The 72,089-nt window shown below is 38.6% G+C and overlaps 1 non-coding gene across 1 annotated transcript; it reads right to left on the bottom strand.

Moving 5' to 3' along the window:
- Positions 1-42,077: 42,077 nt before the first annotated feature.
- Positions 42,078-42,184, bottom strand: LOC111894652 (small nucleolar RNA R71). The gene has a single exon (XR_002851286.1). It is a non-coding gene; the product is annotated as a small nucleolar RNA R71 (small nucleolar RNA).
- Positions 42,185-72,089: the final 29,905 nt, after the last annotated feature.

Below are 72,089 nucleotides of genomic sequence, written 5' to 3'. Positions count from 1 at the left end.
GCCACCCGAACAGATGGTCCTATTCTAAAGCCACAACTAAACAAGGAACATGCAAGAGAGCCTAGACCAAGAGTTATCGGGCTGTCCTATACAACCACCGACTATCCCTAAGGGTAATCCATAGTTGATAACCAACAAGCACAAATAACATACAGTTCTACAGATTATTACCACAAAGAAACATACTTAATACTAGGAGATAGATCTAACATATCACTACAACATAGCAGCATACTCAATACCAGAACACAGATCTAACATATCACTACAACATAGTTGCATACTTAATACTAGAACACATATCTAACAGATCACTACAACATAACATAATACTCAATATCAACAATCCAAGGAATGCATGGGCTTATATACTGATAGGTGAGATAGTCACCCGGACAGATGATCTTGTTGGATTAGGTGTCTAAGCCCATAAATATTTTTGGTATGTTCTTGATTTGATTATGTGCATTGTCCTTTTGGGTTGCCTTCACTTATGCAACTTGATAGGATGACAAGTGGAGAGAAAGAGAAAGTAGGATTTATTATATGAATAATAAATTGGTACTCATGATGGTTTTATTAATATATTACAAGATTAATATATTATTTGGAAATCATATTATTAATTAGTAATTTATCACAAATTAATTTAATATTAATTTTGAGATTAAAGGAACTGATTAATAATTGAGGGAGTATTATGCAAATCATTGATAGTTGCAGAATTGGGCTAATTAGACTCCTTAATTGTGGAGTGGACGAAATCCTATAGGAGGCCCTATAGATTTCGTCCAAGGCCTCTTAAGGAGGTGTCTATGGGCTGCTTGTTGCCTAAGTAAGGCATTAGGGTTTCTACCCGAAAACCCTAGCAGCCACGGCTATATAAGGAACCCTCTATTAAGGATTTTCGACCTATACATGCTTCTTGGAGTTGCCCTAGCCGAATTCCACCTCTCTCCTAAGTCATCTTATTGCATTGGGTGTTTGTGACTCCATTAGAGGTGTAACACTTGGGGCACTAGGCTTTTAGAAGTCAAGATCAAGAAGGATTATACTTGTTATTGCTGCATAACAAGAAAGGTAAGCTTCTAACCCTAGTTTATATGTCAATTTCAAATTGTGTATGCTAGTCCATAGGGTTATTGCTTTAGAGTTCATAGTTGTGTGTTCAATAGAGAAAAACTTAGATCCAAAGCAATTAGGGTTGCATGTACACCATAGGAATGTTGTTATGCTCAAAACCTATCAATGGTATCAGAGCCTAGGTCGTTTTTCAATTGAATAGATGCAAAAGTGAACTACCAACAGATCAAGAAATCAAAAATTTTGTTGTTTGACAGACTTACTCAACGTGTCCATGTATGGACTCGACGAGTTGCATAAACTCGACGAGTTCCATAGTGGACTTGACGAGTTGACTGGTCTAGTGCCGGGATTTTCGATTTTTTGGCCAAATTTTGATTTGGATAATTACCATAACTCGTTTTTACTGCCTAAATTCGATTTTTATGACTGGTATGAGACATCCTTATCAAAATTGATGGATTTGGTTAAATATGGATAACATAAGATTATTTTGATTCAAATATTTAACCTAGTAATTTTGAAAAAGTTTTAAATTACACCCTTTTGGTTTTATTGTTTAAATTTGAAATGAAAATTTTTAGTTTTGAAAAGTTTAAATAGTTAAACCCTAATATTTTGAAAAGTTTCTAATTTGCCCTCAAGTTTTGGAATTTAAAATTTGATTAAAAGGTTTTAATTTTGAAATATTAAATTCTAAAACTCTAGTGCTTTGAAAAGTTCAAATTACATCCTTATGGATTTTATTAAATTAATTAAGTGTTTGATTAAAAGAGAGAATTAATAAATCCATATAAATATGGTTTAAGTTTAGTCAAAATAAAAGTCTAATTTATTAATATATTAAACCACTTAGTATTTTAAATATATAAAATGCACCCTTATACTATATAAAAGGTCTAATATGTTATATATGTATAACTAAAAAGTCAGTCTTACCGTTAGTAGCCCTCATTCACGAAGCTGGTCTATAAGGGGTGTTTAAGGAAGCGACCTATAAAATGACCGGCATTGGGTATCCACTCTTACCCACTGCACCCTTGACTAGTGGAGGGTCGTTAGCCGAACGGGTAGGATAGGACACAAACTTCCGTTATAAGTATAATGAAATACAAAGTAACTAAATGCTTTTATAAATTCCCAAATCTTAGTTACTTTAGGAAAAATGTGAATTTGGTGCTAATCCCTGAAATTGCACATTGCACCTTGTTGGTCGTTAGTGGAGCGTGTGTGGTTAACCGACACAGTAATAGGAGACTAATGAAGATGGCAATGGGTAGCTCGTAAATTATCATAGATTAATGGAGCGTGAGTGGTTAACTGACACATTGATTAAGTGATAAATGTCTTCGAGAGTACCAAGCTAATTTGCATGGTTATTCACACCTTGTTTGTGATCATCGGTATCCCAGTCACAAACTTGAAGGGCATAATTGAGATTAAACATGCCATTGAAAAGTTCAATGAATCTCAAAGAATCTAGGAATTTCAATTCATTTAAAACCTAATGTTCATTTTGTTTTTCATGGTGGAAATTGGTAAATCGTCGTTTACCTACCTTAAAATATTTTGCAATTGGATTACGACATCCCTCTTCCGAATTGTAGAATATTGTGTTGGGTCATAGCCTTGATATTTCATTTGGGTGTTATATTAAGGACTTAAATCAACTAACTTGAATTTCTCCCTTGTAGATGTCTAGTTCTGACAACTATGGTCTACCCGAATCTTTTGGAAAAAGCTTTCCTCATGAAGATGGTGTTCCACGTTTTGATCGTGGAAATGGAAATCATACTTCACTTCCTCCACCTCCTCCAATAGTTCTCCCTGGCCCACATGTTCGAAGACTTGAAAAGTTCAAGGTCACTCAAGCCTAACTGGCAAGCAAATACCAAGATGGAAGGTCTGTGTGTGCACACGTCTTGGAGATGAAGTCACACACTGACTGACTTGGAATGTTGGGTGTCGATGTCTTAAGGAAGCTGGCTGTTGACTTGGTTCATCAATCTCTTCCTAAGTCATATAGTGAGTTCATTAAATATTATTACATGACAGACCTCGGCGTGACCCTTATCGATCTTGCCTATTTGCGAATTTCTGCTGAATCAACAATGATTTGGCGCACTGATCAAACAAATTTGTTTTGAAGATCAATCTCCCAAACTTCCATGGACATTGACAATGGCAACATCGGAAGTCCATAAATGTCTTCTCTTCCCAATGGAAAGGGATCGGCCAAGGTCAAACCGATTGACCAAATGGTAAGGAGAAAGGCTAATTCTGAGATTGTCCCATGTGCCATTCCAAAAGAGTCTGTTTGTTTCTATTGCCAAGAGAAGGGGCATTGGATGTGAAGCTGCCATATTTACCTAAAAAATCGCAAGGATGGAAAAGTCAAGATGTATGACTCTACTTCAGGTAAATTCACTATCTAACTTTATTAAGTTCCTATTTGTAGATTCTTAATACATGATGTGATAAGATTTCATTTTGATGTTTTGTAGGATTGAAGAAAATAAAGGAAGCTTAAAGGAAGAGTAAGTTGAGTCTGGTCTTGAAGAGATGGATTTCGATTGCATGGTTTGATGACCATGTTTTTGAGCTGCTTAGAAGTTGTGATAGATTACTTAGGAATATTAGTAACATAGTTTTCATTGGTAATTGCATTGTAAGGACATGTTTTTCTGCAATTTTATAAATAAAGAAAATTTTGATTTTATCTTATTTTATATTTCCTTACAATGAAATTTGTGAAAATTGATGTTTCTTCCACATCTACCCATATTTGTCTAAAGTATCATCACAACGCCTTAACAAAATACATATGCATGGCGAGCACTCAATCCTCACTCCTAGAGGAGGGCTAAATATCTCGTAACTGGCAGATTGACCCAACACAACTCACCCATGAAACTTCCACCAACCCTGCAACACTAGTGTATGCTAGTCATACATAACACTGGACCCTATTGACTTTCGAATATCTGATCCTACCCTAAGCTCTTTATCAAACAAGAATAGGAAATAAGGCTAAACCAAACATTCTCAGGCTCTAAGATCTTAATTATGTACAACTACAATGCACACATTAAGCAACTACAGTAATGATGTCAATTTCATATAAAGGAAACCCTAGGCTACCATACATCATGTAATCAGGCAATTCTATCATGCAATTCCTGAAGATCCCTAGCCTAGTTCTAGCATACTGTACTAGCATATCATTATATCAAATATGCGTATGGTATTTTGAGGTCTACTTACTGGCTCTGACTGATCGTACACTCTGCATCCTCCTTAAGTATGTTGAAAACCATTTGAGAACTATTTTTGAAAATCTTTTCCTTGGTTTTAGACTAGATTCACACGAATGTTCCTCCAATTCACTCAAACCAAGGCTCTGATATCAACTTGTAACATCAATAAAATTCAAGCCAATTTAAAACTTTTCAACTATTCAAAAATCATTAATTATTATAAAGTGTTTTCAAAATAGTTTCATATCAGAGTATCCCAGAAATCAAAATCATAAAATATGAGGAGGTTCATGATCACGCCTTCTCCTTCCTGCGATCATCTAAAGTACCTGAAACAAAATCCAAAATTATAAGCCCGAAGCTTAGTGAGTTCCCCCAAAATACCAATGCCATACAACATAACCATATCATAGCAAATAAACAACATGCATATAGAGTCTATAGATCACTAGGTTGCCCTCACCGGGCCTGCAACATATCTGGCCCACTCTCAAAACTTTCAGCATGTCTGGTCCGACCACCTGGGCCTTTAGCCTGGATCGTTCTTCGGGACTTCGGCCTGACTGATATGCTCCTAAGGTCTGCAGTTTATCCGGTCCGCCCTTGGTCTGTTGGCCTTCAGCACAAAGCAGGTCCGCCTCAACCCAGTCCCACATATACAATCAACACATATACATATATCGAATGCTAGTTAGCATATACAAATAGTCAAACCGATCTAACATGTAACACTGGGTTCCTGGTATGTCTTTAAATTATAATTTTATTCATTCTTAGGTAGGAAATCGACGAGTTGGAGGCCCCAAAATCGTCGAATGGGAAATGGATTTGGACGCGGGTTTTGAAGTCTACTCAACGAGTTGGAAGCCTTAACTTGACGAGTAGGACTGCCATAGTGAAACCCTAATTTCAGGGTTTTGCACCCTATTTAAACACATTAATCCCTAAAGGCTGACCTCATTTACAGCCTCCAAGTCTCAAAACCCTAGCCACAAAACCCTAGAGCCTTGTGTGAACTTTTGAGACCTTTTTGAGAGGAAACTTCTGCTTTTGAAGCTTGTGGAAGAAGAGGAAGCTAGAGGACTCAAGAAGAAGAGAGTAGATCCAAAAACTTCACTCCATTTGCAACATTTTTAGGTAAGCAAGTCTTAAAGAATGTTAGTTTTTGTGAAATGGATGACCCAAGTGGGTATTCTTCCAGATCTAGGACCTTGGAGGGCTATCATGGCATAAAGGTGCAAACTTTAAGGCCATTGAAGCCCCATGCAAGCTTTAGTATGATATTTTTGGCCTTTTAAGCCCCAAAAGGCCATGCATGGAGATAAAGGAAGAAACTTTACGTGTTCAAATGATGTCTAGGGGCTAGATCTCAGTTTGTATGCCTTAGTTCGAAGTACATTTGGCATTTGGATCAAGATCTAGATCTTGAAGAATTAGGGTTTGAGCTAAACCCTATAAAGGAAGATATTAACGGGTAAAGTTGGAAAATTTACCCTTGAAAGGACCTTTTCAATGTGTAGAAGAAGTGTGGAGTCCAGATCTGAAGGTTAGGAGCTTAATTTATTAAGATGGCTTAACAGACTGAAGAACTCGTTGAGTCCATATAGGAACTCGACGAGTTGGGTTGAGATGTCCCGATTCTGTAAAGGGAAAAATTGACGAGTTCAAGGATGACTCGATGAGTAGAATGGGAAGTCCTGATACCATGGATAGGAGGAACTTGACGAGTTGGATCGAGAGTTCAGAGTTCTCAGATCTATGGAACTCGACGAGTTGATGGATCAACTCGGCGAGTTGAGTCAGCCTACAATGTTGAATTTGAACAGGCTGTTGACTTTGACCAGGGGTAAAATGATCATTTAACTCTAAGAAGGATTATTAGATTTTAACTAAGAGTTAATATATTAATGATAGCCTAGGATTCGATGGAGCAGCCGTCAGAGATTCTTCGCCATGAGATTTCACAGTTAGCTTTGCGAGGTGGTTTGCTTTAGTTGGAACGGGTCGAAGGCACCAATGCCAGCTCGTGTAGAGTATGTACGATGATTAGTAGCTAAGTGTGGGTAGGGCCTGTATCTTAGACTTGTTATGATTAGTATCTAAGTGTGGATAGGGCATGTATCTTAGTATTATCTGAGTATGATTATTAACTGGTAGATTATGGTATACTCGTTGTCTGTGTGATACTTGTATGTATGTGTAGATAGCGGGGTGTGGGCGGGGGCTTGTATCCTCCAGATAGAGGAGCGTGGACGAGGCCCGTACCTCCTAGCCAGCTAAGTGTGGGCAAGGCCCGTATCTCATAGATAGCTGAGTGTTGGGTCAAAATTATGGTTTATACTTTGCTTTACTAGGCAGTTGTATTTTTCTGTATTGTTTTATGAGTTTACGGCTGTGTTTACGGTCGTGAACAGGTTTACGGCCGTGAACCTGTTCACAACCCATGTCTCATATATATAGGGTGAGGAGTGCATGTGGGTGTAAGGACAAGGAGCTTAAGTGTGTGTATTCTAAGGTGTGTTCTAGAGAGAGAAACAAAATAGAAGAAGAGAGTGTGTGTGAATCAATTGTAAGGAACTTCATTCTCATCATCAATACATCATAGATTCAAGTTATTCTTCTTCTCCTTCTTCTTCATTTGATCTGGCATCATCTGTTTGATTGGGATTCCGCACCATCAAATGGATATAATTGATACACAAGCAGATTGGGGACTTACAAGTGGTATCAGAACTTGGTTTGTATCAGTCAATTTTGTCAGATCTGGAACTTATTTGATCTTATTTTGGAATGATTTTTGCATTTTTGGATAGATCTTGGCAAATTAAGGGGGGGGGGTTGTTCTTCGCGTTTTTTTTTTTATAAAAACGAGTTTTAGATCGAGTTTTGGAGCAAAAATGGTGAAAAACATCGTTTTTTTTTGTGATCTGAAGCAGTGTTTACGACCTTTGAAGGGTTTACGGCCGATGAGTTTGCGGACGGAGTTTACGACCTCGCTTTGCGTCCAGTCTCACACATGTACGGCTCGGATTTTGTGACAACCCAAAAATTTCCACTTCAATAGAAGCCAAGTCTGTTTCTGCTAACTTTCAAACTTTTGGGATAAGTTTGAGCAATTCAGGATTTACACTTAAGGAGATATCAGGAGAGAGGTTGCACTTAGGTTTTGTGCAACTCTGTTATTCCAAAACTCTATGATATTAGAGTTCATTCCGGGAATAAAATATTTTCTGCCAAAAATCCCGGGACTATATATAGAATTCTGAACCAAATTATTCATTAGTTACAATTCTAACTAGAGAAAAGGCAAATTCTCTGTCAAGGATCTTCGGAGTTTTGTTCCGGAAAGTGAGTACTTCTATCTAGTGTTGTTTTAAAGCTTTATGTATGCTTAATACACTAGAAATCATAGGAAAACACCAAGATCTGTGAGTTTACCGCCCAAGAACACCTTGGGGAGTAAACTCCATTTCAAGGGCCAAAGTGTGCCCAATGACCCCTAGACCTTGGAAACCAAACATGGGACAAACATTGACATGTTTAGGCATCAAAATCAATTAAAATCAAGGACCACAAGTGAGTTCACGGCCAAGGAAGTTCTTGGGCCGCGAACTCCATTTTAGGGTGACAAAATGCCCTAAATGCCTCCCATAACCCAAGAGACAAGCATAGAACTTTACCTAGATGTGTTTAGGACCCAAAACAACCAAAATATCATCTCCCATAAGTGTTTACGGCCGCAAACACATGACCAAATGGTCCATGGGCCGTAAACTCAAAATAGAGGCGTTTTGATGCCACAAACACTTCCAAGGGCTTAGGCATGAATTTAGAATGCTTCTTTATGACCTTTAGGACCCTCATAAGAATATTTGGCCATGAGTTTACGGTTGTAAACTCATTTGGGCCGTGAACACCCCAAAAGTGCCAAAAGATGTGGTCTTTCTCATCCTAGGCTAAAGCTAATGTCCCTAAATAATTCCCTAGCTTTTATACTTGCTTTCCCACATGTGTAACCATGAGTTTACGGCCGTAAACTCCCTTGGGCCGTGAACTCATGGTAGTAAACTCATATAAGTGCCTTTATACCCTCCTAGGTTGAATCACATGTGATTCCAACACTTGGTTAAGGTGTTTCGTAGTCCCGGAAGGTGTTTCCTTTCATATAGTTGTTTATAAACACTATATTCATGTCATTATGTGTCCTTAAATATCATTTAGGACTTATTGTGTCTCAGAACTTCATTCGTGGAACTTCTCATCCGTACGCGCATACCCGTTTGAATCACCCACAACAGGTGAGTTCATACCCCGTAATGAATCATTTAACTATTTTAAACTGTTTTAAGGGGGGGAATACAAGTTGAACAGCCATGTTAAGTCACTGACCCTATCAGTGGCAAACTCCATAGGTTGGGAAAACCTAAAGGAGTTAATGCGGGAAGAATATTGCCCGTTAGGAGAGATTCAAAAACTGGAACAAGAGCTGTGGGATCTCACTATGGTCGGCTCAGACATAGTGACCTACACGGACCGGTTCAACGAACTAGCAGCTCTATGTCCCGAGATGATTACCTCGGAAAAGAAGAAGATAGAGAGATACATTTGGGGTCTGACTGCTCCGACCCAAGGAAATGTGTTATCTTCTAACCCAGCCACATTCGATAGTGCTAAACGCTTGGCTCAGCGACTCATCGATCATGGAGTCCGCCACAGCGTAAAAGTCCCTATTCCCGAGTCATCAAGGGAAGAGGACTATAATCAAGAGTCGGAGAACAAGAGAAAGAAGAAGCGAACAACACAAGACATCCCACAAGAGCAACAAGCGAGTACTATGTACACCGCTACGACGCCTACTGCTTCAGCATCTACCAGTCGTTATGCTAGAAACCTTCCAACGTGTGGAAAGTGCAAGTTTCACCACACTGGAGTGTGCTGAGAAATGCAGTGTCTGAACTGCCACAAAAAGGGACACACAGTTCGTTACTGCAGGACACTGGCTCAATCGATCTCCCAAGTCCCCGGAGCTGAAGAAAACCGAGCCTGTTATGGCTGTGGTGAGAATGGACACATTAAGAGGGACTGCCCAATAATCAAGAACTCAGGCGCGGATGGACATATTCTGATGATCACCGCAAGAGAATCTACCTCGGAGTCGTCGTTGAGTAGTGGTACGTTTTCAAAATAGTACTTACTTTTAAAAATTAATTTATATTCATATAAGATTAAAATTTGGGATGAAACTTAAAAGTATCTATAACAACTCACATGTTGAAATAGGTCGTAATATTCAAGAGAATTAAAAGATCCCTTAGAGAAGCTATTATGACTCACCATATACATCAGGGTTGTGCGCAACTGAGATGTTGCAGACCTAGAGTGAGCGACTCCGCTTAGGTCCCCTTTCCTTAATTGGTTGAGGGTTTGAGGCAGAGATGCTCAGTCGACTGCCTGAATCATCTTAAGTATTCCCAACTTGTATATGACGGGCGATGGTAGTGGTACCATGGGGGATCATAATATAAAAGTATCCTTTCAGTTAGTAAAGCACTTTTATTTGTATGTATGCGCACATAGTGGTACGATACATAGGAGTGTTAACCTCAAATAGAAAACAGGAAACAAGAGAACAGTTACAAGGAGTACATTGATGAACATACTAGGAGTACAATACAAATCATACCAGGGATACATCGTCATTTATCAGACGTTTCTTTCATTTGACCAAAACTTTGTTCAGTATAGAGTTCATTGTTTTCCTTTCGTCATGCGTTGGCGTGGTCCTCACCATACTGAGTTCATATGTTTCTATCGCCTCGATCGGCAAGTTCTCGAAACTTTCGTCATTCGTATAAAAGGTCCGACCTAAACCTAAACTTTATCTTTCGCATTCCAAACCCCGAAGTACTCATGCGAAGAGTACCTTATTCTCCGGAGTATTATCGTCAGATATCCGCAGACCGTCACGACATACCACTCGTCCAGCAGACCAAGTTCTAGCACAGAGGCTAAGGACGAATACAGCCCGCCTATTATTATTTAGTGTATACGCGAGGGTGGTATATGAGTATGATTACGCAGATCTAGTATGTGTGTTTCCGCCCTATCTCCTGTTCTCCGTTGAGTTGTGGACCTAGAACGGAGTCGCACATCCGACAGTCCTACTAATCCTAATTATATGTGGCTTGTATACACGAGGTAATGATAGATGGACCAAGTATGAATCCTATCAAGAACACCAGGGCAAAGTTGCCGGGTCTACGAGTGAGTATTCTACAAAGAAGAAGAGCTCAACCCCTAGTAGTAATGCTAAGAGAGCTAATTTCGGGACGAAATTCATTCTAACGGGAGGATGATGTGGCAACCCAAAAATTTCCACTTCAATAGAAGCCAAGTCTGTTTCTGCTAACTTTCAAACTTTTGGGATAAGTTTGAGCAATTCAGGATTTACACTTAAGGAGATATCAGGAGAGAGGTTGCACTTAGGTTTTGTGCAACTCTGTTATTCCAAAACTCTATGATATTAGAGTTCATTCCGGGAAAAAAATATTTTCTGCCAAAAATCCCAGGACTATATATAGAATTCTGAACCAAATTATTCATTAGTTACAATTCCAACTAGAGAAAAAGGCAAATTCTCTCTCAAGGATCTTCGGAGTTTTGTTCCGGAAAGTGAGTACTTCTATCTAGTGTTGTTTTAAAGCTTTATATATGCTTAATACACTAGAAATCATAGGAAAACACCAAGATCTGTGAGTTTACCGCCCAAGAACACCTTGGGGAGTAAACTCCATTTCAAGGGCCAAAGTGTGCCCAATGACCCATAGACCTTGGAAACCAAACATGGGACAAACCTTGACATGTTTAGGCATCAAAATCAATTAAAATCAAGGACCAAAAGTGAGTTCACGGCCAAGGAAGTTCTTGGGCCGTGAACTCCATTTTAGGGTGCCAAAATGCCCTAAATGCCTTCCATAACCCAAGAGACAAGCATAGAACTTTACCTAGATGTGTTTAGGACCCAAAACAACCAAAATATCATCTTCCATAAGTGTTTATGGCCGCAAACACATGACCAAATGGTCCATGGGCCGTAAACTCAAAATAGAGGCGTTTTGATGCCACAAACACTTCCAAGGGCTTAGGCATGAATTTAGAATGCTTCTTTATGACCTTTAGGACCCTCATAAGGATATTTGGCCATGAGTTTACGGTTGTAAACTCATTTGGGCCGTGAACACCCCAAAAGTGCCAAAAGAAGTGGTCTTTCTCATCCTAGGCTAAAGTTAATGTCCCTAAATAATTCCATAGCTTTCATACTTGCTTTCACACATGTGTAACCATGAGTTTATGGCCGTAAACTCCCTTGGGCTGTGAAATCATGGTAGTAAACTCATATAAGTGTCTTTATACCCTCCTAGGTTGAATCACATGTGATTCCAACACTTGGTTAAGGTGTTTCCTAGTCCTAGAAGGTGTTTCCTAGTCCCGGAAGGTGTTTCCTTTCATATAGTTGTTTATAAACACTATATTCATGTCATTATGTGTCCTTAAATATCATTTAGGACTTATTGTGTCTCGAAACTTCATTCGTGGAACTTCTCATCCGTACGCGCATACCCGTTTGAATCACCCACAACAGGTGAGTTCATACCCCGTAATGAATCATTTAACTATTTTAAACAGTTTTAAGGGAGGGAATACTAGTTGAACACAATGATAATTGTGTAATTATTTGTTGTTAAACATTCTTCAAAATGTTACTTATGTCATTTATAATTCGTCTTTACATTTCAAAACTCTTTTAAAGGTTATGTTACTTTATAGTTATACAGAACTCCATTTTTAAAGTATAAACATAACTTTGTAGATAAATGAGTCTTTTCAGTAACAGTCCAGTTAGAGCGTTAGTAAACTGTTATAGGTATAGTTTAAGAGAATACAAATCATTACTTCTAGTACAATGAAGCACACACAGAACAGCACAGAACAGAACTAAATAGAACAGAACAGAACAAAACAGAACAGAACAGAACAGAACAGAACATAATAAGGTGCTATAGCATGGAACAATTTCAGGATCTAACTATACCAATGAATCACAACGCATTGTGGTAGTTATATTGGGTATACGTGATCACATAACTTTAATGTGGATAATGTGGTCTAGCTACTCGTTGCGAAAGTCAACCTTGATTCCCAGAATCTCTCGCAAGGAGAACGTTTAGTATGGGAATTTCTTATCACATTATGACCTTAATAAAACACATATGTTTTTAGATTGTTAGTACCTTCGTATGTCATTATAAACGACATCAGGGTATTCACTTTCTCCCATTACTTTCATAAAGTGTTGGTAACACTTGAAGGTTGATCTATTCTCTAATCGAGGTAGGTTATAAACTAGGGAGAATGTACTTTACAGTTGACAAAGGAACAGTAGAGTCTTGGTAGAAGACTGCTTTCATAACAGTAGAGTCTTGGCAGAAGACTGCTTTCAAAACAGTATGGTCTTGGTAGAAGACTGCTATCAAAACAATCGAGTCTTGGTAGAAGGCTACTTTTAAAAGTTAGGACCATGATGCTAACCTGATGATTCTGTATTGTATACACTATAGGATACATATATGTTAAGTAGATGCCGACAGCTAATAGGATGTGTGTTCTTCGCTGTACGTCTTGTTCCCGTTGGATGTAGGCTTACACCGAGGTCACCCAATCTATTATCTACCCGAATCTATATATATTTATGATTAGTATACATTAAGTCATCATAAGGGTACCAGGTATGGATCAGGTCATAGGACACAGAGTCAATGCACAGTTTTTCTAGTACAAAACTTTCGTTTCAAAGTCAGGACTTTTGATATACAAAACTAGCGATTTCCCAGTTAAGGGCTTAATCCATTTTATTAAGCCAGTACAATTTTAAAGACTTTAAGTGAGTTAACTCTATAATACCTTAGTTTATACACCATGTTTATGTATAAGACAAATATCCGACAGCTAATAGGATGTGTGTTCTTCGCTGTACGTCTTGTTCCCGTTGGATGTGGGTTTACACCGAGGGCACCCAATCTATTATCTACCCGATACCAAATTATATATAGCAGTATAAACAAAGCTATTATAAAAGTAATCACCATTGTCAATATTTTATTATAAGAAATATAGGTTTTCTTAAAAGGAACTCTCCATTAGACATAAAGGAACCATTACAAATAACTCCATGAGTAACAAGTGAATACCCCAAGGTTATATATGACAACGATCTAATAACCAATGGAATATGTGATATCCGCCTTACTTACTGTACCCCATCGGGTTGTAGGTTGAGGGCAGATGCGCATAATCGATTGTTTGTTTACTCCAAGTATATATAACTTGTACCCACTTATTACGCATAGAAAGGCTTGTAGTGTCATTTTACTCAACTCCCATTTTAAGTAGGAAATATATGATTTTCTAGAGGAACAGGAAAACTTTACAAAATAACACCTTATAGCTTACAGTACTTTACATATACATTTTAAACCACATTTTTACAACTTACTCACATCACTAAAATCTTATGAACTCACCAGCTTAATTGCTGATCAACTCTTTCAAATAACTTGTATTCTCAGGAGACTATTAGACAGGTGCTCGTGCTGGGACTTCAGAAGATGGAGCATTATAACTTCAAGTCTTGTTTTGTTATTTGTTTATGACTTCTATGTTTTGTGAACACATACATTGTAAACACTTTCTTTCTAAATGAAATGGTTGTTCATTACTTGCTTACCATATACATATCTCGTGATACTTGACATGACGTCCTCCACCCCCGAACGTTTCCGCCGTTCTAGTTTTGGGGTGTGACAGATTGGTAACAACAGGTGAGTTCATACCCCGTAATGAATCATTTAACTATTTTAAACAGTTTTAAGGGAGGGAATACTAGTTGAACACAATGATAATTGTGTAATTATTTGTTGTTAAACATTCTTCAAAATGTTACTTATGTCATTTATAATTCGTCTTTACATTTCAAAACTCTTTTAAAGGTTATGTTACTTTATAGTTATACAAAACTCCATTTTTAAAGTATAAACATAACTTTGTAGATAAATGAGTCTTTTCAGTAACAGTCCAATTAGAGCGTTAGTAAACTATTATAAGTATAGTTTAAGAGAATACAAATCATTACTTCTAGTACAATGAAGCACACACAGAACACCACAAAACAGAACTAAACAGAACATAACAGAACAGAACAGATTTCATGGTCAGCCTCGCACGTGTACGGCTCGGTGTACGTGCAGCAGCTCCAGCACGTGTCCGGCTAGCATTGCTTCGTGCTCTTCCTCACATCGCACAAGCCTCAGTCTCACATTCACAGCTGATTCCTCGCAGCGTGATTACATTAAAAAAATCGATTTTGGGGCTGCAAGGAATCGAATTTGAGACCTCCAACTCTTCAAACACACGCCTTACCAGTTGAACTACCAAGTCCTTTGTTCCATTCCTACGAAATTTAATTCAAAAGGACTCCCAGTTGGTTCTAGTTTCGCATTTTTGACACTTTTAACCCCAAAATCAATTTCCTTTTAGTTTTAAATTCAATTTCAAACCAAAAATTTTAGTTTTTAATTTTTGACTTCTAATTTTGACTTTGACTTTCAAGTTTGACCTTTGACTTTAAACTTTGACTTTCTCATTTAACCTTTAAAATTTTCAAATTTAGCTTTTCGGTTTGACTTTGAAGTTTGACTTTTAAGGTTGACTTTTGAGTTTTTTTAGTCAAAGGGCATATTTTTTTTTATAAAAATGAGTTCCGAATCCATTCCAGTAAATGAAGTTTCATGTACTCCAGCTTGTGAAACTACGATTAAATTTCTTCGCGAACATATTGATATATTAAAAAGAGAAGTTGAGGACCTAAAATACGAACGATACACAATTAGGAAGGATTAGAAACCATTAAAAGCACAACTCGAGGCCAAGATGTGACAACCCAAAGTTATTCCGTTACATTACCCCGTTACCGTTAACGGAATATTCCACTGTATAAAAGTTCCGTTAATTAGAGGTCGTCAAATAAATAAATAAATGTTTCATTTATTTATATTTTTCGTGTCGTTAAGCCGTGATAAGAGAAATAAAAACTCGTATTACACATTTCCATTTAGTTGGAAAAGTTAGTTTTTATTATTACGACCACTAAATCGGGTGCGACCAAAAGCCCCGTATAACGACAGTATCGGGTAGAATTCCACTGAGCCCCATCTCGAACCCCTATATAAAGGTGAGTGGAGTCCATTGGAGACTTTTTACACTCCCTAAACTCTCTCTCTCTCTATACTCTCTCACTAGACCCGTTTTTGATCCAAATCCGCAACCAAACGCTTCCAAATCGTAAGTCCGCTTATCCTAGCTTGTTCTAAACATTATGATTCATGTTTATAGCTTAAAAATCAGACTTGGAAGCTGTTGAAAAGGAGTTTAAGGCCCAAGATCCTCCTTAGGCCGTAAATCCCTTAATCAAGGCCAAAATGACCCCAAAATGTCCCTAAAGGCTTGGAAACCAATTAAGGGAATTACCTAGGAGTGTTTGAGCATGAAAACACAATGATTTAGGGCATAAAAGAGAGTTTACGGACCAAGCACATGCTTAGGCCATAAACACCTCTTAAACTTGTCAAAATGCCCCAAAAACACTCCCAAACCACCCTTAGGCTTAACACATGATTTAGGGGCTTGCTATTTCGGGTTTAGTACAATTAAACACAATGAAATGAAGGGACAAAAGGAGTTTACAGCCCAGACATGTTTCAAGGCCATAAACCCCCTCAAACATGCCAAAATGTTGGTTTTTGTTCCCCCAAATGACTTCATGCTTCATTATAAATTACTAGGAGGGTATTAGGGGCTTGAAACTTCATTAAAATCAAAGAATAAGAATTCACGGCCGTGAACTCCCTTAGGGATGGTTCATGGGTCGTAAACTCCCTAATGAAGGCCTTAGAAGCCTTAAACTCATTCACACCTTTTAGTTTTGGACCTAGAAAAATCCCACGAACAAGATTGAGCCTTTAAAACACCCTAGAACCCCTCACCATGAGTTTACGGCTGTAAACTCATGGGATTTGTCCCAGGGCCGTAAACTCTAAGTCTAGAGTTTACTCTTCGAGAGTAAACTCCATTCCTAAGCCATTTGAGCCCTTAGTTGCTACCCGGGACATCCCAAACACTTAACCAAGGTGTTTTCCGCTCTTTAGGGTGCGTATACTTGTTTAATTGGTATTATATGTACTAATTGTATGTAAACATATGTTATCATATGTTAAATAGGTCACTAAGTGTGTCCAAGTCTTTACTTGACACCGAGCACCCAACCCGCACCTTTGTCGGATCCACTTACACCAGGTGAGTTCATACCCCTGAATGAACCTTTTAAATGTTTTTACATGTTTTATAGGGGGGAATACAAGTTAAACATGCCAGTTATCATATCAATCACATGTGATTGATAAACCGCATGCACAAGATTTTACCACACAGTATACTGTTTTACCGAGTAGGATACTATGATGGTTTCAAAAAGGTTTTCATTTGTTTCAAAACTCTTACTTATACTGTTTTATCTAAATTCATTTTAAACTGGTTTATAAAGGTTCCAAGGATTTATAAAGTTTTTCAAACTTATTTTACCAAAGAATACCAAATGTGATTTTCCCTAAGTATAAAGGTTTTTCCAAGGCTTTCATCGAAGTTCCCTTTCACGACGTATACTTTTACTTGTTAGTTACTGCTGCTTTGCTTTTACTTATTTTATACTCCTACTTGGTAACGCTTTCACTTCTTGAAGCGCTTATACCTGTTATTGCCTCTATTTCACTTATACTGGTAGTCACTTATACCGATGGACGCTCCTACTTCACCAGTTGTCACTTCTACTTCACTTATACTTGATAACGTTTCCACTTCGTGATACACTTATACCTGCTGGATGCTTATACTTGTTCACACTCTTACTTAGTGATATGCTTCTACTTAACTTATACTTGATATCACTTCTACTTCACTTAAACTCGATACGCTCCTACTTCACTTGTTGTCGTTCCTACTTCGTGATACACTTACTTTTGGCATGCTTATACTTCACGATACGGTTATTCCACACTGTACACTTATACTTCACGATATGAATCCACTTGTTACACACTCAAGCGTAGTTAGTTGTATGTTTGTGCTTGTCTAGATGCATATAAGTAATGATTGAAGGACTTAGGAAGGCTTGTCCGCCCTATTTCCTTTTCTTCGTTGAGATGTGGTCTGGTGGGATCGGATGTCCATCCGAAGGTCGTTTGATTTATTAGTTATATATTATGTACACAAGCATAGACATATGGGTTTACTTCAGTCAGTTCAGTTATGAGTCTCTACCTCTAGTTCAACACTTATATTAGAAACCCACTACCCACTATTTGGAAGTCTCTACCCACTATTTGGGATGCATCTTCAGGACACGGCCTTCTCCGTCGTCTAGTTGGTAACCAGAGTCTCCCGTAGGGAGAGCGGACATTGTGTGTATGGATCTAAACGGGATTGACACCCCTGCACCCTGACTGCTAGCTACAGTCCACGGCTTACCAAGCCAAGGGGTGACAAATGTCATATTCTCTAGACGCTTGTAGGGCGTCTGGTACTCTAGTGTCGTGGTTACGAGTATCCCGGGTTACCTTATAATTCATGGTGTTAAGGTAACGGTATCTCACCGGCAATTTACACTGTATGCTGGTAACTCATCTTCAGAGTCACACTGTTTTGACCTTGCAAGTTGTATCTTTCATTTGATACTGTCTGCGGTCTGTATTCACTGTTTTGACCTTGCAAGATGTATCTTTCATTTGATACTGTCTACGGTCTGTATTCTCTGTTTTGACCTTGTAAGATGTATCTTTCATTTGATACCATTTGCGGTCTGTATTCACTGTTTTAGACCTTACCAGCTGTACCTTTCATTTGGTACCTTCTGGGGTCTGTGTCTCCATTTGTTAGACAGAACCAGGTGTGTCGTTCATTCGATACTCTCCTGGAGTCTATGATTCCTTTGCCTTAGTCAGCAGTCCTCACTGCTGAGGCATATGTTATTTCCCTGACTTCTCTTGCTTTCTTTAATAATGAAATTCAGTATTTTGATAATGATAGCAATTAAGGGAAAACTACTTTTTACCACACTAACTCCATCCAGTCTTGGTAGAAGACTGCTTTATTTAAAGAAAATATAGGATTTTCTGGAAATAACTCTAATACACTGTAAATTCTTAAACTACTACATTATAAAGTTATTTGAATAAAAAGTCACTAATTGCTTATGAACTCACCAGCATTTGTAAAAATGCTGATACTAGCTTTTCAAATAACTTGTATTCTCAGGTTAGCGTTAGACAGGTACATCCCTGGAGCTGTTGGTGAAGATAGCTTAGTACCATGCTGTACTTATTACATTTGCCTGTATTACTTTGATACTTTGTAATGTAAATCTTGTAAAATTATTACTATTAATGCAATGTTTCGTTGTACTTTGATTACTATAATGCATGTGTTGTGATACTTGACATGACGTCATCCACCCTAGAACGTTTTCGCCGTTCCGGTTTTGGGGTGTGACACAAGACTAAGGACTTTAGGAAATTACAAGTAGAGTATAGCGACAAGTGTGTCAATTATAGTTATCTTCAGAAAGAACTTGCTGCTGTCATTGAGGAACTTGAAACATGGAAAATACGTTTTGAAAATACCGATTTCAACTTTAAAAAATTCAATGTGTCAAGTGACAAAGTGGCAACAATGATTGAAAATCTAATGAAATGGAAGGACCAAAAGCAAGTAGGAATAGGTTATGAGGGTGTCCCTCCCCCATTCAATCACAACTACACTGCCAAACCTTTGAATCAGGAAGAGATTGACCGAGAACCATTTATGGTATACGGTAAACGAGCTACTGAACAGGCAACTGAGGGTGTTGAGATGAAAGATACTACTGATTCTACTTCCTGTGCAGGTAAAGTAGTAAAGGATGAGAACAAGGAGAAAACCATTGAACAAACCAACATCTCCTTGAACTCTGAATATGTTGCTTCGAACTCAGCTAATTCTGATCAGCCTGCTGTTGAGAAATACAAGCCACCAATTCCAGTGAAACAGAGTGCCTGTTGTAATTGTGCTTGTGGGAACAATAAGAGACAAAGAAAGGATATGCCACCAGGGGCAGGAAGATACAACTTCACAGTGAAGAAAAATACATTTTTTCATTGTGGAACACCTGGACACATTGCCAGAAATTTCCCTAATCACGCATACGTTCCCAACTATGCACAAGATTGACAGAACGCGCAAAGAGGGAGATACATCAAAAGATGTAGTGACAAAGAACATGGTTTGGCATGCGGAATTAAAGCTTGCGGAATTGAACATGGTGATTTGGGTGATCAAGAGATGTATTGAATGTATATGGTGTTACACAAAAATGATCTAGATCTAGACTACATAAATAACACACACTTACACACTCACTTTTACATCTCTCAAGCACACCTCTACAAGTGGACAAACCCACTATTTATAGAGGTGTTTACATGTCTCTCTCTCACTCTCTAACAAATGGGTCTAAAGGCTAAAGCACCACATGCAAGTGGGTTTTACAAAAGTCAAACATTTACAAAGTGATGAATGAATAACTTTGCACCCCAACATTCTCCCCCTCGAAGTTAGGAATGAATGACCCATTTCAAATCTTCCAAAATCAAGCACTACGTGGTTCGAGCCTCAAAGGTGACACATGTCGAAACGAACTTCAAACTTCAATTCTTCCATAATTCTTCAATTTGGGCTCTAGGATGTGAGACCATACAATCCGAGCAGCAACGAATGATCAAGAGTATTCAAAACTCCAAATAATCACCCTAAAGTTGCGCATAAAAACACACCCCAAAAATCTTCAATAATTCCAAACCCATTTCGAATACATCACTTCCGAACTTCCAATTGCATCATCTCGTGGCTTCAAAACTTCAAGATCACTTTGGTCTTCAAATCCGTGTAATATGAAAAATTCAAGTTCGAATTTCCATATAAAACTTCTCCCCTTTTTTATAATTGAAATTTGATTATAAAACTCCAAGGAAAAAGAACGTGCTCTATTCGGAATTTTTCATGTTAAAACTCCCCCTTAACATGTGGCATAAACTTTGTGCTTCAATCCGGAAAATCCAAAAAATATTAAATTTTTAGCTTCGTTCACGGATCGCCTTTGACAAAATTTCTCAAAAATGGGTAGAAATTGTCAATTTCAAAATTCTGCAGTGACCCGTTGGGCCAAAAACAGCCAAATATGCGAAACACACTCCCATTTGCGAAACTGGGTAGAATGTGTAAATTCGCACAAATTGCATGGACCAGATTTGAAAATATTCCAATTTCTCAAATTTTTTACCCCAAATGCGAAACTGGGTAAAATTTGCCATTTTGCGAAGACTGCTGGGATTCGAAATGAAAATTCTGCGTTTTTGTCATTTTATAACCCCATTTTGCGAAGTTGGACCATTTGTATTATTTCATGAAAAGATCAGGGGCCAAATGCGAAACTATTTACTTTCTTCTTCATTGAACGATTATAAAGGAATGCTTGACATATTCTTATTCAGTCAAATTCTTCGCATGTTATTTTTGCAAATCACTTACAACACAAATGCGAATGAACAACTTTCGCATATGCGAACATTTCTTGACCCCAAATGCGAATATCACCAAAACATCACAGATTGCGAATGAACTCGACCTCAAATTTATTTTATCAACTGTGAACTAAAATGCGAACTGAATTTGATTCACCCATATGCGAACAAAATCAATATGCGAACCAAAATCAATATGCGAACCTTGATCGATTCCAAGTTAGTTTCGTTACTTTGAAGATACTTTGACTCACAATAAGAACAATCGACCCCAAAGTTGTCGATAATTGATAACCTCCTGGATTCTCTTTTCCATTCAAACCAAAACATCAACAATACACTTCCAAAATCGATTATCAATTCCATCTAGACTTCGCATTGCATATTTGTTCTCAGTTCCAAAATCACCGGTTTTTGCTTTAACGATTCATCGACTCCAATCATGCGAACATTACTCCCCAATTCCAAAATCGAATTCGCAACTCCAAATACTCCAAACTCAATATCGATTTTTAGGAATCGAAATTGAAACAAAATCATCACACTTCGACAATCGACTCACCAAAATCAACAATTGCAAACAAATCTATTTCAAATCAGCATTTGCTTTTTATTCAACCCGTCGACCTTTCACTTTTCAGTCAAGATCGACTCCAAACTAAATCGATTCCAGTTCGGTCCTAAGCTTTGATTCACGACTCCAAAATCATCGATCAAAATCACGATTATATCATTTGATGTCATAGTTTGACTTTTTAGAGTCAATGAACCAAAAACACGAAATCAAAGATTCCAATGCCAAATCGTAGATCAAACTAGGTTCAAACAGCTGTTCTAACTATGTTCTTCACCAAAAGTTAAGATTTCTTAAACAATTTTATCAATCTCAAAAACCAATTGTCGACTTCACGGTTTGAACAAAATCGATTTCTTAGTCATATTTTGATCATTATCGATTTTGAAACACATATAACAAAACCGATTCACAAAGTTGAAATTACAAACAGGATTTATTCGATTTTTAGAAGCACTGAGAAGAAAACACAATACACGATCTCGTTGAACAGAATATGAGTTAGAACATTAGTGATGTACAACTGTTAAAGCATATGATGCTGAACGATTAACAATAATAATCCAATGAACTACGAATTGGACTCAAAATGATGATTTATTAAGTTTTGGATTACATGAATAGTAAAGAACGAGATATGATTGGGCTCAAAAGTTTGATTGAAATTTTGGACTCAATTAACAATATCAGATTAAAACAAACTTTGGACCCCATCGATGAACAGTAACAACTCAAGATTAATGTTTTTATTTTTGGTTGAATTTGATCAAAAAAAATTGATTGGATCAACAATGAGGTTTGCAACGAATTAGATCCAATGATTCAAAACGATCAAAAATCAAGAACGCAAAGCACGAATCCAAATATTACGAGAGATCATAGAGAGAGACTCACCAAAATTGTTCAGATTGCGACAAAAATTGCCAAACCGAGAATCGTTCTTCAAAAATCACCTTGATCTTGAAGACCCGCTCCGATACCAATTGTAGTGACAAAGAACATGGTTTGGCATGCAGAATTAAAGCTTGCACAATTGAACATGGTGATTTGGGTGATCAAGAGATGTATTGAATGTATATAGTGTTACACAAAAATGATCTAGATCTAGACTACATAAATAACAAACACTTACACACTCACTTTTACATCTCTCAAGCACACCTCTACAAGTGGACAAACCCACTATTTATAGAGGTGTTTACATGTCTCTCTCTCACTCTCTAACAAATAGGCCTAAAGGCTAAAGCACCACATGCAAGTGGGTTTTACAAAAGTCAAACATTTACAAAGTCATGAATGAATAACTTTGCACCCCAACAAAAGAAATCCATCAAGTTCACGTTCAGACCATGGTGACTGGAATGCACAAAAGATCAAGAATCCAACTCCCAAAAACAAGAAGGGAATTCCAGCTAAGAAGTCCAAACCAAGAGATGCTCCAACGAAACCAAGACCGGCTAGGTCAAAGTCATCTCGATGATCAGCTTTGAGTTTAAATCAAGTGTCGGGGTACCCATCAGATCGAACAAGAAATGGGTTAAACCCGAATATAGATGGGTACCAAAGGTTCAATCTCCCAAATCACCAAATGACTCTAATATTTCTACATCTTCTGTTTGTGATAAGCAAGATATGTCATGGGAGAGATTTCTTTGCATAAATGACAAAGGTCGACCTAGTTTCAAAATGGACTGGGTTCCAAAGACCAACTGATACCGCTCTGTGTCGGAGCAGATATGGAGGCATATCATTAGACTTCGGTTTGTTGGTAGTGGCTGTTCCAGGCACATGCTAGGGGGCATCTCTCAACTGTAAAACATTCAGACCTTTGTTTGAGAGTATGTGTCCTTTTGCAGGAAAGGAGGAAAGGAAGAGATCAAAAATGGGGTTAGTGCTTAATGACATGAAGAATTTTTGGATCTGTTCTTAGACTATGCGTACCGTTCTCAGACCTTCTGGATGAAAATTCAATCGGTGAATTATAGTTTGCGTTTTGCTCTCTATACTCCCGAGTTTATCTTAAACTGATTCTTTTCAAAGACAATTTTTTCATTTTCTTATAGTTTTTCGTTAGTAGGCATTATTTGGGAAGTGATATCAAGAAAGTGATAACGGGCAGTCTAAAACCAGTGTAAGGGACTGAATCTGAATTGTCTAGACTCTGTGTTCAATGTGCTGGTAGGGACGAAGGATTTGACATTGTGGATTTAGATAGGATTGTTTCGAATGACCAAACGGCGCTTGGGTAGATTGAGTAGTGAGATAAACATGGGGAACCTATGGGATACACTAAATTAATACGCATCTACAACTGTGGCTTAACTTTTCCTTGATGTACGTACTTATGTCCTTAATTCTGGTTCTGATAGGGCGAATGGGGGGTTCTGATAAAGTAGGTATGTAGGAAATTATTTTCTTGCTTTCTATCTGTCAGTCATATGTTGCTTCCTCTGCGTGATTGGAAGAGATCCGGCCTGGAATGCAACATATGCAACTCACGCACCTCCCTATCTATGAAACTATTTCTATCTGTTAGCCATATGATGTCTCCTCTGCATGATTGAAACATATCTGACCTGGAACACAACATATGCAACATTCTACAGCTGAATCCTTCTATCTCTGTTAGTCATATGTTGTTCCCTCTACGTGATTGAAAGAGATCCGACCTGGGACACAACATATGCATCTATCTCTAAATCTGATTTCCTCCTTAATAATTGCTGACTCACCTAAAGTAAGGAGTCCTTAGGAAGTTATTGATAGCCAGGGTATATCGGGAAGTGGGGAACACTTTCTAGTGCAACTAAACTTGAACCATTTAGAGGTTGTCTGTAGATCTCGCTTCTTGATTTAAGTGGACAACAATACATGTGATCGTCATCAGCTAAGTGGTATATTTGGAACAGTTTGTCAATATTCTTCGTGTTTAAGTGGACCACAATACCGGCAATTGACCAGATCTATTCATGAAGGTGAAGGTACTGATAAACAAGTTTAGGATGTCTCACAACTTTGATCCCATATATTTTTCTTTTTGTTAAATTTGTTCATAGTTTTCCTCTATGCACAAATTTATGGGGAGAATTAAAAAAAAATCAAAATCCAAAAATATTGTTATTTCTGTTTTATTTCTTGTTTAGAAAAATCAAAATCCAATTTTTTTTTTCTGTTTTAGTTTGTGTGCTAAGTTATCTTTTAGTTTTTGTTTTATCTTGAAAAGTGAATTCAGGTGTAGATGAGACTCATGGAGACTGTATCGAGATTTCTGAGCCAAAGTTTCATCCGTGATCATCGAAGAATTCTCATTCGAAGGAGCAAGAAATGAAGATTATTCTTTCAACATTCAATCTTTCAACCCCAGAAGCAAGGTGAAGCTGCACTTGAAGATTATGTGACAGATTGCATTGAAGCCTCTTCAATCAGTCTGCTGCTATCTTAAACTTGCTGAAGTGATCCAGAAGATTAGTTCTCTCTGATATTCTCTCTGAAGATTCTCAAGCTGAAAGCACTATCTTTCAAGTATTAGTACAAGATACCTCCTCACCCAATGTGCGTTCAATGTCAAATTCTACAGAAAATCCAAATTGCTCAAGATGAAGTCATTCTTTGAAGATTCATCAAGTTCATCTTGAAGTTGTAAAGAATTTGAAGATTAATGCTGAAGCCAAGCTCCCAATGAAGATTAATAAGAAAAGCCAGCTACTTTTTAGAGGAGTTTGTTGGGTCAATTAGAAAAGAAAGCTATAAACCAAGGGGGATATTCTTGGGTCAAAATTATGGTTTATACTTTGCTTTTCTAGGCAATTGTATTTTTCTGTAATGTTGTATGAGTTTACGGCCGTGAACCTGTTCACGATCCATGTCTCATATATATAGGGTGAGGAGTGCATGTGGGTGTAAGGACAAGGAGCTTAAGTATGTGTATTCTAAGGTGTGTTCTAGAGAGAGAAAGAAGAGAGAAGAAGAGAGTGTGTGTGAATCTATTGTAAGGAACTTCATTCTCATCATCAATACATCATAGATTCAAGTTATTATTCTTCTTCTTCTTCATTTGATCTGGCATCATCCGTTTGATTGCGATTCCGCACCATCAAATGGATCTGATTGATACACAAGCAGATTAGGGACTTACATTGAGTGTGGGCGAGGCCCGTATGTCAAAGGTAGCTGAGTGAGGGCAAGGACTGTACCTCATAGTTAGCTGAGTTTGGGCGGGGCCCGTATCTCCTTGAGTGTGGGCGAGCCTCGTATCTGCTAGTTGCATGTTATATGTTATGTGTATGATATGTGGTAGTTTGGGGAGACTCACTAAACTTCGTGCTTACAATTTTCAGTTTTGGTTTTAGGTACTTCCGGAAGCAAAGGGAAGAGCTCGGGATGACTGCATTACACACACCACAGTGTTTAGCATGGGAGGATTTACTCTGATATTTTGATATGTGATTTTGATACATTGTTTTAACATGATGTTTTGAGATATTACCACTTATGTTTTTTATGAGATGATTGGATTACTATCGTTTTATTATAAATAAAAATGAAATTTTTGGATCTTATTTTTGGGGATGTTTCAAGTTCGTATCAGAGCCTTGGTTTGAGGGATTCGGGCACACTCTCAGGTGTGTCTGGACTCAAACTGAGGACTTGGTATGAAAATTTTCAAAAGAAAATCATTTTTATAAAAAAGAATTTTGGAAAAGAGAAAAGAGCTTTTAAAAGAGAAAAGGGTGTGGTGCATGCAATCAGCCGAGCTCACGTAAGTACTCCCAAATTACCCATACAAGTTTATGTTATGTTATGTTTATGAGAACTGCATGGTAGATTAGGGATAAGGATCTAGGAAGGATGCCTTATGTGCCTGTTATATGTGTATCAACTTTATGAACTGCATGCTAGTACAAATTAGTCACTGATATGATGGCCTGATTACGACATGCTTGCTTATGTTTACTCAATGCTCGAATGCTGCTTGCTTTGTGCTTTTAGGATTTATAGTTATCTTTAACTAACTAGTAAACGAATATGTTAAGTTACATATTATGAGGACTACATAATTTCAGAAGGTTAGGTGTAGCTCTATTTCGCAGCTCTTGTTTGAGTCCAACCGTTGTAGGGTAGAACCTCTCATTCGAAGAATTATCGAGTCTTAGTGATATGTAATAGTATTCAAGAGCTAGTTAAGGAGAGATACCAAGGACTTCTTATGCAGTTGATGTAGGAGAGTGGGATGGTAATTACCCTAGGGTAAGCCTAAGATAAGATTAGCGTGGGAACAACAGTAGCAGTAGAAGGGACTTGGTGGAGTCAAGGCAGTTCTTGAGGAAAGTACGGATATATGTGGAATGTAATATGTGTCACACCCCAAAACCGAGAACGGCGGAAACGTTCTCAGGCGAAGGACATCATGTAAAGTATCACAACAATGCAAAGTAGTAAAGAAGCAACAACATCATCCATTGCAATAATAGTATAATTTTAAATACAAGTGTGTTCTTTCAAAGTATAAAACAACATAATGAATATTCAAAATTTAAGATGAGTCTTGACTGCTCCGTCTTCACAAAACCTAGTCGTCGTACCTGTCTATTTGTGACTTGAGAATACAAGTTATTTTGAAAGAGAGTATCAACAATAAAGCTGGTGAATTCATAAGTATTTATGTGTCTTTGATTTGTAAAACTGTAAAGAAAAGACTTGTAATTGTTTGAAGGAAAGTTTGTATAAGAATGAAAGTGTTTGTAAGTAATTGTAAACGTTTGAAAACCCTAGAAAATCTCATATTTCCTACTAGTATAAAAAGTAGTCTTCTACTAAAACCCGACTATTTTAAAAGAAGCCTTCTACCAAGACCCTACTGTTTTGAAAGAAGCCTTCTACCAAGACCTGATTGTTTTGAAAGTAGCCTTCTACCAAGACCAGACTGTTTTGAAAGTATCCTTTTACCAAGACCCGACTGTTTTGAAAGTAGCCTTCTACCAAGACCTGACTGTTTTGAAAGTGTGAACCTCTACATAAGTGAAGGTTTTTCCTTGTACAACTATTATTATTCAAATCTAATCTACCTCATTGATTATGTGAATGTGACACAAAGTAAAGGTAATAAGGAAAATAATATAATAACTGGTATTGTATCCTTTTGTATTTGTCGTATGTAAAGTGTAAGTACTGTAGTATTTGTAATAAGCGACTACTATTGTACTAATTGCCTTAAAATGAGTATTAAGGTATACTGTGATGGCTAGATCCCATACTAAACGCTCTCCCTGACAAAAGATTTTGGGAACCAAACACGACCCCTGCAATGTTGCAAGTCATGAACATCCACATTATTATGATCATGTATACCCAATATAACTACCACCTTTTGTTTAGAACAATGCGTTAGTGATTCATTGGTATAGTTAGATCCTGTAATTGTTCCATGCTATAGCACCTTGTCGTGTATTGTATCTTCCTCCCTATTTCTCTTTATTGTGTGTTCTCTTATGTTTCGGGTTGTCACATGATCCCCCTGTTAGAGGAAATTTCGTCCCGAAATTAGAATTTAGGTAAAGGAGTAAGTATGAATAATCGAGCAATGAGGTGGGGATACTTCCTATTCGATTGATTCCCATGCTCCCAAGTGAATTCAGGTCCTCGGTTGGCATTCCAACAAACCTTCACGAATGGGAAGCGACTTTGCTTCATTCACTTGACCTCTCGGTCCATGGTCACTAAGGTTATTCTACGAAGGTGAGGCTCTTGTTGAACTCAATCTCGTTGAGTGGGATTACAAGAGTCCTGATGGAAAGGTACTTTTTCAAGTTCAATACGTGGAGGGTACAATGTACGTTACAGAGTTTGCGAGTAAGTTGAATTTGTGAGTTATAGGGCCAATTCTGGTAAGAATCTCGGAGGTCCTAACTATCTTGGGTTTAGCTTTCCACGCTTTCCAAAGCGTATCAAGCCTTCCCAGGGTGAGACTTCCAAAAGAATTTGGTCTCTCACTTGGAATTCCAAAGGTTTCTTCCTCTTGCTTCTCATCCCAGTCAAGGGCCGCTCCTTTCTGGGTCAAAATCATAAGAGGTTTCCGTAATTCGTGAGGAGTTCCGAATGAACTACGACAGTAGGACAGCGAGACCTAGGATTTGGCGAATTCCCGTCGGCGTCTTCGGTGCTGAGAATTTATCAACGGTTTTGATTATTGGAAGGTTCCTCAAGAATTCCCACATCACTAATAGTGTGTCTTAGGAATTTGACCCTTGAATTCCAAAACTCGCATTTAGAGAACTTCGCGTAAAGTTTCTCTGATTGTTTTGTTTCCATGGTTTGTTGTAGATGCTCTTCATGATTTCCTCCTTACTACGAGAGTAGATAAGTAAGTCATTTACAAGGACAATGACGAACTGTCCCAAGTAAGAATGGTGCACCCTATTCATTAAGTTCATGAATACTACGGGCGTATTGAACTTATCCGAGGGGTATCACTATGGACTTGTAGCGTCCGTATCGAGTTTGGAAGATTGTCCTTAGGACATCCTCCTCTAATACTCGTAACTGGTGACATTCGGATCTTAGGTCCATTTCTGAAAGGTAAATCATTACTTGCGGTTGGTCAACCAATTCTTCAATGCGAGGCAGATGGTAATGGTTTCTAATGGAGATCTTGTCGAGGTCTCCGACAGTCGATGTTCCTACGAAACATTCCGTCTATCTTCTCGAAGAATAAGACTGGAGTTCTACAGGGTGAGAACCTTGGTCTTTCCATTCCATTGCTGAGTAGTCGTTAAGCTGTCTGGACGGTTCTTGTATCTCTGTGGGTGTTAGTCTATAGGGCGATCTGGTTACGGAGTCGTATTGGGTTCTAAGTTTGTTCGTATGACGATGCGATTACTCGTAGTCTTGGGCAGTCTCTGTCCTGAAACTTATATTAGAAGTCATACCTGGGTCATCAATCACAGTCTCGTGTATACGATTCGTATATAATTAAGATTGAAAAGATAGTCGAATAAATGATTCTTCTTTAAGCTCACATCCCAACGAGGAAAAGAAGTTAAAGTGGAATCATCAATTCCAAACCTGTAGAACCTTGATTATATACCACCCCTGTGTATACATTCTTCAGCGATAGATCAACCGTAAGGGTCCTTGGTTTGAACTTGATGTACTGTACGAGTGGTACTCCGGGGAGGTTTGCTGAGGTTTCTTCAGAAAGGATAAGAAACATGAGGTACTCTACGCATGAGTACTTTGGAGTTCTGAAATGACGGCTTCGCTAGAAAGGTGATTTTGGAGAAAGAGATGTGCGCATGATACTAGTATTGTGCGGATCGAATTGACTCAAGTTGTATGATAATATCGGACTTACTTGGAAGTAAAGACATTAGACTCGATCATAAAGGTGTTACAGAAAAAACCCAACAGTGCAACTTTTAACAGAGTTACAGTACTATTGATTTACTACAAGACTATTGCTGCGAACTAGGTATACTACAAAAGACAAGTATACGCAACACAAGGGTCCCTTAACTGATGGGATCTCGCAATAGATAAGACTCGAGTTGCACAAATGTTAAACAGTTTATGAGTCTGATACAACGAACGCCTTAGATAATTTAACGTGGGTCCGGAGTAGTCTCTCCTACGGCAGTGATCCTTAGTATCTTCCCGTCTGCGCCGGAGTTCTTTGTTATTGGACAGACCTTTTTGAGGTGTCCAATCTCACTGCATGGGTGACATATCTGGCTGGTACTAACATCGGTGGTGGAAGTGAGGTGTCGAGTCAGAGTTATATGGACACGGGTGTGTTCTTTGTTCATCCACTTTGAACATTTCCTTTTATAGCGTCCGGTTTCACCACCACTATAGCAAGCAGAGCTGACTCCGATGTCAGGGGCTCGAGTGATGGGTCGTGCCGACGCTCCACAGCTACGGGCATGGTGCCCTACTTTGTAGCAATTTCAGCATTGCATTTCATGACAAACCCTGTTGTGATGAAAACTACACTTGTTACACTTCGGAAGTTTTCCCTCGTATAGTCTGATCGGAGCTGAAATGGCAGGAGTTGCCACTTGTTGCTATTGCATGGCAAGTCTTTGGGATTGCTTGCGCTCCTTTTGGGCTTGGCGCTTTCGTTTCTTCTTCTCGGTTTTACAGCTTTGCAAGTCCGTGACTGTTACTATTTGTTGGCTTCCCGGATCGGTACGACGATCGGAATTGTCAACTCCTTTGCTGGTCTTGTTTGCGTTGTAAGAGTTGAGGTGTGCAAGGAAAGTTGTCATGGCAGCTATTACCATGGCTTGTAATGTAGCGGCGTCGATATGAAGGATAGGGGTTTCGTTGTTCGGTTGACTATTTCCGAATGACGACATGATTCTTTTATACGGAAAGAAAATGAATTCGTGAGCGATTATGGTTGAACCTAGATGTATTTCGATCGTTCATGTAAAGAGTAGAAGTATGTTCTTGAGGGTTTGACCTACATCCCTATGATGCAGTCCTAGTACAGAGTAAAAGTAAGTTCATAGAATGGTCTCAAGACGTTTGACGTTCAAACCAGGGTACCATCGGTTGGTAAATAACATGATCCAACCTTTGAAAGAGAATTGGGAATGATCCCTAAGCTAAATTACTCTAGTCCAATAACTTGACTAGAGTGGGTTTCAGATAGACCCCAACGAAAGTATGATGAAAGTATTTGAACAATGTGTGACATCCCCAAAATCACGGCCATAAAAGACCGGTTTCATTTATGCTTTTAAAATAATTTCAGAGTAAATCAATTGATTTAAAAGAGTTGCGGAATTTATTCCCAAAACAAAATATGATAAAATAAAGTTTATTAAAGCATTTCATCAAGAGATGCATTTTCATTATATAACAATATTCGGGATGTCATGTTCCGATACAAACCAAAAAGCATAAACGACATATTACAAGCCATACAACAGTTATATACATATACAGGCTCATAAACAAAACAACTTGATGATTCGTCCATCTTATGCCCTTGCGCCACTTCCTGTAATACAAATAAAACTGAGTGGGTCAGGCTTGGGAGCCTGGTGAGCACATAGGGTTTTCAACCCACAACGAATAATTATATTTAATTTCACCAACCAACAATAACCCGATTACCCATTCTCGTTATCCTCACTTTATGTCCCTAAAACAACATCTATCTCAAGGGACCTAATCTAGGATTTTCATCGGGACGGACATTACTGCTAAGGGGTTTCCTCAACAATAGATACCCTAAAGGCAACCATGAGGGGGGTAGAGTACACCGGTGAACACATCGTTCACAACACCTACAAGTTATGAACCTGCTAGCATTCCACAGGACTGTCTAGAAGGAGTTTGTGGTCGTTATCCATACTTCGCTGAATAACTAGATCAACTACAACAACATCGAGGCCTCTCATCTGTTTATCACACATCAACTATCTACCAATGTTGAACCCAACATATTAGTAAATAAAAATATATATTTTTATACATAGTTTAAAACCTGTATAGCATTCTCATTCTATACATATTCCACATAACAGATGAGGCACACACACATAACATGTATTACATAGAGAATAAATCATATCTATGAGATAGAAGAAAGTGAATATACATTCACACATATAACAACAAAATATACACATAACACGTATTTCGTATAAAATACTTCATAGTTATGCATTAGAAGAAAGTAACTACACACTCACTTGATCAGAAGATGATCGGACAACACTACGGCTCTAAGAGTAGTATTCTTCGGTGAAACCATGATCACTTCACACACCGGGCATCTCGCGGGCAGAGCTTCGGCTCGGAAACTCTTTTCTTCTCGGGATCTTCGAGCTTTGGGACTTGCTTCGGGTCTTGGGATGAACATCGGGGATTCGGGGGGTTAAAATAGGGCTTAGAGAGAGTATCGGGAGTGGGAGAGAAGAGATGGAGAAACCAAAATCGGCTGCCCCTTGAATTCTATTTATAGGGCAAAAATTTCAGGCTCACCTCGTGAGTTTTGCAATTCTCACCTCGTGAGCTCGATATGTCATTGCGTTCTTCATGGCCACTTGCCCTGGAAGACGTCCATCAACTACTCACCTCGTGAGTTCTGACACCACCTTGGGTTTCGCACCCCGAACTTTAGAAATTCATAACTTTCGCATATGAGCTCCGTTTTTGACGTTCTTTATATCCACACGTAGGTGAGATTATGCTCTACAACTCTCTTTTAGACTCCATTGTCTAATTTTGACTTTAATTTTAATATATTATTAAAATATTATTTTTAGTAGGCCGGGACAGGTAAACTCCGTTCGAAATTCATAACTCCTTCATCTGAACTCCGTTTTCGTCTGTCTTTTTATCGTTTCACTACTATCAATGTGATCTTCGATTCTCATTTATATTGTTTTGGATAAAAATCACTCAATCTCAAATAGGGGATTCGGGGTTGTATACTGCTAAGTCGGAACTTCGAAAAATCATAACTTCCTCATATGAAGTCAGATTTGGGCGTTCTTTTTATGCACGCTCTCGGTTTAACGAACCCTACGAATTTCGTTTAGATCACTAAGGATAGATACCACTCTATCTTAAATTTATATTTTACGTCATTCAGCGTCGTGCCGGTTCTGTCGCGAAACTTCGACAGGTCATAACTTCTTTGTTATAACTCGGATTTCGGCGTTCTTTATATCGCCGGAATCCTTGTTTCGACCCCTACAACTTTATGTAAAAATATCAGGCTTATCTCACACTTTAATTTTGACGCTTATTTTTATCCTTTATTAGTTATATCTTTATAATTAAGTAATAAGCACACAAATACACATAATTCACATAATACTCAAATATTACATCATTAATAATTCAAAAAAAGTTACAAGGGTTAACCTAGACTATTACATCAACGAAAATGCTTTGCCTGGAAACACGGGCGTTACACAATGAGTGACACAGAAGATAGCCGACTTTCAATATCGGTATTCATGACGTAATAAGTTTGGGAAAATTGACCTTGTAGTAGGTCTTACATCACATCCAGAGTAGAAAAGTCTTGGCCGCATAAAGGCCTAACTAAAAGTACTTACAGTACAAGATAGTTACATAGAAAAATGCCACATGGGACATAGACAGGAAAACGATTCTTTGAAACAAGAAAGGAAAGTAAAGCATCTCCTATTGGTGACAATCACCCCTATGGTGAACCCTTAGTTCAGCTAGTTGACATTCCATATCAAGCAGGTGTCTTTCGTACACCCTCTGGCGTACTCGAAGCTCTATGACTTCGGCTCATGTTTCAGCTAGTGCTTGTAGTAGGGTCTCATGGTCTCTCTCAGATCTCTCCTGAGTGTGTTCAAGGCGATTGGTGCGGATGGTATGCATTACTGCATTGACATCAACCTCCGTGATACGATGGAGAGCTGTCCTGCCCTGAATCTTGTTTCGGGCAACTTTACGGACCAGGATTGGTAGAACTCTGTCTGCCGAGCTTCCTTCGCTTATGTTGTAGAAGCTTCAGTCTCCATTGAATGGCATGGGCTGATTCTGCTCTTCGCTCCATGTTTCCAAGCATTCTACCCAAGGAGGCGTCGGGCCATGAAAAGTCGGACGAGGGTTAGGATTTGGAATGGGAGCTACTGGGGGTAGGTTCATAACTTCGGGTTCGGAGTTAGCATCATCCGAAAGATCTTTAGCATGGTGATCATTCAAAGGGATTGGATGATCATCCTTTGGTTCTTCTCTAAACCATCCAGCATTGCCTTCGTTCGGAAGGTACGGGTCGCCGTGGGGATGGAATCCAGCCATGTTATCTACGCGAGAATTGGGGTAAGGAAATAGTTATTAGACAAACTAACTAGATAATTATTAAATAGTCTTCATTAGTTATATCACTATTTGTAAAGTGCATACCAGTTATATGTAATCAAAACAGGATAGGCCTTCGAATAACTGACCATAACTCCAAATTCACAAGGAATAGGGGTATAAAAAAAATTCACAGATTCTAAGTCTATGACATCCTAGTTACATATAACCTTAGTGTATCCACTTAGCAACTATTGACCTAGTAATGAAGATCCTTCTTAGTTCTCAAGTAAGTAATTTTAGTAACACAAAATACTCCCATAGTATTTTAGATGTATGCTCTTCTCTAATGTTCTCATTGTGGTAGTGTTGATAAGTTTTTAGACTTGTTGCCACATCACAACCATTCTTGGGCATGTGCTAATCACTCCTCGGACCAGCATAGTTGATCAGGCTATGCCACTCCCAAGACTGACCATACATCCCCGAGCTTACTTGTGATATTCAACAATCGTAATACTTTTGTTCTTGTCATTGTGACAATGATTTTAGTATGAATGCAGGTATGTATACTTAGTTAAATATTTTATTATTTAAAAGTATAAACTCTGGTCAGAGTGTTTTAATCCCATTGTATTTATAGCTAATATATCTTTTATGGGTAGATATACTTAATTCACTATAAACAGTGCTATGCTACCAATCTGTCACACCCCAAAACCGAGAACGCCGGAAAGGTTCTGGGGCGGAGGATGTCATGTAAAGTATCACAAGCAAAGTAGTAAACAAGCAACAACATCATCCAATGCATTAATAGTATAATTTTAAATACAAGTGTGTTCTTTCAAAGTATAAAACAACATAATGAATATTCAAAATTTAAGACGAGTCTTGACTGCTCCGTCTTCACAAAACCTGGTCGTCGTACCTGTCTATTTGTGACCTGAGAATACAAGTTATTTTGAAATCGAGTATCAGCAATAAAGCTGGTGAATTCATAAGTATTTATGTGTCTTTGATGTGTAAAACTGTAAAGAAAAGACTTGTAATTGTTTGAAGGAAAGTTTGTATAAGAATGAAAGTGTTTGTAAGTAATTGTAAACGTTTGAAAACCCTAGAAAATCTCATATTTCCTACTAGTATAAAAAGTAGTCTTCTACCAAGACCCGATTGTTTTGAAAGAAGCCTTTTACCAAGACCTGACTGTTTTGAAAATGGCCTTCTACCAAGACCTGACTGTTTTGAAAGTAGCCTTCTACCAAGACCCGACTGTTTTGAAAGTATGAACCTCTACATAAGTGAAGGTTTTTCCTTGTACAACTATTATTATTCAAATCTAATCTACCTCATCGATTATGTGAATGTGACAAAAAGTAAAGGTAATAAGGAAAATATTATAATAACTGGAATTGTATCCTTTTTTATTTGTCGTATGTAAAGTGTAAGTACTGTAGTATTTGTAATAAGTGACTACTATTGTACTAATTGCCTAAAAATGAGTATTAAGGTATAATGTGATGGCTAGATCCCATACTAAACGCTCTCCCTGTCAAAAGATTTTGGGAACCAAACACGACTCCTGCAATGTTGCAAGTCGTGAACATCCACATTATTATGATCATGTATACCGAATATAACTACCACCTTTTGTTTAGAACAATGCGTTAGTGATTCATTGGTATAGTTAGATCCTGTAATTGTTCCATGCTATAGCACCTTGTCGTGTATTGGATCTTCCTCCCTGTTTCTCTTTATTGTGTGTTCTCTTATGTTATCGTGTATTGTATCTATGAAATAGTATCTATGTAATAGTATGCAATAGAATCTCTTCATATAGTATGTAATGTATTAGTATGTCTGTAATTGTATTTTTGTAATTGTATCTCTTCATATAGTATGTAATGTATTAGTATAGACTCATGAATGAACTGACTCTTGCGTGATTCTTTGTACTTGGAATAGTAAGTAGTATCTCCTAAATATACTTATTATAGTTACTAGTAATGTATGAGTATAACCGAAGTATGCCTTTGCTACCCAAAGGTACTGAACTAACTGATGGAACTTTTATGTATACATAATATATAACTAATATTTAGATGACATTCAGAAGAATAATCGATGCCCTAAGGCCACATCCCAACGAGGAAAAGGAAATAAAGTGAGCTAGCCATCCTAAGTCCTTTAAACATTACTTCTATAACTATACATATATAGGAATGCATTTGACAATATAAAAGTATAAAAGAAGTTTTGTAAAACCTTTGAAAAGTTTAATAACAAAGAAATGATGACTTGATGTCAGTTTATAAAATGATTTGAAAGCAGTTTGTTTATTAAGAACAGTTTTAAGTATAAGGAAACCTTTGTTTGAAACACAATTGTAACAGAGTTTGAAAGGAAACATATAGTATGTAAGACAGTTTGATAAAGAGCTTTAACATGTAAAAAAAACGTTTTAGTAAGTCATTTGGAAGTAGTATCCTGAGTAAACAACTAAAAGTGTAATAATTTCATTTGCATGCTAGTTATTAACCACATGTGATTGATGTACTAACTAGCATGATTCAACTTGTATCCCCCCATCAAAGCATTTATAAACATTTAGAACCATTTAAAGGTTAATTAAGGGGTATGAAGTCACCTGCAGTGAGTGGATCGGGTGGAATTGTCATACAAGTGCTTGGTGTCAAGTGAAGACTTAAACACACACAATGATCCTAATAACATATAATGACATATGTGTATATACAATTAGTGATTATAACACTAATTAGACAAGTAAAAACATCCTACTGTGGGGAAAACACTTTAGTCAAGTGTTAGGAGGCCATTGGGTTGCAACAAAGGATTGCAAGGCATCGTATTTGAGTTTATGGTCTATGGACCATACTTAATGGAGTTCACGGCCCAGAGGAGTTTACTCTTGGCCGTAAACTCTCAAATGGGTCTCCATTTGAGGCTTAAAGGCAAGGTTTCTTAAGTGGTTAAGTGTTCCAAGGCTTAAGTAAGAGGCTATATGGGTTTAAGGTCCAAGAATGACCTTATATTGAGTTTGCGGCCTGGGGACCACTTCCCCATGATTTTACGGCCGTAAACTCATGGTATGAAGTGCCATTTTGTTTCTTGGAGTCCCTAGTTCAATGGTGTAAGGTTCAATACTAAGTTCTAGTCATTAGGAAGGTCAAGAGGGCATCAATGCGCCCTTATAGGGAGTTTACGACCTTGGGAGATCCTTGGATGTAAACTCTCATTCAACCCTCTATTCTTGATGATTCTAAGCTCTAAACATGTTAAAACTAGTGTACAACGAGTTAGAACAAGATTAATTACGATCTAGGAGCTTGAATGGTCGTTTTTGGCCAAGAACACTAGTGTGTGTTCTTGGTGTTCTTGGTGAAACTAGAAGATCTACAAAATGGAATGATTTCACGGATGAAATCATGTAAGATCACTAGATCATGTAAGATATCAACTAATTAGGACAAAAAGCTTACGACTTTTGAAGATCGGGAACGAAGACTGGGATGGTACTTGAGAGGATTTCAGCCAAGGAAGTGAAAGAATGGAACAAATGGCCAAAATATCAGCATATAGGAGGAGTTTACGGCCCACATGGAGTTTACGGCCGTAAACTCCCATGTGGTGGTCGTGAACTCCTTGTCAAGGTGATTTAGACTTGTTCTTTGTGCTATATCTTCAGCTGATAGACCCTGACACTTATCCCTTAAGTGTACAAGGTTCAGAACGCTCAAGTAAACTCCAAATTGTGCTAAATGATAGCAGGAATGAGTTTTACTTTCAATGAAGTGTTAGACTGAACAGGATGGAAAATTTCGGGTTGTCATAGTATGGGCCCGTACTACTGAAAGTAGAGGATCCGTACTCAAATCAAGGAAGGCTGAGATGAACCTAGGAAACTTGTAGTGTGTGTGATCCCTCGAGTTATAATGAGTATTCTGATGTTTGTTATGGTGTATTTTCAGAATGGTGATGCTATGCACTAGACCAGTCGGCACTCCGGGAGCCGGAGAGGGATCATGCTCAAGCTCTGGAGCCGAGCAGCTCAACAAGCAGACGAGGGAGTTCAATTCATCTGAGGTCACGTGAAATATTTTAGACCAGACTCATGTGATCTTCAGTACGATCAAGAAGGGTATCTTGGAGCTTTTGGATGAGAGACTGAGTGCATTCCATACTGAGGTTGCGGCCATGATGGGGTCGTGCACGCTGACGTTCAGGGAGTTCAGAGCCTGTGGAGCTCCTGACTATCATGGGGCTCGGGACCCCATGGCTAGCAACAAGTGGTTGGATAATGTCGCCGGCGCCTTCCATATGTGCCGATGTCCCGAGGGGGACAAGGTACCACTTGCCTCCTGTCTTCTGAAGGACAGGGCATGTGACTTCTGGGAGGTGGTCCGACATGCCATTGGTAATGATACAACTCTTGATGCCATGACTTGGAGTGACTTTTTGGCCAGGTACAGGGCCAAGTTTGCACCTGTGATTCAGGTGAAGTAGTTTGCAAGGGAGTTCTAGGATCTCCAGCAGACGACTGAGACAGTGACCGAGATCACCATTATGTTCAGGGAGAGGGTCCTTCTTGTTTCGCAGCATATGGCGGATGAGAAGATGAAAAAGGCCTGGTAACACGAGATGCTAAGGAGCGACATTCAATAGTCTGTGAGCCGATCCACCTGCAAGACGTTGGAGGATATGATAGCGAGGGCTAGGGAGATGGAGATTGATTTAGTGATGGAGAGGAAGAGGAAACCAGATGATGTGTCAGGTGTGGAGGGTTTAAGAAAGAAGCCCAAGGTAGATTCCCGAGGGAAGGGCCACTAGGGACGAGGCCGCTGTGGGAAGTGTGGCATGACACATGATGGGGCGTGCAGGGCAGGTAGTTCGGTCTGTTTTAAGTGCGGCCAAACTAGACATGTTAGCAGGGATTGTACTGCTACCACCACCACCACTGTAATATCTGATATGATTTGCTTCCAATACAATCAGCGGGGCCACAAGACGTCCCAATGTTCGAGTTTAGCAGCATGAGAAGGATGAGTGGTGGCACCCGCTCCTGCTACATTGAGAATTACCGACGGCCGCCAGGGCCAGGCGGATGCGTCAGTAGCAAAGTGCAGAGCCTTCCAGTTGACAGCGGAGGAGGCACGTGCATCACCCGACGTGGCGACGAGTATGTATCTTCTCCTTATCTCTTTACTTATATTGATTATTGCTTATGTTTTGTGTTTCATTATAGGATCGTTCCTTGTGAACGGTATATTGATATGAGCATATTTATACACATATTTATACGACATACATTAATATTTTGATTACTTTTATGCCCTTATCTGAACAAATGATACTTAATTTGATATGCTTTGTGTTGTAGGGACCAAAAGACATGCTTTGAGCAAAAAAGAAGCTGGAAGATGGAAGTTTGAACCAAAGCTCTAAAATGAAGAAACATATGCCCAACACGTCGTGGTGATCTTACCACGACGTGGTGACTTGAAGAATCCCGATTAGCTTCGAAGACTTGGAGATCACGGGATAAGCACGATGACCATAATGTGGTGGAAACACCACGACGTGATGCCCAGATTTCGGGAAAAGTATAAATATATCACTCAAACCTCTGAATTGGGACTTTTGGCTCTGGAGAAATTGACACTTTTGGAGGCAAAACACTGGAATTGAGCATTGGAAGCAAGAATTTCATTCACAACCATTGGAAGGAAGAGCATTAAGGAAATTGAACTTACACTTCGATTTTTCTTAGAATTAGCCATGTCTTACACTTTGAATTTCGTTTTTGTGACTTTGTTTGCTGAAAATCATGAGCTAAATACTCATGAATTTCGTTTAGTCTAGGATGAGTTGAATATTTAGGGTTGATTTTATGGTTTGGATTAAGATATTTTGTTATTTGTTGATTTAGCTTATTAAAGAGCCTCAAGTACTTTTGATAACTACTTTTCTCTAGTTATTGTTGAATTTGATTAAGTTAGTATGAACATCTCTCTTAGTTAGATTTGAATCTTATGATCTTGTGATTTGCAAAATTGTAGGACTAGAGTTTTGAATAAAACCTAGGGTTAAGTAGAAAAGTGGGTAAAAGAGTATAGGAGCTAATATATTACGACAAATCATATATCAAAATTAATCAATAAACTAAATTGGTTAATTAATTATAAGTCTAATCAATTCGAACAAAACACTAGTGAGTTGGAAAGTTTGTCCGCTTGATCACCGAATAAATAAGCTAGTTTGCTAAAGGATTTAATTAGTGAATACTAATTTGGTCATCTTAGGAATATGTAACTAAAGAAACTAAATCCATTGCACGTCCATAAATCAACCATAATAACAACAAATACGAAGCTGAACGAAAGTCTCTTTCTCACCTTGGTTAATTCATACTTATTTGCTTGCTTAGTTTAGTGTTAGTTTAATTAAGTGAATTTTGAGTTAATTCAGTAATTTAAGTATCTAGTCTTGCAAAACTAGAAAAACAAAACCTTTTCTTATTTGATTATTAATTAGTTAAATAGTAAAATAAAGTAGTTTAAATACCGTTCCTTGTGTTAAACACTCGTTCTTTCCATTGCTATACTATTGCATGATTAGGTACACTGTCTAGTGTGTTTAACAGTCTAGTGTAGGGAATAACTTTATAAATTAAACTTGGATAAAAACATAAGCACATTAAACTCATATCAAGTTTTTGGCGCCGTTTCCGGGGAACGGTCCAGTTTTAGTTACTTTATATTGCTATTTTTAGGATTATTTTATGTTAGACTTTAGTTTTTAATTTTGTTTTTTAGGATTTTAGTATTTTAAGATCCACGCCATCGTGGTATTTTCTACCACGTCGTGGTATCGCTACTGTAGAAATTTAATTTTTTGTTTTTGTTCTTTTACGTGTTTCCTTTGTTTATTTGCAGATCGTTTATGACCAGTGGATCGAAGTCATCTTTGATTCCACCACTTGAAGACTCGGAATCCACGTTTCACAAAAATAAGGACAAAGTCATAGGAGGATCTTCAACACCAAAGAATTCACGTTTGAAGAGCCTCAAATCTGTCTTTTGCAAGAAAAAGGGAAAGAAAGTGGGAGAATCTAGCATCTCATCATTGACGGACGAAGACCCGAAGAAGGAAGACACCGAGTATGAAACAGAAGGAGTCGAAAAGAAGACTGAATCTGAAAACGAAAGCGACTCCGAACTCAATCCTGAAACCGAACCCGATAACACCATGGCTAATATCGATGAAATGTCCATATGAGAATGAAAGAAACGGATGCATGGCGATATCGGCCCAGGACTCGTGTTACCCAAAATTCCAGCAACTGCAAACTTTGAACTGAAAGGTCATATACTTTCACAACTTCGGGATATCCCATTTTATGGGAAAGATAATGAAGACGCATACAAGCATCTTGACGAGGTCAACGACATAGCAGACTACTTCAACACACCTAATGTGCCTCACGAGACTGTTCTACTTCACATGCTACCAGTCACGTTCAAAGGAGCTGCGAAAGAATGGCTAAAGTCACTCCCTCCAGGATGTATCACCACATGGGCTAAGATACGCGAGGAATTCATTGATCAATTTTGCCCTCCCTTAAATATATCAAAATTGAAGAAGGCCATTGCAAACTTTGAGCAACAACCAGGTGAGTCCCTTTATGAGGCATGGGAGAGATACAAAAGTTTATTGAGGAACTGCCCTCATAATGATCTGAACAGTCAATAAGAAGTCTCCATTTTCTATGATGGAGTGAATATGACAACTAGGTAGCTCCTTGAATCTTAAGGACCACTCAAAAAGAAGGCACCCGCAACAGTAAAAGAGCTCCTTGAAGAATTCTCTAAGCACTCTAGAGAATACCATAACCTAAGGAATGATGTGATGAGGGGATCGGCTAATGCTGCTTCAGAGGACATGTCTACAGTTCTGGCAATGTTGCACAACATGGATAGGAGAATAACTAAGATGGATCAAACAATCCATGCTATTCGGGTTGGGTGTGAAAACTGTAACGGGACTCATTTGACTAAAGATTGTGACCTTGATGAGAATGGAAACTGGAAAGTTGAAGCTTTCTACTCGAGTGGTGATCGTTTTGATGAAGATTAGAGAAACCTAAGAAAAATTGGTTGCCTTATGATGAGTATAGAAAGGAAAAAGAAGAGAAGTATGAACAAAAAGGAAGAGGCTTCTACCAAAGAGAAGAACACGTGAAGGAAAAGAAATCTGATTTGGAGACTATTCTTACCCGATTTGTAGCTGCTTCCGAGAAAAGGCACGACGGAACTGAAGCAGCAATTAAAGAGCCACAAAAGTTAATGAAAGGCCAACAAATGATAATGAAAGAACAACAAGAGATGATGATAAATACTCAAGCTCTTGTAAGGAATCAACAAATATCAATCCTTACAATAGAAAAACAAACCGGGCAACTAGCAAGCAAATTGAATGAAAGATCGCCGGAAGGACTTCCAGGAAATACTGAACAAAACCTGAGAGGAGGTCACATTCAAGACATCACCACAAGAAGCGGAAAAATAATTACTCATTTAATCCTATTGACATAAACAAACCAGAAGCGGAGCAGGAAGTTCAAGAGGAAAGTAAACAAAACGAGTATGGGCAATCACCACGACGTGGTGATAATACCATGACGTGGCAAGAAGCTGAAAAGAAAGTTGTTGAACCTGTAAAGCCATATCGTCCACCACCGCCTTTTCGCAGTAGGGCTATTCAAGTGAAGCATGCTGAAGATTACCGGAGGTTTCTTGAACACATAAAATCTCTTAAAATCAACATTCCTTTCCTTGAGGCTTTAATTGAAATGCCAAAATATGCTAAGTTTCTCAAGGACTTGTTAACAATCCGCAAGAAGATGGAGGGGTTATCAAAGGTAGTATTGAATAAAACTTGTTCTGGTGCAATGATAAACATGCTACCAAAGAAGATGGGAGATCCAGGAAGCATAACCTTGCCATGCCAATTCAGGAATCTAGCAACAAGTCATGCTCTAGCTGAATCGAGAGCAAGTGTCAACTTAATGCACTATTCGTTCTTCAAGAAGCTCAACCTTCCCGAACCAAGAGCGGTCCGCATGGTTATCCATTTAGCCAATAAAACTATGATGTTTCCAAGGGGTATTTGTGAAGACTTGCTAGTAAAAGCGGACAAGTTCGTTTTTCCTGCGGATTTCATTGTGTTGGATATGGAGGAAGATGAGTAAGTCCCAATCATTCTTGGAAGGCCATTCTTGAGTACCACCCGAGCTTTAGTTGATATAAGAGAGTACAAGCTTACTCTACAAGTTGGAGAAGAAGTAGTTACTTTTGGAGTTAATCGGGCAATCAAACCTTCAAGGATAAGTGATGACACTGCATTTTCTATCGATGTGTTGGATGAAGTACTTGACAAAGAGCTAGCGGGTTGGAAAGAAAAAGAAACTGAGGGATTTATGGTGCTTGATGAAGGTAATTTTGATCCATAACTCGACCTACAACAATTGGAGAAGTTATTGGAAGAAAGCGAGTACAATGAAGTAATAAAAGAGACAAAATAGGTAACACGACGTGGTGAGGAGACCACGTCGTGGTAAAGTTTTTTTTTCACGATTTGGAATTAAAAGTTGCGACACCACAATGTGGAAGAATGACCACGTCGTGGTATCTAACGCACAACCAAAAATTGAGCTCAAAGCCCTCCTCGAACACATGGAGTATGCATTCTTGGAAGAGGAACAACAAAAGCCAGTAATAACTCTTCCGATCTAGAAATACACGAGAAAGAAAGCCTAGTGGAAGTTCTAAAGAAAAGACAAGTGCCATAGCATGGAAGATCACTGACATCAAGGGGATTAGTCCAGCCTATTGTTCTCATAAGATCAATCTAGAAGAAGGAGCTAAACCCATAGTGCAACGCCAAAGAAGACTCAACCCAAATATGCAAGAAGTAGTTAAAAAAGAGGCAGTTGAACTATTAGATGCTGGTATCATTTATTCAATATCTGATAGCACATGGGTGAGTCCAGTACATGTTGTGCCAAAGAAAGGAGGAATGACAGTAGTTACCAATGAAGCTAACGAGTTGATCCCAACAAGAACAATAACCGGGTGGCACGTTTGTATTGACTATCGAAAACTTAATGATGCTACATGCAAGGATCATTTTCCGCTACCATTCATCAATCAAATGCTCGAGAGGTTATCCGGTCATCTTTATTATTGTTTCCTTGATGGCTTCTTGGGGTACTTTCAAATCCCAATTGATCCACAAGATCAAGAGAAGACCACTTTTACATGCCCAAGTGGAACATTTACATATAGACACATGCCTTTTGGGTTATGCAATGCACCAGTTACTTTCCAAAGTTGTATGATGGCTATCTTTCACGACATTATCGAGAAATTTATGGAGGCTTTTATGGATGACTTCTCAGTTTTTGGGACATCTTTTGAAGATTGTTTGTCCAACTTGGATCTAATGCTAGCAAGATGAGAGAAGACCAACCTTGTCCTTAATTGGGAGAAGTGCCATTTTATGTTGAAGGAAGGAATTGTGCTGGGACACAAAGTCTCAAGGATGGGGATAGAGGTAGATAGAGCGAAGGTTGACACTATAGCCAAATTACCACCTCCAACAAATGTCAAAGGAGTGAGGAGTTTTCTAGGCCACGTGGGATTTTACCGCCGTTTCATTAAAGACTTTTCGAAGATCACAAGGCCCTTGACTCAACTTATTTTGAAGGATTCCCCATTTGACTTTTCTAAAGAATGTCTTGATGCATTTCACTTGTTGAAGGAAAAGTTAACCACTACACCTATTATGATAGCCCCAATTTGGAGTCTTACTTTTGAGCTTATGTGTGATGCTAGTGACTATGCGGTGGGAGCTGTTTTGGGGAAAAGAATTGACAAGCATTTTCAGCCGATCTACTATGCAAGCAAGAACTTGAACCCAACACAAGAGAGCTACACTACTAAAGAAAAGTAGCTACTAACTGTGGTATATGCGTTTGATAAATTCCGTCCATATTTGGTTTTTTTCAAAAACAATAGTTTTTACCGACCATTCTTCCCTTAAGTATCTTTTTGCTAAACAAGATGTTAAACCAAGGTTGATACGTTGGGTGTTGCTCCTACAAGAATTTGACATTGAAATACGAGATAAAAAGGGGATGGAAAACATGGTTGCCGATCATTTATAGAGGTTGGAGAACCCGCACTTGGAAGAGTTAGAAGAAAACAAGATTGGAGATGTATTTCCCAAAGAATATCTATTGGTTATAGCACGAGAGGTTCCATGGTATGCATATATAACTAACTATTTAGCAAGTGAGTATATTCCAAAAGACTTGACCCGCCAACAAAAGAAGAAATTCTTTTCAGAAATTAAGTATTACTTTTGGGATGATCCATACCTTTTTGTAGCTATGTTGATAGTATGATAAGAAGATATGTGTTCGGGAAGGAAAATCAGAAAATCTTGAAGCATTGTCATAGTGGGCCCACCGGAGGACATCATGGAGCACAATATACGGCTAAAAAGGTTTTTGACACCGGTTTTTATTGGCCTACCTTTTTTAAAGATGCTACTAAATTTGTTAAGGAATGCGATTCATGCCAAAGGTCGAGAAACATTTCATCACGAAACGAGATGCTCCAAAATAGCATTCAAGTTTGTGAAATATTTGATGTTTGGTGGTTTGACTTCATGGGGCCATTTCCAATATCAAAGGGTAATAAATACATATTGGTGGCAGTCGATTATGTATCCAAGTGGGCAGAATCACAAGCATTGCCTACTAATGATGCTCGAGTGGTGGTACATTTCCTTAAGAAGTTATTTTCAAGGTTTGGAGTTCCTAAGGCTCTAATTAGTGATCGAGGCACCCACATCACAAATGATCAATAAACTCAGTCCACCATAGATTCTCAACATCCTATCATCCTCAAACGAGGGGGAAAACTGAAGTTACAAACCGGGCATTTAAGAGAATATTAGAAAGATCGGTTGGAAGCAATAGAAAGGAGTGGTCGAACAAGATTGATGATGCACTTCGGGCATTTTGAACGGATTTCAAAACACCTATTGGTACTACACTTTATAGGTTGGTTTATGGGAAGAATTGTCACTTACCAGTTGAAATAGAGCATAAAGCATTTTGGGATTTGAAGATATGTAATTTTGAGCTAGCTGAACTTCGTGCCAACCGGTTGATGCAAATGAATGCTCTTGAAGAGCTTAGAAACGAAGCATACACAAGTTCCTTGATTTATAAAGACAAGACTAAGAAATGGCATGATATGAGGATTAAAGGTAATAAAGACTTTCATGAAGGACAAAAGGTGTTGCTTTTCAATTCAAGGTTGGAACTTTTTCCGGGTAAATTGCAAACAAGGTGGGATGGGCCATTTGATATTAAACAAATTTTCTCACATGGAGCTATCAAGCTTATATCAAGAGATGGGACCCCTTTCAAAGTTAATGGCCATCGATTGAAGCATTACGAAGAAGGAATGCCAAGTGAAGAAAGAGAGGGTGAAATCATCAAATTCACACAAGCTGAGACAACGTAAAGAAGGAAGGAGTCCGACTATGACTCCCCAAAAAGAAGCGCTTGCAGGAGGCAACCTGTAGTTTTGAGTTTGCATTTTCTTTCTTTTTCTTTTATTTCCTTTATTTGTTTTAGTTTTATTTAGGTTTTTATTCTCTCATTCTTCTGATTTGTCTATGAATTTGACGTGGGGTATGGCATAAAACAAGTGTGGGGTGAGTATTTTTAAGAATTTTAAAAATTAAGGAAATTTTTAACCTACCACGATGTGGGGATCGATTCAGAACACGGAAAAACCACGACACCATGAGGTGGTAATTTTACCACGTCGTGGCGACAGAAATCACCGTTGTTAGTTTAGGGTTTTTTTAACCCAAGTCAAAACACTTTCATTTTTAATTCTCCCTCATTTCTCTCGCCGTGCCAGCCGCCCGACGAAGAACTACTCCTCTTTTCCATCAATTTCTTCCATTTCTTCACAACAAGGGATGGATTCTCAGTGATTTCTTTACTTATAAACATCTATTTGAGCAGTATATAGCATTTACCTTCTGATTTTGACATGATTAGGGCCGATTTTGGAACCTAGGTTTATGATTTTTTTCAAAAATCAGACCAATTTTTGGATGTTTTGAGCCTTGATTTTGTTACCATTCTACTACATTTCATACATAGAACAAACCTTGAACTTGGGTTAACTGGATTTGGTGTTGAAACTAGTTCGATTTAACCAGTCCCACGAACAGTTCATCAACCACGACGACTCGTCGTGGTGGGTTCTTTTGCGGCCTTTCCTGTTGTCTTTTGATTATAATAATGCACTTGGTTCTTTGTATTTTCTTTGTGATTACTTTGCAGATATGACCAAATGACCAAGACGCAACCAACCCAGAAGTTGTCCCGACTTTCCATGGTACACTTTTCCGCAAAATGTTGGGCCCGAGATTTATACTAGATGGAATGCAAAGTTGGATTGGTTAAAGCAACGAAAAATTCATGTGCCCACAGTGGTAGATTGGCAGTGGATGAGTGAAACCAGATTGATGGAAGCAATCGAACGATATCTTGATAAATTGATTAATGGAGTTCATGGGAAATTTCTTTGTCTAGGGTGGAGGAGGATATTCCAAATTCAAGAGATCGTGTACAAAGAACTACTCATCGAACTTCTAGCCATGGTGTCTTTTGCAAGGAAGGATGACATTTATACTAACAACAACCTCACTTTTTGCCTCGACGGCGAGCGGCACACTCTTAGCCTTGCGGATTTTGCACTAAGGACGGAGATTTACCTTCCGTCCGAAGTTCATTTCGAGTCTTATCAGCAATATATTGCAGATTGTGTTAGAAATAGAGGGGTTTAAAGCAGAATTGCATTGGAATTCAATTGCCAATGGAGTCTATGAAAAAGGAACTGCACAAGAGAGTGACATCCGTTCTCCTATCCGTCGATTGCTGCACCGCCTAATCACCAACACTATTAATCAACAACAAGAAGGGGATAAATGCCCAACTATAGACGTCTTTTTCTTATGGGCCCTTACTTCCGACAATACTCATGTGGACCTACTGTTTCTGTTGGCATATTTTCTTGCGGTCCAAGCGGGAAAAGATAGGTGAGCGTCTCTGTAACACCCAAAGTTTTGAAGGCCAAGAAAGGAAAGAAAAACCCTAATTTTAAGGGGAGACTCGGCGAGTCCGATCGGGATCCGGGTCGAGGAGTAAGTAACCGAGTCGGCGAGTCTGGTCTGTGCGAAGGAAAACCCTAATTCCGGGAGTTGTATCCTATATAAAGGGCGTTATGTCCCTCCCTCAGCTTCCATTGTTGGAATAGTGTCTAAGGCTGCAACTATATTAGGCAAGTATTTGACCCGGTTGTGCATGGTCCTTTTGGGTTGCTTTCACCATAGCAACTTGATAGGATGATTTATTAAGAGAGAGTAAATATTATTAGTATATTATGAGAATAATATAAAGAATAATATATTGTTATTTGATTAATATAAGTCATAGAATTAATTGGAATTAATTTGGTGACTTAAAGAGATTAATTAAATAAGAGGGTATAAACTGTCAATTGTTTGATAGTTAAACTTTAGACTGTAAATCCATATAGATATGGATTGGACGGATTCTAGAAGATAAAGGATATCTTAAATCGTCCAAGAGTTATCTAAGGAATGGATTTGGATAGCCTTAAGAGAAGATTATCCAATTAGGGTTTAGGTTGTAAGCCTTAAGGAGTCTACAAGTATAAATAGACCCTATGGCAAAGGGAAATTGGCACTTCATCTAAAGTAAGAGAACCCTAGCCGATTTCCTCCCTTCTCCTCTCTCCCAAATCATCCTCTTTGCTAGTTGGTGTTTGTAAGCCATTAGAGGAGTGACAATTGTGACTCTAGAAGCTCCAAGACAACAAGATCAACAAGGAATTCAAAGGTATGATTCTAGATCTGTTTCAATATGGTAATTACACCTAAATAGTCATTAGAAGTCTTGGATTCAAATCATGTTTAATTAGAAAGCCTAGATCCAAGCATTAGGGTTTCGCATACGCACATAGGAAAGTTCTTATGGCTAAAACCCATCAGTGGTATCAGAGCCTAGCTTGGTTTTCATTAAATTGTTGCTTAATTGTGTGAAACTAAACTGCAAAATTCGATTTTTGTGTTTCTGAGTCATGGACTTGGCGAGTTCCATAGTGGACTCGGCGAGTCACTTGGTGCACTCGGCGAGTCCAAGCGTCAGGAATGGCCAGATTCGGGATTTCTTCATGATTATCTTATGGAAACTTACCTTAATCATATTAGATCAACCCTAATCCGATTTTTTGATATATATGACTATTATCTTGATCTAATTAAAGATATTTATCAACTAATAAAATATTTAATTTCCTTAAATGATAATTAATTAATTATTTTGATTATTTTGGTAATTATCTTGCAAGAAATCTTGAATAAATCAAATATAGATAATTAGGAAATTAATTGTTAATTGAAATTATTTGTTATTTGATCCTCCATGTTTTAAATGCTTAAAACTTGTCCTCAAGTTTTGAAATTTATATTTTGTGATTAAAAGTTTTAATTTAGACAATTTAAATTTCAAACCCTAGATTTTAAAATGTTTAAAATACAACCCTATACTAATATAATATTACAAGATTAATATATATATATATATATATATATATATATATATATATATATATATATATATGTATAACTAAAATGCTAGTCTTACCATTAGTAGGCCTCATTCACGAAGCCGATCTATAAGGTGGGTATAAGGTTGCGGCCTATAAAATGGCGCTTAATAGGTGTACACTCACACCCACCGCTTGCTTGATTGGTGGAGGGTCGTTAGCCGAACGGGTAGGATAGGGCAACCTCATCCTCTCATTAAAAGTATAATAGAAAATATAAAGTTACTACACATATTTTTAAAATTTCCCAATCTTAGTTACTTTAGGAAAAGTGAATTGATGCAATCCCATGAAATTACACTTTGCACCCTTTCTAAGAAGTTAGTGGAGCATGTGTGGTTTACTAGCACACTAATTGGTTCTAAGCAAAGGTGGCAAAGGGTGATTCATTGTTTATCATAGTTCGATGGAGCGTGTGTGGTTTACCGGCACATCGAATAGGTGATCGTTACAATGAAGGCACCATGTGAACTTGCATGGTAATTCGCACCCGCTTTTTGATCCTCGGTATCCCAGTCACAAACTAGAGGGGCATATCGAGATTTAAACATGCCATTGAATAGTTTCAATGAATCTAATCCGATCCTAGGAATTCTCTATACATTTAGGACTAATAGTTAGGCTTTATGGTGGAGAATTAGCGAATCGTCATTCACTTAACTTCAATTTATTTGCATGTTAGATTACGGCATCCCTTTTCTAATATGTAAATGTTGTTGTTGGATCCTAGCCCTAATTTTTCTTATTGGGTGATAATTAGGGATTCATATTCTAATCTATCTTTGTCCTTTCTATTTGTAGATGTCGAACGCCAACAACGCTGCTGCTAGTTCTTTCACGTTGATGAGCCTTTGCCAAAAGGTCACCTTCGATGGAACGAACTTTAGCGAATGGATAAGATACATTCGCACCATTGCTCGCTACGAGGATAAGGAGTATGTCCTCGATGAGAAGCTCGAGAATATTAACCCTGAAATCGCTACTCCGGCTGAAATTACCGCTTTCGAAACTCATGAGCGAGATGCAACGAAGGTACATTGCATCATGATAGCCACCATGAACTCCGAATTCCAAAAGTCCTACGAGGACATGTACCCGTACGAAATGCATCAAGACTTATTGGAGAGATACCACCAAAACGCGAGACAAGAGTGTTATGAGATTTTCACTAACATGATTTCCGCTAAGATGGGTCATGGAGAGTCTCTTACCGTGCACCTGCAAAAGATGCAAAGGTATGTCGACCGCCTTCGCAAGTTAAATATTGACTTTGGGGAAGACTTGGCGATCGACATGGTGCTTCACTCTTTGCCTCTGATGTACAATCAATTTAGGATGACCTACCACATAAACAAAGAGGTGGTCACCCTAAGCAAACTCCAAGGTCTCTTGAGGGTCGCTGAGAGCAACTTCAAAGACAAGTTTGTTGCACCAACTCCCAATCCACCCGCTGCTCCTGTTTTGGCTATTGGTCAAGGAAAGGGAAAGAAGAGGAAGGCTTCGTCTAAGAACTATCGCAAGGTTAAAGCTCGAGATGGTGCCTCTTCTAGTGGGACCAAAGTTGATCCCGCTAAGCCCTGCCCTAACCCGAAGGAGGCAGAGTGCCATCACTGCCACAAGATAGGACATTGGAAGAGAAGTTGCCCGGAATACCTGCAAGCCATCAAGGAAGGAAATATCAATCCATCTTTCGCAGGTATATATACAATTAAATCTAACGATTCTAATCATGCTATTTCGTGGGTTCTTGATACCGGTTGTGGTTACCACATTTGTTCTAATGTGTAGGGACTAAAAAGAAGTAGGGATGTGGAGCAAGGAAGAATCAATCTAATCATGGGGAACAGAAGATCGTCCCCTGTGACCAAGATTGGAGTGTATTCTTTAGTGCTTAGGAATAGTTTGGTTTTAGATTTGAACAATTGTTGCTATTCGCCAGAAATGGCTAGAAACATCATTTCGTTTCATGGTTTATATAGACAAGGATTTAGATTTTATTTTAATAATGAGAATGGTTCTATTTTGGCTTATCTAAATGGTGTCTTTTACTTTGAAGCTATACCATGTAATGGAATATATGAAACCGTTATGATTGTTGATAACTTAGGAAATGATGTTTTGAATATTGATTCTTCCACTAGTATGGATAAAGCATCCTTGTGGCATTGTCGTCTTGGACATGTCAACAAGAAACGCATAGCCCAACTCCAAAAGGATGGAGTGTTGGAGTCATTCGACCTTAGGGAAGATGACACATGTGAGTCTTGTTTACTTGGAAAGATGACTAAGTCACCCTTCACGAGTACATGTGAGAGGGGCGAGGGTCTATTGGACCTAATACATACCGATGTATGTGGACCATTTAGATCAACCACGAAGGATGGGAACCGCTTCTACGTGACTTTTACCGATGATTATAGTAGATATGGGTATATCTATTTAGTCAAGCAAAAGTCAGAAACCTTTGAAAAGTTCAAAAAGTTCAAGAATGAAGTGGAGAATCAATTGGGCAGGAAAATCAAGATGCTTCGATCCGATTGAGGAGGAGAGTACTTAAGTCTTGAATTCTACGATTATCTCAAGGAGTGTGGAATAGTTTCGCAATTGACGCCTCCTAGGACACCGCAGTTGAATGGTGTGGCAGAAAGGCGTAATCGAACCTTATTGGATATGGTTCGCTCTATGATGAGTCATGCTTCACTATCAATCTCTTTTTGGGGGTATGCCTTAGAGACTGCCGCCCATATCCTTAACCGAGTCCCTACTAAGAAGGTTGCCAAAACACCTCACGAGATGTGGACAGGGAAAGCTCCCTTGTTGGCACATATCAAGGTTGGGGGTTGCGAGGCTTTCGTAAGACGAGATACTCACGACAAGCTCAAACCTCGAAGTGAGCGATGTATTTTCGTCGGCTACCCGCAGACATCCTTTGGATATCTCTCCTATAGACCGAAGGACAATGTTGTCTTTGTTGTGAGGAGAGGAGTTTTCCGAGAGCGAGAACTCATAGGACAAGGAGACAGTGGGAGGCAAATCGAGCTTGAAGAGATTCAAGAGTAGGTAGATGAAGGAACCTCTATCGCTAGCACTCAACCCGATGAGGAAACTCCGGTTGAACCGATTGACGAATCCTTACCTCTTAGACGTTCCGATAGAGTTAGAGTTCTACCCCAGTTTTATGGTTTTCATATTACTACCGAAGGGGACACGTATATTAGTGATGGTACACTAATAAATCTTGATGAACCTAATAGCTATAAGGAAGCCATGGCAGGCCCGGAGTCTGCAAAATGGAAATAGGCAATGGATATCTCTCCTACCCATGTATGATAACCAAGTTTGGAATTTGGTTGATTATGTGCCCGGACGTAAGACCTTTGGGTGCAAATGGATCTTTCAATAAGAAGACCGACATGGATGGAAACGTACACACATATAAAGCGCGATTGGTTGCGAAGGGCTTTACTCAAACTCTCGGAGTTGACTATGATGAGACCTTCTCACCAGTTGCGAAGATAAAATCTATTCGAGTGATGCTAGAGATTGCCGCATTTCATGATTATGAGATTTGGCAAATGGATGTTAAGACCGCTTTCCTTAACGGAACGATGGCTGAGGATGTTTACATGGCTCAGCCAGAGGGGTTTGTGGATCCGAAGCATCCGAATAGAGTGTGTAAGCTTGAGAAGTCCATTTATGGACTTAAGCAAGCGTCTCGCAGATGGAATCTTTGCTTCGATGAGAAAGTCAAAGAGTTTGGATTTATACGAAGCGAAGATTTGTCTTGTGTATATGTCAAAGCCAGTGGGAGTATAGTAAGCTTCCTCGTTCTATATGTCGATGACATATTACTCATAGGAAACGACATCCCGACTCTACAGGAGGTTAATTCCTGGCTCGGGAAGTGCTTCGCTATGAAGGACCTCGGAGAGGCTTCTTACATTTTAGGAATAAGGATAGTAAGAGAAAGAAGTAAGAGACTAATTGGACTTAGTCAGGACACTTACTTGGAGAAGGTACTATAACGTTTTAGTATGGAAAACTCAAAGAAGGGAGAATTACCGATACAAAGTAATGCCAAGTTGAGTAAGACTCAAAGTCCGAGTACCAAAGCTGAGATAGCAGAAATGAGCCGAGTTCCATACGCTTCCGCAGTTGGCTCAATCATGTACGCTATGACTTGTACTCGCCCTGATGTAGCCTTCGCTTTGAGCATGGTTAGCAGATATCAAGGGAATCCTGGCAAAGCACATTGGATTGCGGTGAAAAACATCCTTAAGTACCTTCGGAGGACGAAGGAATGGTTCTTAGTCCTCGGAGGGAGTGATGACTTGAAGGTGCGAGGGTATAGTGACGCCAGCTTTCAGACCGACAGGGACAACTACCGTTCGCAGTCGGGCTGGGTCTTTACCCTAAATGGAGGAGCAGTGACATGGAAGAGTTCCAAGCAAGAAACTGTAGCTGATTCAACGTGCAAATCAGAGTACATTGCAGCGAGCGAAGCGTCGAAGGAGGCAATATGGCTAAAGAACTTCATCGGTGATCTTGGAGTTGTACCTACAATAAAGGAGCCAATGGGGATTTTCTGTGATAACGAAGGCGCGGTTGCCTTGACCAAGGAACCGAGGGATCATGGTAGATCAAGACATATCGACAGAAAGTATCACTTCATTAGACATCGTGTAGAAGAAGGACAACTCGTAGTGAAGAGGATATCATCAGAAGATAACCCAGCAGATCCGCTTACGAAGGGACTGAGTAGGGTTAAGCACTTGCAGCATGCTAGGAGTATTGGGCTGAAGGATGATATTAGCATAGATTAGATAATATTAGAAACTTGTAATAGATAAATGTAATTAACATTTGATGATTAAATAAAGGAGTTTTATTTATGAGTAATGTTACTATCTTATGTTAATTGTTTAGCTATTGTTTCACTTTGCATGTTTTGACTTCCAGAATAATTGAGTTTATTAGGAATAATCGAATTGTTCAAATTGTCCACAATCGTTCATATGTTGGAAGTAGATATGAATGAAGATTGTCATGAATCAGTGCGTAGATTGTCTAAATGGTATTAGACATAGCAAAGGGTTGCTGCGACATTCATGAGTGCTTATGAACTGGTTTTAAGCATTGGAACAAACCCGCGCTTGCTGGAATCACCTTATGGAATATGATATAAAAGGGTGATCGCAAGACGATAATATCATATAGTCTTAAAACCTAGATATATGGTTTGTTATTTGCTAATTGATTGTACATTGATAATGCGAAAACACATTGGTAACTCAATGTTATAAAACGCATTGTTGTGTATAGTTGATTATTAAATAAGTAAATGCATATAAGTCGAAGTTTATCTGTAACTTTTATCTGAGAAGGTAAAAGCGATATCTCGGCCGCTCGATGATTTGATTTGACTTATGTGTCGGGCCCGGTCAGAACTGAATTGATGTGTTCGATTAAGTTCTATGTCGAATAAATCAGAGATCAAGAAACCTAAATGCTTGACTAACCATTCCATAGGATTGTCAGCATGATATCTAACAGAGGACTGTACGATCCCTTATCTAAAGGACAAGATTGATTAGATCAGAGTTTGACAGCGTCTTTGAGAGCTACGATTGCAAACCGAATTGTACTTGAGCATATAGTTACTAGACTTATCCAAGTGGGAGACTGTTGGAATAGTGTCTAAGGCTGCAACTATATTAGGCAAGTATTTGACCCGGTTGTGCATGGTCCTTTTCGGTTGCCTTCACCATAGCAACTTGATAGGATGATTTATTAAGAGAGAGTAAATATTATTAGTATATTATGAGAATAATATAAAGAATAATATATTGTTATTTGATTAATATAAGTCATAGAATTAATTGGAATTAATTTGGTGACTTAAAGAGATTAATTAAATAAGAGGGTATAAACTGTCAATTGTTTGATAGTTAAACTTTAGACTGTAAATCCATTGGGATATGCTTTGGACGAATTCTAAGAGTGTTAGGATAGCCAAAATCGTCCAAAGGCTTATCTATGGAATGGATTTGGATAGCCTTAAGAGAGGATTATCTAATTAGGGTTTAGGTTGTAACCCTTAAGGAGTCTACAAGTATAAATAGGCCCTATGGCTGATGGAATTCGACACTTGACCTAAAGTAAGGAACCTCTGGTCGAAATTCCTCCTCTCTCCTCTCTCCTAAATCATTCTTCTTGCTTTGGTGTTTGTAAGCCATTAGAGGAGTGACATTTGTGACTCTAGAAGCTCCAAGACTTCAAGATCAACAAGGAACTCAAAGGTATGATTCTAGATCTGTTTCAATGTTGTTATTTAACCTATTTAGTCATTAGAAGACTTGGATTCAAAGTATGTTTATTAGAAAGCCTAGATCCAAGCATTAGGGTTTTGCATGCGCACATAGGAAAGTTCTTATGGCTAAAACCCATCAGTGGTATCAGAGCCTAGCTTGGTTTTCTTTAAATTGTTGCTTGATTAACTGAAACAAACCTGCAAAATTCGTTTTTTAGGTTTCTGAGTCACTGACTCGGCGAGTCCCAAGGTGGACTCGGCGAGTAGGCCTGACTCGGCGAGTCCCCTTGTGCACTCGGCGAGTCCAGGCGTCAGGAATGGCCAGATTCGGAATTTTTCATAATTATCTTATGGAAACTTACCTTAATCATAATAGATCAATCTAAATCCGATTTTTTGATATATATGACTATTATCTTGATCTAGTTAAAGGTATTTATCAACTAATAAAATATTTAATTTCCTTATATGATAATTAATTAATTATTTTAATTATTTTGGTAATTATCTTGAATAAAATCAAATATAGATAATTAGGATATTAATTGTTAATTGGAATTATTTGTTATTTGATCCTCCATGTTTCAAATGTTTAAAACTTGCCCTCAAGTTTTGAAATTTATATTTGTGATGAAAAGCTTTAATTTAGACAACTTAAATTTCAAACCCTAGATTTTAAAAGTTTTAAAATACAACCCTATACTAATATGATATTACTAGAATAATATATATATGTATAACTAAATGCTAGTCTTACCGTTAGTAGGCCTCATTCACGAATCCAATCTATAAGGTGGGTATAAGGTTGCGGCCTATAAAATGGCGCTTAATGGATGTACACTCACACCCACCGCTTGCTTGATTGGTGGAGGGTCGTTAGCCGAACGGGTATGATAGGTCAACCTCATCCTCTCATTAAAAGTATAATAAGAAATATAAAGTAACTACACATATTTTTAAATTTCCCAATCCTAGTTACTTTAGGAAAAGTGAATTGATGCAATCCCATGAAGTTACACTTTGCACCTTGCTAAGATGTTAGTGGAGCGTGTGTGGTTTACCGGCACACTAATTGGTTCTAAGCGAAGGTGGCAAAGGGTGATTCATTGTTTATCATAGTTCGATGGAGCGTGTGTGGTTTACCGGCACATCGAATTGGTGATCGTTACAATGAAGGCACCATGTGAATTTGCATGGTAATTCACACCCACTTTGTGATCCTCGGCATCCCAGTCACAAACAAGAGGGGCATATCGAGATTTAAACATGCCATTGAATAGTTTCAATGAATCTCATCCGAACCTAGGAATTCTCAAAAACACTTAGGACTAATAGTTTAGGTTTTGTGATGGAGAATTAGTGAATCGTCATTCACTTACCTTCAATTTATTTGCATGTTAGATTACGGCATCCCTTTTCTAATATGTAAATGTTATTGTTGGATCCTAGCCCTAATTTTTTCTTATTGGGTGATAATTAGGGATTCTTATTCTAATCTATCTTTGTCCTTTTTCTAATTATAGATGTCGAACGCAAACAACGCTGCTGCTAGTTCTTTCACGTTGATGAGCCTTTGCCAAAAGGTCACTTTTGATGGAACGAACTTTAGCGAATGGATAAGATACATTCGCACCATTGCTCGCTATGAGGACAAGGAGCATGTCCTTGATGAGAAACTCGAGAAAATCAACACCGAAATCGCTACTCCAGCCGAAATCACCGCCTTTGAAACTCATGAGCGAGATGCAACGAAGGTACATTGCATCATGATTGCTACCATGAACTCCGAATTCCAAAAGTCCTACGAGGACATGTACCCGTACGAGATGCACCAAGACTTATTGGAGAGGTACCACCAAAACGCGAGACAAGAGCGTTATGAGATTTTCACCAACATGATTTCCGCGAAGATGGGTCATGGAGAATCTCTTACCGTGCACTTGCAAAAGATGCAAAGGTATGTCGACCGCCTTCGCAAGTTAAATGTTGACTTCGGGGAAGACTTGGCGATCGACATGGTGCTTCACTCTTTGCCTCTGATGTACAACCAGTTCAGGATGACCTACCACATGAACAAAGAAGAGGTCACCCTAAGCAAGCTCCAAGGTCTCTTGAGGGTTGCTGAGAGCAACTTCAAGGACAAGTCTGTTGCACCTACTCCTAATCCGTCCGCTGCTCCTGTCTTGGCTATTGGTCAAGGAAAGGGAAAGAAGAGGAAAGCTTCATCGAAGAACTATCGCAAGGTGAAAGCCCGAGATGGTGCCTCTTCTAGTGGGACCAAAGTTGATCCCGCTAAGCCCTGCTCTAACCCGAAGGAGGCAGAGTGCCACCACTGCCACAAGATAGGACATTGGAAGAGAAGCTGCCCGGATTACCTGCAAGCAATCAAAGAGGGAAAGATCAAGCCGTCTTTCGCAGGTATATACACAATCAAATCTAACGATTCTAATCATGCTATTTCTTGGGTTCTTGATACCGGTTGTGGTTATCACATTTGTTCTAATGTGCAGGGACTAAGAAGAAGTAGGGATGTGGAGCAAGGAAGGATCAATCTAATCATGGGGAACAGAAGATCGTCGCCTGTGACCAAGATTGGAGTGTATTCTTTAGTGCTTAGGAATAGTTTGGTTTTAGATTTGAACAATTGTTGCTATTCGCCAGAAATGGCTAGAAACATCATTTCGTTTCATGGTTTATATAGACAAGGATTTAGATTTTCTTTTAATAATGAGAATGGTTCTATTTTGGCTTATCTAAATGGTGTCTTTTACTTTGAAGCTATACCATGTAATGGAATATATGAAACCGTTATGATTGTTGATAACTTAGGAAATGATGTTTTGAATATTGATTCTTCCACTAGTATGGATAAAGCATCCTTGTGGCATTGTCGTCTTGGACATGTCAATAAGAAACGCATAGCCCAACTCCAAAAGGATGGAGTGTTGGAGTCATTCGACCTTAGGGAAGATGACACATGTGAGTCTTGTTTACTTGGAAAGATGACTAAGTCACCCTTCACGAGTACATGTGAGAGGGGCGAGGGTCTATTGGACCTAATACATACCGATGTATGTGGACCATTTAGATCAACCACGAAGGATGGGAACCGCTTCTATGTGACTTTTACCGATGACTATAGTAGATATGTGTATATCTACTTAATCAAGCAAAAGTCAGACACCTTTGAAAGGTTCAAAGAGTTCAAGAAAGAAGTGGAGAATCAATTGGGCAGGAAAATCAAGATGCTTCGATCCGATCGAGGAGGAGAGTACCTAAGTCTTGAATTCCACGATTATCTCAAGGAGTGTGGAATAGTTTCACAATTGATGCCTCCTAGGACACCATAGTTAAATGGTGTGGCAGAAAGGCGTAATCGAACCTTATTGGATATGGTTCACTCTATGATGAGTCGTGCTTCACTACCAATCTCTTTTTGGGGGTATGCCTTAGAGACTGCCGCCCATATCCTTAACCGAGTCCCTACTAAGAAGGTTGCCAAAACACCTCACGAGATGTGGACAGGGAAAGCTCCCTCGTTGGCACATATCAAGGTTTGGGGTTGCGAGGCTTTCGTAAGACGAGATACTCACGACAAGCTTGAACCTCGAAGTGAGTGATGTATTTTCATCGGCTACCCGCAGACATCCTTTGGATATCTCTTCTATAGACCGAAGGACAATGTTGTCTTCGTTGCGAGGAGAGGAGTTTTCCGAGAGCGAGAACTCATAAGCCAAGGAGACAGTGGGAGGCAAATTGAACTTGAAGAGAATCAAGAGTCGATAGATGAAGGAACCTCTACCGCTGGCACTCAACCCGAGGAGGAAACTCTGGTTGAACCGATTGACGAATCCTTACCTCTTAGACGTTCCGATAGAGTTAGAGTTCATCCCCAGTTTTATGGTTTTCATATTACTACCGAAGAGGACACGTATATTAGTGATGGTACGCTAATAAATCTTGATGAACCTAATAGCTATAAGGAAGCCATGGCAGGCCCGGAGTCTGCAAAATGGAAAGAGGCAATGGATAGTGAGATCCAATCCATGTATGATAACCAAGTTTGGAATTTGGTTGATTATGTGCCCGGACGTAAGACCGTTGGGTGCAAATGGATCTTCAAGAAGAAGACCGACGTGGATGGAAACGTGCACACATATAAAGCACGATTGGTCGCGAAGGGCTTTACTCAAAGTCCCAGAGTTGACTATGATGAGACCTTCTCACCAGTTGCGAAGATTAAATCTATTAGAGTGATGCTAGCAATTGCCGCATTTCATGATTATGAGATTTGGAAAATGGATGTCAAGACCGCTTTCCTTAACGGAAAGTTGGCTGAGGATGTTTACATGGCTCAGCCAGAGGGGTTTGTGGATCCGAAGCATCCAGATAGAGTGTGTAAGCTTGAGAAGTCCATTTATGGACTTAAGCAAGCGTCTCGCAGATGGAATCTTTGCTTCGATGAGAAAGTCAAAGAGTTTGGATTTATACGAAGCGAAGATTTGTCTTGTGTATATGTCAAAGCCAGTGGGAGTATAGTAAGCTTCCTCGTTCTATATGTCGATGACATATTACTCATAGGAAACGACATCCCGACTCTACAGGAGGTTAATTCCTGGCTCGGGAAGTGCTTCGCTATGAAGGACCTCGGAGAGGCTTCTTACATTTTAGGAATAAGGATAGTGAGAGAAAGAAGTAAGAGACTAATTGGACTTAGTCAGAACACTTACTTAGAGAAAGTACTAAAACGTTTTAGTATGGAAAACTCAAAGAAGGGAGAACTACCGATACAAAGTAATGCCAAATTGAGTAAGACTCAAAGTCCGAGTACCGAAGCTGAGATAGCGGAAATGAGCCGAGTACCATACGCTTCCGCAGTTGGCTCAATGATGTACGCTATGACTTGTACTCGCCCTGATGTAGCCTTCGCTTTGAGCATGGTTAGCAGATATCAAGGGAATCCTGGCAAAGCACATTGGATTGCGGTGAAAAACATCCTTAAGTACCTTCGGAGGACGAAGGAATGGTTCTTAGTCCACGGAGGGAGTGATGACTTGAAGGTGCGAGGGTATAGTGACGCCAGCTTTCAGACCGACAGGGACAACTACCGTTCGCAGTCGGGCTGGGTCTTTACCCTAAATGGAGGAGCAGTGACATGGAAGAGTTCCAAGCAAGAAACTGTAGCTGATTCAACGTGCGAATCAGAGTACATTGCAGCGAGCGAAGCGTCGAAGGAGGCAATATGGCTAAAGAACTTCATCGGTGATCTTGGAGTTGTACCTACAATAAAGGAGCAAATGGAGATTTTCTGTGATAACGAAGGCGCGGTTGCCTTGACCAAGGAACCGAGGGATCATGGTATATCAAGACATATCGACAGAAAGTATCACTTCATTAGACATCGTGTAGAAGAAGGACAACTCGTAGTGAAGAGGATATCATCAGAAGATAACCCAGCAGATCCGCTTACGAAGGGACTGAGTAGGGTTAAGCACTTGCAGCGTGCTAGGAGCATTGGGCTGAAGGATGATATTAGCATAGATTAGATAGTATTAGAAACGTGTAATAGATAAATGTAATTGACATTTGATGATTAAATAAAGGAGTTTTATTTATGAGTAATGTTACTATCTTATGTTAATTGTTTAGCTATTGTTTCACTTTGCATGTTTTGACTTCCAGAATAATTGAGTTTATTAGGAATAATCGAATTGTTCAAATGGTCCACAATCGTTCGTATGTTGGGAGTAGATATGAATGAAGATTGTCATGAATTGATGTGTAGAATGTCTAAATGGTATTAGACATAGCAAAGGATTGCTACAATGTTCATGAGTGCTTATGAACTAGTTTTGAGCATTGGAATAAACCCGTGCTTGCTGGAATCACCTTATGGAATACGATATAAAAGGTGATCGCAAAACGATAATATCATCTAGTCTTAAAACCTAGATATATGGTTTATTATTTGTTAGTTGATTGTACATTGATAATACGAAAACGCATCAGTAACTTGGTGTTATAAAACGTATTGTTGTGTATAGTTGGTTAATGAATAAGTAAATGCATATAAGTCGAAGTTTATCTGTAACTTTTCTCTAAGAAGGAAAAAGCGATATCTCGGCCGCTCGATGATTTGATTTGACTTATGTGCCGGGCCCGGTCAGAACTGAATTGATGTGTTCGATTAAGTTCTATGTCAAATAAATCAGAGATCGAGAAACCTAAATGCTTGACTAACCATTCCATAGGATTGTCAACATGATATCTAACAGAGGACTGTACATTCCCTTATCTAAAGGACAAGATTGATTAGATCAGAGTTGACAGCGTCTTTGAGAGCTACGATTGCAAACCGAATTGTACTTGTAAATATAGTTACTAGACTTATCCAAGTGGGAGACTGTTGGAATAGTGTCTAAGGCTGCAACTATATTAGGGAAGTATTTGATCCGGTTGTGCATGGTCCTTTTGGGTTGCCTTCACCATAGCAACTTGATAGGATGATTTATTAAGAGAGAGTAAATATTATTAATATATCATGAGAATAATATAATGAATAATATATTTGTTATTTGATTAATATAAGTCATAGAATTAATTAGAATTAATTTGGTGACTTAAAGAGATTAATTAAATAAAGGGGTATAAACTATCAATTGTTTGATAGTTAAACTTTAGACTGTAAATCCATTGGGATATGCTTTGGACGAATTCTAAGAGTGTTAGGATAGCCAAAATCGTCCAAAGGCTTATCTATGGAATGGATTTGGATAGCCTTAAGAGAGGATTATCTAATTAGGGTTTAGGTTGTAACCCTTAAGGAGTCTACAAGTATAAATAGACCCTATGGCTGATGGAATTCGACACTTGACCTAAAGTAAGGAACCTCTGGTCGAAATTCCTCCTCTCTCCTAAATCATTCTTCTTGCTTTGGTGTTTGTAAGCCATTAGAGGAGTGACATTTGTGACTCTAGAAGCTCCAAGACTTCAAGATCAACAAGGAACTCAAAGGTATGATTCTAGATCTGTTTCAATGTTGTTATTTAACCTATTTAGTCATTAGAAGACTTGGATTCAAAGTATGTTTATTAGAAAGCCTAGATCCAAGCATTAGGGTTTTGCATGCGCACATAGGAAAGTTCTTATGGCTAAAACCCATCACCTATGGCAACGGGAAATCGGCACTTCATCTAAAGTAAGAGAATCCTAGCCGATTTCCTCCCCTCTCCTCTCTCCCAAATCATCCTCCTTGCTAGTTGGTGTTTGTAAGCCATTAGAGGAGTGACAATTATGACTCTAGAAGCTCCAAGACAACAAGATCAACAAGGAATTCAAAGGTATGATTCTAGATCTGTTTCAATATTGTAATTACACCTAAATAGTCATTAGAAGTCTTGGATTCAAAGCATGTTTAATTAGAAAGCGTAGATCCAAGCATTAGGGTTTTGCATGCGCACATAGGAAAGTTCTTATGGCTAAAACCCATCAGATCATCCTAGAGAACCTGTAAACCCTATATTTCGTGTGAGCTTCCATCATTTGAGAGAAATAGCTTTGGAGGAAGGAAATTTTGGAAAGGAACTTGAAGATCAAGAAGGTTGCTTCAAAGGAGAGGTGTATATCCGGGATCTACTTCAGTTTGTGTTCATCTTGGAGGTATTAAGCTGCCATTTTCCCTTCTTCGCATCTAGATCTATTTTTGTTATGAGATTTGGGGGTTTTATGGTTGTTTGAGACCCAATTCGAGTTTAGGGGCTTAGATATGTTGTTGCCACTTTAGCTCTAGTGTTGGGATGGTCCAGTATGTCATAAAGCATCAGAAGATGAGTAGTTGGTGAAGCCCTTTTGTCCTTAAACCAAACCTTAGTATGTTTTGAGCCTAGATCTCTTTAGTTATACGCAAAAGTTTGCAACTTTACGTGGGGATTGAGCTTTGGAAGTATGGATCTATGGTTTGGAGTCCCTGCATGACTCAAAAGTCCTCTGCATGTTTGGAGATCTGAATGGACTCGGCGAGTCCTTTGAGTGGACTCGGCGAGTAGCATGAAGATTTGGAGAAACTCGACGAGTGGGATGAACAGCTCGTTGAGTCAGATGATGTTGGGCAGGAACTCGGCGAGTTGGATGAACAACTCGGCGAGTCTGTTGAAGGTTGTCTTGGACTCGGCGAGTATGTTCTTGGACTTGGTGAGTCAGGTCGCGGAACCCCAAACCGTTCGTGTTGAGACTCGAATCAGTGAGTCGAATGGAGACTCGGTGAGTTGGACAGGTCAGGACTCGGAAATCGGTAGACTCGGCGAGTCATGGACTGACTCGGTGAGTCAAGTCGCAAAGAGAAGGACTCTAAACATATGAACTAGGCGAGTCAATAGGGTGACTCGGCGAGTGGGGTTGACCTGGAAGGTTGACTTTGACCAGGACTTTGACTTTGACCAGAGTTGACTTGGTTGTCTTTCGGGGTCAGTTAGACTCAATGTTGCATTGATATTGGTAGCTCGGGGAGCGAGTGGAGCAGGAGTTCAGAGAGTTGTCGGGCAGCAGCTAGTGGGTTCATCAACTAGTTCGTCCAGTGCAGGTAAGTTTCCCTTTGTATGAATGGGTCTACGACCACAATGCCGGCCCATGTAGTTATGAGTAGAAGACCCGGGGGTTAGCCTTAGGCACAGTATGCTAGTATGATATTCGGGACGGGGTCCAATGATAGATGGGTGCCCAAGGAATGGTTTATGTGATAGTTTATACTTGTTATCTGTGTGATACTTGTATGTGCCTGGTAGGGAGTTGAGTGTGGGCGAGGTCCCGTATCTCACCAATAGCAGAGTGTGGATGGTGTTCCATATTTCAGTAGCAGTAGATCAGGGGCGAGGCCCTAGTTAGGGAAGGAGTGAGGATGGGCTGGGCCCGCACCTCACTATCAGGAGGAGTATGGACGGGGTTCCATGACTCATCAGTAGCAGGACAGGGGCGGGTCCTAGAGATAGGCGAGGCCTTAGGACAAGATCCGTTAGTATGTATGTAACTTATGAATGTGATGTAATATGTTTATGTGCTATTATATGTTAGTAGGCGAGGCCCTGTGACAGGCGAGGCCTAAGTGAAACAGATCTGTATCCGAGCGGGGCTCGAAGCCAGGCGGGGCCGTTGTAGAGGGCGAGGCCCTAGGTAGGGGTGGGCGAGGCCCAGGATAGCGGGCGTGGCCCAGTATGTGTAGTATGTGGTTATGCATGGTGTGTGGTAGGGTGGGGAACTCACTAAGCTTTGTGCATATGGTTTTCAGTGTTGGTTTCAGGTACTTCCGGTAGCGGATGATGGAGCTCGGGTGATCGCATAGCACACACCATAAATTAGTCAGCCTGGGAATGTTTACTCTGATAATGATCATGTATTTTGGAAACTATTATTCTGTTTATGTTTTGAAAAGATGAATTTGCTTAAAGTGATGTTTTAATAAAAGAAATTTTTAGTCTTGAATTTTAGGATCTTACAGTCTCTGTTATATGGTGGTATGTTGATTACCCGGCTTGCGTGTTCATATGGTATACTTGACAAACACGAAGCCATGATGTTGACTGTGGAGCCACAAAAGCCCTTTTCTACACTTCTTTATAAAAGGGCGAATATTGTTGTTGATCATGGATTTGGCAATTTTGGTATTCCCGATGACACCCTGTGGGGCCAAGTTCCGAGGCGGGTACGACTAAGGGGAAATGAAGCCGAAGGATAGGATCCACTAGTTGTCCCAACCAATGATGAAATGCCTATGGATCCTTATAACATTTCTATGAGGAGGTTTGATGACAATTTGGCACGGGGTATCAACTACACTAACATGGGAATGGACCATCTCATGCAGCAAATGCATGTGACTCGAACCACACATTTCCTTCCTTAATATCCATATATTCCAAGTTGGGAGGAATTATGGAGGGAGCAACAAGGAGGCGCAGGAGGAAGTGGTGGAGGAGCAGAAGAGGAGGAAGATTGAGAGCATTTATCCTTTTTAATTTGGTGGTTTTTAAACTTGTTACTTTATGTTTTTATTTGGTTTGGTTATCTACTTGAACAATTTTGTGTTGGTTTTGGTTGCTTGAAATGTGTTTCCTAATTTTATTATTTTTTTAGTAACAGGTTATATTCTAGAGTCCAAGTGAGGATATATTTGGCAAAAGAAGGTTCGTCATAGTGAAGGTTTAGAGAACGTCGAGAGAAGCGAGATTTGAGAACATTTTTCTGGGTTTAATTAAGTCTTAGAGTGAAGGGTCACGTCCTAGAGCTTTATGTCAGAGATGGTGTCACATTTAGTATACGTAACAATTCAATTCAACACCAAAATTGGCGTTTTTCCGACCACTACGACGTGATACTAAACAACACGCCGTGTTGTCGCAGTGTAATAATCCAAATAATGTTTGCAACACGCCGTGGTGATATCCACCACGACGTGGTGCTTTTCGAGTCAGTTTCCGAGCCCAATCTTGTACTTCCAGTAGTCTATGTGTTCCAGGGTGGCGTTGCATTCATTATATTCATTCTCATGGTATGGATGAGCTGTTCCCACACCATAAAATTGTCTTTTCAAGCAATAATAAAGAAATATCCCGGCTGCCACGACATGGTTGACACTTTCCTATGTTGTGGGGGAGTTTTTCAAAGCATAAGGAGGTTGCCATTCTCTTTTCCGATTCCGACTCCACACGTTCAAGCAAGCTTGTAGTCCTTTCCATGAGTCGCTTTTCATTTTCCATCCCATGGGGGTTTGTTCCTTTTTCTCCCTCTTTTTAATTTTATGTTTTGTATACCATGCAATGAGGGCATTGCATGAAATAAGTGTAGGGTAGGGGTTGATTATATTAGTTGAATTAGTATCTTTATTTCAGGCATCATTTTAATTTTTTTTTCTTGGATTTCATTTAGAAAATTTGGGTGAAGTAATTAGGATCCATGCTAGTATTATATTTGATGATTTTATGAGGACCCAAATGTTTGGTTAAGCCTATATACGTTCTAGTGCATTTGAGGCCCCTTTTATTCTAGTGAAATCATGGGACAAAAACACAACCTCACTTAGTTTGAGGGATGCAATATGTTTAGCAGCCTAAACCTGAAATGTATCCAAGAAAGCTTAAGTAGTCATTGCACATGAGACTAATGCCTTAACCAATAAAGGTTAAAGTGGAGTGCCCTTGCTTAAACATGTAGGATATGAGTGAAAAAATAAGGTGAGATACATGTAAAAAGAGAGAGAAATAGAGAATTACAAGAAAAGTTGTAAAGAATTTTGGAGCATTCAAGTCAAATTATGAAGATCAAAGATCAAAATTCTGAAGAAATTCCAAAAGTTGAAGATACCCAAAAATCAAACAAGGAAGGTGGTGAATTCAAATAAATCAAAGATCAATTATCAAAGAAGTGAAGAATTCAAAAAAGCTCCATTGTGGTATCAAAAGTTGTAATTTTCTAGACTATGTATGCTTGGGTTGCTTGACCAAAAATACCTTGAGGTTAGAAAGTTTTCTAGGGATGGATTCGGAGGGTTGTATAAAATGAGCATTGTTCAAAAGAAGTGGGTGAATGTTTATGAGGATTGTGAGTATTTATTATTAGGGGGTCCTTAGGAAAATTTTAAACACAAATGCACGCGTTGCGGTCTTGGCATAATAGCTGGGTTTGATTAGGATTGTCCTATACGATATTGGTGTGCTAAAATTCAGTTTTGCTTGGGGGCAAGCAAAAGTCTAGTGTGGGGTATTTTGATATGAGCATATTTATACACATATTTATACGATGTACATTAATATTTTGATTACTTTTATGCCCTTATCTAAACAAAAGATACTTAATTTGATATGAATTGTGTTGTAGGGTCCAAAAGACATGCTTGGAGCAAAAAGGAAGATGGAAGATGGAAGTTTGAACCAAAGCTCTAAAATGAAGAAAAATATGCCCAACACGTCGTGGTGATCTTACCACGACACTACTAGAAAAAAGGCCTTTTACCATGCTCATTGCGCGTCGTAAAACGCTCAGACGACGCGCAAATGCGTGTCAAGGAAGGCCCTGTCATAAAGAGAGATGACGCGCATTTACGACGCGCGGTTACGACACACAATGCGTATCAAGGAAGGCCCTGTCATAAAGGAAGACGACACGCATTCGCATGTCGTAACCTTACGACGCGCGTGTTAATGACACGCAATGCGTATCAAGAAAGCCCCTGTCAAGAAAGGCCATGTCATAAATGAAGATGACACACATTTTTGCGTATCGTAATTTTAAATTTAAAAAAAAAATTATTTATGGATTTACTTATTTTCATATTAAATTTGCATTTTATGTCACATAATGGAAAATAAAATACCATATACAAATAATACAATGCATTGCACAAAAGTTAATGTTATACAAATAATCATTCGAATAGTAGACAAATGTAATACTACAAATAATCATTCCAATAGTAGACAAATGTAAGATTTCAACATTTTTTATATAATTAACTAAATTATTAGCCAAATTTCCTAAAATACCAACATACTTTTCTATGAAGAGCATTAACACTATTCGTTTCCATCAAAAACTTCAAAACCTGCATAATTAATTTAATGTTTAATCAGCTACAGGTCAATAAGGTAGGTTTAAGCAAAAGAGGTTCATAGTACTAAGATTTTACTTACCACTGTTGTTAATGACATTGAAAGAAGCAGCCCAACAAACACCCCCTCAAAAGGATTATTACTAAATGAAACCACAAACAAAGTTAAAAAGTCAAGTATTTGGTCGATGTTGATCTTTAACATTCCCTAAAATAGGAAGAACTTGGGAAAGCACACCTTTAAATCTTGGGTAAACATCAGAGCTTCAAATAAATGATCATAGCACCAAAAGATATTCAGTTTCAGGACTCAGTTTTGAACACATGAAAGAAGACTCATAAGGATGCCAAAGAGTTGGATAGAGGACTAATCAAATTTACCACATGTCATTTCTCTTCTCTTCTCTTATGTATTATGTAATTTATTGCAAGTCTATGGATTCAAAACTTACCACCCTAGCAGCGTCATTAATGACAAACCAACCACCATAGGGACAAAAATGCTTGCAACCTGAACCACACACACACACACACACACACACACACACACATATATATATATATATATATATATATATATATATATATATATATATATATAATACGCATAATAAGTGAATTGTCTTTTACCAATTTATGCAATCATCTTTCCCTATTTAACCTATTTATGCAACTTATACACCCATGTTTCATCAGGTTAAACAGGTTGCTGGTAAAACATCGTATGTTTTGGTCCTACAATAAATAATACACCGGTGCATATTTTCTAATAAAGAAACAAATTTGTTGCAGAATCGGGAAGAGGGTGAATGTTGTTTCATAAATATGCATATGCATTTAATCCTTTTAAATATAAACACTCGAACCATAATTCACATGTCTACTTTTACCAATTTATTTTATGGAACATATATGCAGCTGACATGAATGAATTATACAACATGTTAGGAGTAAAATAAGGGATGGTTGCATATTTAGTATGATAAATAAAGAGATTTGTGGCATAAGGGTGCATAAATAATAAAAAGCAAAAAGGAAGAGGAAAGCTGACTTACATAATCAGCAAATTTCTGAATTGGTGCTTTTGACATAATACATAAGAGTGGTCCCGAAGGGATAGCTGGCAACAAAAAATCTCAGGCAAAAACAATTCCAGGAGAAAACAGTTAGTACCTCAAAAGCAAAGGTTTTATAGGGTTAGGCATGCACCAGCAAGACAAGGACTAAGATTATAAGTGATGTGAATGGGACATAGTAATTAAAGGAATTTTTAAAGGAATTTTTGTTACCATTGTTCCATGCATAGTGGTTGGGGTAGAGTGTTTTTCCATCACTGTTAACACGGAAGGGTCCAAGTTCTTCCATGGCTCCATATCCAAACAACAATCATCCTAGCCCAGTAGAATACCTTCATTAATAGTGGTTCTTACTCTAAATTTTGGTGCATTTGGATGATGATCTTTAGAATCTCCATTCTTATTCATGAATATTTTATGTGATTCAGATTCCAGTGAAGGGAAGAGAGGAGTAGCCGGGGCTGTTAAAAGCCTGAAAAAGATAACATCCAAACTTTACTAAATGTGTAAATGTGATCAGTAACATGTGCCTACAACTCTACAAGGATATAAAACCATAATTTCTACATACTGGTTGCAGAAGGCATACTGATTTTGGTAGAATCTCCTATTCTTGATCCTGTGACATCAAATTTTTTATATAGTTATTGAAATATATGATGATAAATTTGTATACACATGGCCAGGTAAGCTACACAAATCAAAGAAATTCATTAGGGATTTCCTATACTTTTACTCCTAAATTTTAGATAATATATTACAAGATTTATTACTTAAAAGGATAAGAAAAGGTCATAAAGTGAAAGCGATAATAGGTCCAGAATCAACAGCCCAAGCAAGATTCTTGGAGGTTTTGGGAGACAAAGCCAATGTGCCCATTCTTTCATTTTCAACAACTCCCTTTTCGAATCAGAATCCTTACTTTCTTCGAATTGCAGAAGATGAAACCACTCAGTTCAAAGGCATTGCTGCCATGGTTGAAGCATTTGAGGCCAAACGATTACATAAATGAAATTAAAAGAATAATAATATTAATAAGAGAAAAGGGGAATTAATTAAAAATGAAAAAACAAAATAATGTGTAGTTTTTTTTTACCTCGTCAACACAGAGACGTGAGGGCTCTTAATCTGATACATAGCAGAAATCATAGGGACCATTTTGTAATTTATTCTTAATCGATTTTACTGATCAAAGCAATGGATCTTGTTGCTATATTAAAAAAAATTATATTTTAATAATTCATGAAGCCTTGACTGGATTGCAATTTGGGGAAACAAAGATTAGTTGTCCCAGATTACTTACTGTGACATCCCCAAAATCTCGGCCAGAAAAGACCGATTTCATTTATGCTTTTTAAACATTTTCAGAGTAAATCCGTTTGATTTTAAAAGAGATGCGGAATTTGTTCCCAAAAACAAAACATGATAAAATAAATATTTATCAAAACATTTCATATAGAAATATGATTTCATTTCATAATCAAAAGTCGGGATGTCATGTTCCGATATAGATCATAAAGCATAAACGATAACATTACAAGTCGTTCATCAAATATATACATATACAGACTTGTAAACAAAACAACTTGATGATTCGCCCATCTTAAGCTCTTGCGCCACTTCCTGTAATACAAATCAACTGAGTGGGTCAGGCTTGGGAGCCTGGTGAGCATATAGGGTTTTCAACCCACAATAATTATATTTAATTTCAACAATCCACAATAAACCTGATTACCCATTCCCGTTATCCTCACCTTACGTTCCTAAAAATAACGTCTATTATAAGGAACTTATTTCAGGATTTTCATCGGGACGGACATTACTGCAGAGGGGCTTCCTCAACGATAAGTGTCCTAAAGGCAACCATGTGGGGGATAG

The sequence above is a fragment of the Lactuca sativa genome, chromosome 7 (genome assembly GCF_002870075.4).
Source record: "Lactuca sativa cultivar Salinas chromosome 7, Lsat_Salinas_v11, whole genome shotgun sequence".
NCBI lineage: Eukaryota > Viridiplantae > Streptophyta > Magnoliopsida > Asterales > Asteraceae > Lactuca > Lactuca sativa.
This window is presented reverse-complemented; position numbering and strand designations above follow the sequence as displayed.